General features: G+C 43.7%; 2 protein-coding genes across 2 annotated transcripts; one reads left to right on the plus strand and one right to left on the minus strand.

The window, feature by feature from the left end:
* Positions 1-16,695: 16,695 nt before the first annotated feature.
* On the minus strand, positions 16,696-46,669 carry adgra3 (adhesion G protein-coupled receptor A3). Its single transcript, XM_061066352.1, has 19 exons — positions 45,755-46,669; positions 37,270-37,341; positions 31,921-31,992; positions 27,246-27,317; positions 27,079-27,150; positions 26,674-26,834; positions 25,843-26,056; positions 25,561-25,725; positions 24,712-24,913; positions 23,759-23,908; positions 23,100-23,258; positions 22,840-23,007; positions 21,959-22,163; positions 21,628-21,836; positions 21,332-21,456; positions 20,903-21,026; positions 19,964-20,109; positions 19,040-19,135; positions 16,696-18,491 (listed from the first exon to the last, which is right to left on the minus strand). The coding sequence occupies exons 1-19, from the start codon at positions 45,967-45,969 to the stop codon at positions 17,021-17,023; spliced, it is 4,098 nt and encodes a 1,365-aa protein (XP_060922335.1). The 5' UTR covers positions 45,970-46,669; the 3' UTR covers positions 16,696-17,020.
* Positions 46,670-48,936: 2,267 nt separating this feature from the next.
* Positions 48,937-55,870, plus strand: LOC132995942 (cytosolic beta-glucosidase). Its single transcript, XM_061066192.1, has 5 exons — positions 48,937-49,124; positions 52,231-52,455; positions 52,558-53,357; positions 54,150-54,273; positions 55,271-55,870. Exons 1-5 carry the CDS (start codon positions 49,070-49,072, stop codon positions 55,474-55,476), a joined length of 1,410 nt encoding a protein of 469 aa, XP_060922175.1. The 5' UTR covers positions 48,937-49,069; the 3' UTR covers positions 55,477-55,870.
* The last annotated feature ends 16,219 nt before the right edge of the window (positions 55,871-72,089 follow it).

The raw sequence follows: 72,089 nt of genomic DNA on the forward strand, positions 1-72,089 counted from the left end.
ATGCAAGGTAAAAAAGAAAACACTGCGAGTGAGAGGATTTGTTTCTCTCTACAAGGAAACGGACACAGGGCAATGCAAGTAAGAGGCAAATACTGAACATGTGCTTCCAAAGAACTGACTCTCAGTGGGCCAAGAGAAATTACAGCCACCTGAATAATGACCACAAATTATAGCGAGTAATGGAGACAATGACCAACCTTCTGCTCGTGGTAAATTATTTAAATTCCAAACTTTTCATGTAAAAACAGGCAACCAATGATTTATTCTGGTCAAAAACAAGTTTCTCTAATGCATCAGCCAGATGTCATTGCTGTATGGTGTGTTTTGGGTCAATTATCCAGATGTTTTGAGAATGGAGACAACTACAACACCTCTGGAAGGAGGTGCAGGACCTAACTGTGAAGGTCATGGAAACATAGACCTCATGGTACAGAACTGGACTGATAACTAGACCCTATATCTACAAGACGGATTGGTAATATATCAGATAGAACAGAGAAATGCATCCGGCTCAACTGGAACCAGAAAAGACCAATATTTGATGCATTCTCTATTTAAATGGATAAAAATGAGGAATCAAAATCAAACATTTCCTGAAGGAGTATTCAGTTTCTATCTCCACAGTTTACATCAATTTAAAATCTTGAAGATATGACTCATCTCATCTGCTAAATTAAAAGTCAATTAGTTGTGAGCAAATGAACATTAACCTGAGCCAGGACTGATGAGCAGTTAATCGCTCCTCTGGCAGAAAGGAAGTGGGCAGCCTGAGGGAGAAGCTGTGGACTGAAGTGAGAGATCATTACTGTGGATGCTGGCCAAGTTGTGTGGAGATGCGGACCTCAGGAGAGGATTCGTATGTCTGAATCCATAACACTCGTTTATCTTTTACTGATGCACATTTCCACACGGAGGCTGCAGCGACAGAGATCGTTACACCTTATCTTCATAATAAAAGTTTCATGCCCTGTTGGTAAAAAATCGTTTTGCAATAACGATGACAGGAAAAAGGAAACCACTGCTGCTCAGCTTCATTTCTGACCAACTGACCAGAAAGCCAAAACCATGCTTTCCTTTCAGAAGAAGGCAAAAGTCAGGACCAGACTCTTCAGTTACACAAACATGCAAAGCTCCACGTTGAACATGAGAACACCAAACTCCATAAAAACAAATACCAATTCAATGTTGCCTTGTAACAAACAGTCACCAAGAGACCACGTGTCTGCCAAGCGGCCACGAAAGATCTCAATCGGTCAGGCTGTAAAGCTATTTGCAAATATGTCAAAAAATTGAAAACTAGACCACGTGTGTATTAAACGAGGCAACATACAATTGGCATTTTTATTGAGTTTTTCATTTCTACAACGCAATAAATCAGGTAAATTAACGGCGAACGCGACAAACCATGCGACCACCGTCCTACCAGGTGAGAGCCCAGCCGCGTCCACCCGGGCGGAGATGGTCTCCACTCTCCGATCAGACATGGCTTCCTCCGGAGATTCACTGTCCCGCTGGATGGAGACGATTTGCATACGGATGCGACTTGTTGTGGATCCTGCGACCTTCAAGTTCCTCAGAGAGAGAGAGAGAGAGAGAGAGAGAGAGAGAGAAAGCGAGAGAGAGAGCAAGAGAGCGAGAGAGAGAGAGAGCGAGATTGATTATAATTTTTTAAGTCACTTGGTGCTCGGTGTTACGAGAGACAGTTTCTCGAGTCTCTCCTCATGGGCCAGTTGGGCTCGGGTTTTAGACAGTAGTTTCCTCAGGCGGTACACCTCCTGATCTGAGAAGGTCGGTTGGCCGATACCTTCAGATTTTCCCATGAGGCCTTTTGCAACTTCCATGAACTGTCTTGGATCTAGGAAGAAATCGTCTACATTAACCATTCTCATGCCCTTCGTATCATGTAAAAACTGCTGGATTCCTTCAAAAGAGCAAGGATACCCATCTCCACCCGTCGCGTTCATTATTTCCGTCATCTTGGCCTCAACCTGAGAGTCAGAAAGCGGTATATATACCTTCGACATTTTTTTTTCCTTGATCATTATTAGTCTCGTTTTCTGGGTTCTTCCTCTTGGCCGACAGCTTTTGCAATTCTTCCTCCATCAAGAAATCTTCTTCCTCAGAGAGTTCTCCTTCTGCTCCTCTAGTGTCTGTGTGAGTACCTGCAGTGTCGCTCTGTGGCTCCCTCGGGACAGGGGCCTCAGCACCCCCCCCCGGCAGGCGGGGGGGCCGGTGCAGGAGCAGCGGAAACACCAGCCGAGGCAGAAGGGGGGGCCGGTGCAGAAGCAGTGGACCCATCACCGTCCAAGGCAGGAGGGGGGGCCGGTGCAGGATCAGCAGAACCACCACCGTCCAAGGCAGTAGGGGGGGCCGGTGCAGGATCAGCGGAACCATCACCGTCCAAGGCAGGAGGGGGGGCCGGTGCAGGAGCAGCGGAATCACCAGCCGAGGCAGGTGGGGGGGCCGGTGCAGAGGCAGCTGACTGGCTCTCACCGGCTCTATCCGGGCACACACGGATCACGTGCCCCTCCTTCCCACATCCAAAACATTTCATGTTCCCCGAGGTAACATGCACTTTGTAAATAAATTCATCTATTTTAAAACTAAAAACCAGGTTTAATTCTTCGTTGCTCTTCTTCAGAACCATAAACACACTTCTCCTAAACGACAGTACATGTTTTAGCTGTGGGGATTTGCAATAAATGGGAATCAATTTGATGGGGGACATTACTTGGCCGTGTCTTGCCAGTTCTCTCTCCAGTAAATCATTGTTCAGGAACGGGGGAACATTAGATATTAGGATTTTCTTTACCGGGTTAGCCAGGGACATCACAGGTGTGAACGAGCCCTTGATTAGTACTCCCCTTTCCATTAGCAGGTTAGCTTTCGCTACGCTGTCCACAAACACCACCACCGCACTATTCATCCGTGAGGCTCACAGCCAGACTGACCTCCTCCATGGAGCAGTCCACCGCTGGACACAGTTTAATACCATGTTGGCGTGTTAGCTTGTGGAGGCCGGAGCCTCCACCTGCAGCAGCCATGCTGCACCAACACACCGGCAAACACCAACTAAACTGTTGCTCCTGAATCCCACACTCACACACAAACAAAAAACACCTCTACTACAAACAAAGAGGGAAAAATAAGATAGAAACAAGTTTTTCCAGCTCACTCACCACACTCACTCCCAACATGCACTCCGAGAGAGAGAGAGAGAGAGAGAGAGGAAGAGAGAGAGACAGAGAGTGTGTGAAAGGTGGGTGGGAAGAAGAAGAGGAGGAGGGGGAGGAAGAGGAGGAGGAAGGGAGCGAGGACCGCTCTGTGAGAGAGAGAGAGAGAGAGAGCGAGAGAGAGAGAGAGAGAGAGAGAGAGAGAGAGAGAGAGAGAGAGAGAGGGAGAGGGCGACAGAGTGTGAAAGGGGGGTGGGAAGAAGAAGAGGAAGAGGAGGAGGAGGAGGAAGGGAGCGAGGACCGCTCTGTGAGAGAGAGAGAGAGAGAGAGAGAGAGAGAGAGAGAGAGAGAGAGAGAGAGAGAGAGAGAGAGAGAGGAAGAGAGAGAGACAGAGAGTGTGTGAAAGGTGGGTGGGAAGAAGAAGAGGAGGGGGAGGAAGAGGAGGAGGATGGGAGTGAGGACCGCTCTGTGAGAGAGAGAGAGAGAGAGAGAGAGAGAGAGAGAGAGAGAGAGAGAGAGAGAGAGAGAGAGAGAGAGAGAGGGCGACAGAGTGTGAAAGGGGGGTGGGAAGAAGAAGAGGAAGAGGAGGAGGAGGAGGAAGGGAGCGAGGACCGCTCTGTGAGAGAGAGAGAGAGAGAGAGAGAGAGAGAGAGAGAGAGAGAGAGAGAGAGAGAGAGAGGGAGGGAGAGATAGATAGATAGAGAGAGAGAGGGAGAGTAAGAGAGAGAGAGAGAGAGACTTTTTTTTACTTTTAAGTTAACTTTTATTTAAATCATTTCATGAAATAAACGTAATAAATAACACTTCGATCATAACATATTTTACACAAGTAAACTACATGTCACACACCCACACAGAATTTAAAAATTAAGAGTGTGAAAGGGGGGTGGGACCATCACTTCCAGTTTACTTTAAAATATAATAAAAAGAATTGCATAAGAATCATCCGAGAACCATGTTTGTGGAAAATAAGGAAAGCACACATCAACGTATGTTTTTCATACATGTTTCATATAATTCTTTTACTATGCGTGTTATAAAGACATATACTTTACATATATGAACAAATACCATGGCCGGAGCGAGCACAAGTGGGTCACAATAGTTTTTTAAAGCATGTAAAGCATCCAGTATCTAAAATCCAAAACATATAAAAGTAACTTTTAAGTAAGAAATAATAATAATACTAATAATAGTAATAATCCTCACAATTTCAGTGCCTGTCAGTGCTTGGGCCTTACAAAATTACATGAAACTAAATTAGATTAAATTAAGTTAAGTTAAGTTAAGTTAAGTTAAGTTAAGTTAAGTTAAGTTAAATTAAATTAAATTAAATTAAATTAAAATAATCCAATAAAAAATTAATAATTTTAGTTTTACAGATAACCTCAAGTACACTTTCGAGTTTATTCAGAAATGAATTCGAATTGGCAAAAGCTCAATGCAAATATGCAGCAGCTGAAAATAAAGTTGTTTGCATGAGGGGGAAACCCGGCGGACAAAGTTCTGCGACCTCAGTGATGTTTTCCTGGTTTTCACATTTTTAATGACTGGATTTCCATGAGCTGGTAGAAGTATGTTCACACATGGAAATTTTGTCCACACAACTTCCCCTTTCCATCTATGTGACTTTGACTCTGCTCTACACCACTTGTGTACTGCTTCCTTGTCACCTTCATGACTCTCAACTCAGGCCAAATGGACATTAACATGATTTTACTGTCGTTTTCATTAGTTGTGAATCACCTTAATCACCTCAATGCTGCCAATCACTCTGTTACAGATTAGAAGCTCCATTAAAATTACTGCTTTAATGAGTTTTAATTAGTGCTGTCAAACGATTAAAATATTTAATCGCAATTAATCGCAAATTTGTATCTATTCTAAATCTCCCTTCATTTATTTTTTTTCCATCATTTTTTTTTTCGTTTTAATGCTCTTATCAACATGGGAAAGTGGATTGGCTTGCTTTATGCAAATGTTTTATTTTATTGAGAACAACATTGCCAAACAGGGCATTTATTTTATTTTTCACTAGCTACAGAGCTGGGCATGAGAGTCAAACTGGTGAATGGCTATTTCTGAAAAATTGTGATCAATATTGCTAGATGCATGGACCCAAGGGGAGACATTCCTTTGTAAATTGGCTTCTTTATGGCTGAACAGATATCATGTTGAATATTAGGAGAACACTGTAGTTTTCTTGGCCTCTTATTCTGCAAGTCACTCTGCTACAGAGCTGTTAAGATTACCATTTGTTTCCAGTGCACTTCAAAGGGTTTAGCATAAAATGTATTCATATAAAAGTTCATATATTATAAGTACAAAACTATATTTATTTGTATTGATGTTGAATTCAGGATTACTGTGAGGATTGTGTTGCTTTTATTTCCTGATCAGTTTGTTTCTTGATATTTGTTTTATGTAAAACAAACAAAAAAGTTTTCAATATTGGTTGGTTTTTACTACGCCAGCTTATAAGCATTTGAAAAAAAACGGAGGATCAGATAAAAAGCTATATTGCCTTATTAATTTCCAATGATATCATTTTGTGTTGGATTAACTAAAATCAATTTCACATCATCTATGTAGATAAATGATACGTTGGCGTTATGTAAATCTAAAAGGTCTAAAAATGCTACCAGAAATAAACGAGAAAAATGTTGTTGTGTGCATCTTTGCCTTTTTGCATAAAGAACACTGACCATTTACAGTCGAAGAGGAAGAGCTGGTGTTACATTTCCCTAAAGCTCCACTATAACTGGTTAAGTTAGGTGTTAGTGGTGAACACTGGCACAGACGGTCCACAGAGCAGCATCAGGATGGAAAGGATCTTCATTGGTGCCTTGTGTCTCTCAGGTCAGTGAATTTAACTGTTTGTATGATGTCTGATGAAATCTGAATGTAGAGATTAATTTGAGTCCTCATACATAACAAAAATAACTGTTTTCATCCTCAGGGTGCGTCACCTTCTCCACAGGCCTCCTCCATCAGTACCACTTTGTGTCTGATGCAATGACTTGGACTGAAGCTCAGAGCTACTGCAGAGAGAAGTACACAGACCTGGCCACTATTGAAAACACTGAAGAAATGAACAAACTTTACGACACAGTTTCCGCTGCTGGTTACAGCTCTGAGGTTTGGATTGGCCTGTACAGTCATAATGACTGGAAGTGGTCAGATGGTTTCAACCAGAGTGGAGCTGAATATAGGAACTGGTATCCTGGTCAATCACATTATAATTTAGCAAATGAGCTCTGTGTGGGAATGTTGGACAATACAGGATGGTATTATTATTACTGCAATTCACAGCAACCATTTTTCTGCTACAGAGGTAATGATGTGCTTTATATTGATTTTTACTATACAACATGATGTATAAGATATGATATGGAAAACCAACGTGCGTCTAATCCCTCTTTTGTTCTCAAACTTAACTGCAGGAACATTAGTGGATTCTAACTTTGTGCTAGTGACTACAGCAAAGAATTGGACTGAGGCTCAGAGGCACTGCAGAGAACACTTCACAGATCTGGCCACTGTGAGGAACAACGCTGACACCGTCAAAATAAGGAGCATGCCAAATATCCACTATGCATGGATCGGATTGTACAGAGATACTCAGATTTCACAGATTTACTGGTCCGACGGGAGTAACTACTCATTCAGCTCCTGGTATCAGGGTTACAACCCACTTGGCTCGATGACAGTCGCATGTGGTGTTGCAGATCTGAAGAAGGGAGGAAACTGGAAGTTAATTCCCTGTGAAGGAAGAAAACCATTTGTCTGCTACAGCGTCGCAAGTGAGAATCTTTTTTGTCTTTTTATTGATGCTTATTTGCTTATGTGGTGTATTTTAGCTAGATAACTCTTTTGAACATGGTCATAAACCACAATGACATGTTACCATCTTCAGTGTTGATTCTCAAACTCTCACACTCGTTAAACACTATCCCAGATGGTATGGAATGTATGCGTTAACTCTCTCCCCCAGAGAATACTTTCGACCTGTACAATGAAGACGCCTTACACTACAAGATACTAAACATGTCCTTATTTAGGCTGAAGACCCTGTTGTGTGATGTAATGTTATCTCTAGGTTTGGGGTCCCACCTCCAACCTATAAAACTTCTTGCTCTGCAGGGAGACTTCAGACTTCACCATTTGGCTGTGTGATTTCTCCGAGTCTCTAGAGCTCGTCCTGACCTGTACTACTTTGTTTAATAAACATCATTTTACTTGTAAGTACTGGGTCCGCGGTCCTTCCCTTCATCATCAACTTCTACAACAACACGGCGACCTCTCGGCCGACCAGAATATACGTCACTTATTTGTGAGTTTTCTGACAGGCCTGATCCGACTGTCTTGTAGGCAACATGCAGCCCAGAGACTAGAGGTTCCTCACTCTGTGTTTTAAATCAAAGATCTGAGTAGTTCTACCACCACAGGAATAACTGTAGGTTTCACAAAACCACAGACCACATTAAACGTGTGTTTTGTTTCTCTTCTCGTTCTTTGTTTAAGCATCAGTAAAGACGTTGGTGAGGGTGAAGATACAGGGCTCCTCTGTGGAGCTGAATGACCAGAAAGAACAGATTCTGCAACAGGCAAGTCTCCAAAATCCACCCTGAAACAATAACTCCTTCATAGACCCTGGACAGATGTATTACAGAGTTTTACATCATCAAATAACCATGAAGGAGACGAGTGAATTTAAATAAAACTCCAGTCACAGATGTTCTACGATGCAAAGCAGCCACACCAATGGAAAGAAGAGTTATAATCCTGTTGACTCCTTTAATTATTGAATTAAATTGAATTATGACAGATTATTCTTCCAGGTAATGCTCATGTAGATCTGCAGTTTTTTATTTGAGACCAGGAAAGATGAATCCTGATTGCTATGTGACGATCACAAAATACAAACATTCCAGCAGACAAATATCTTGGTAGCTGAGCAGTTACAGCTCCTGCCACGAAAGAGCAGGGGCCATGTAAATATCATCTTTCTGATAAAAGAAAATGTTACTTTGGGACCTGATGCTGTCCGGAGCTGCAGGATTCAGACAAACAACAATCATTATTACACTAAATCTTCTCCTTTTTATTTATTTTAATAAAATTATCATTATTATTATTTTTATATGATGAATTATTAGTGCTGTTATTAATAACATCTTTTCATTAATAATGATCCCTCTTGTTTGCCGCTCTCTATTCTCTCGCCCCCTCTCTTCCTCTTCCATCCCCTCTTTTCCAGCCTCCTCTCCTCCCACTATCTCTCTCTCTTCTCTTCCCTCTTTTACACACCCCCCCCCCCCCCTCCTTCTTGCCGACATTGAGTCTGGTTCCAGAGGTTTGTTCCAGTTTATGAGGGACTTTTTTCTCCACTGTCTCCAAAGTGCTGCTCATTGTGGGAACTGTTGGCTTTCTCTATACATTTTAAAGTCTTGACTTTCTATGTAAAGTTCCTAAGGATGATGTCTATTATGATTTACACGCTATATAAATAGAATTTAATTGACTAAAAACACATAACTCTTTGTATAAGACAGCAAAGGAATCGGTTAAAAGTATTTCAAATAGCTGCCATTTCTGTTTTTCAGCTCCAGGACAGATTGAAGGAGAACGGACTGAGTGGCGTCACCTTGAGGTGGAAAAAACAGGCTGATGGGAAAGTTTTCCACAAGGAGGAAAAAGGTTCCGACAAGAAACAAAAAACTGAGTTTTAAAAATTTGATTCAAACTTTTATTGCAATGCGCTAATGTTTCATGTCTGCATGTTTACACACCTCTATCACTTCACGCAGTTAAACCATACTGGAATGATTTTTTTTAATTAACCTATATTAAGTGTGTGGAAATGTAATCATTAAAAAAAATGCAGATAGACATCATCCAAATCTAATGGACTCTGAAGACAGGACTTTCTAAATCGAGTAAGGCTTGAAACAGGGGCCTCCAAAACTCCAAGATTTATAATGGTGTCAAAGTTGGACCAACAACCACAACTTTAATACATCATTAGAATCGACCCATTACGTAACTGTCGGGGGCGACCAAGTCAACTTGAGAAAGTATGACACCACCCAGTGAATTATTTTCCATTTTTTATTTGATAACTTTATTAAACATGGCTTTTACATCTGACTATAGTGTAAACATTGTGTTGCTGTGGCTACAAGCAGCTACAGAGCTCACAGTGTACAGTGTATGATAGGGTTGTCAGTGTCACACTCAAGCTGTGACTCTTGGTGAAGGGATCATTAACCTACAAGTCTGTGCTTTTGACTTATGATCGTATGAGACTTTTTCTGCATGTGTGTGCGTTTCCTGGAGGAGTCCTCCTTCCTCTACCTTGAGTGAAAGAGAGAGAACACATCCTGACATTAGAAAAACAGTTATTGTGTCATTAGTGATTCTTATTACATTAATGCATTCATGATTATTTGGATGATGTTTGTTCTGTCTATTGTTTCTTTACAGTGAGATAAACTAGAAATGTCTTGTGATTTATTGTATGTTATTACTTCATTAATCTGCTCTGTGATGGTTCTTCAAGACAAACTGACACTTTGGAACATTTTGACTTTGATTCAGCTGGATGTTTCCTAATGTAATGATGCTGGGAGTGATATTATCAAAAAAACAAATCTTTGTAAAAATAACCGTCTTTTGGTTTTTGTGGTGCTTTTGGTTTCATGCAAATCCTTGTTTTAATAGAAAATAGTTTGTTAAGATAAAGTAGATATACAAAAAAAACGTAAATGAATGATTGCATCAATAAATCTATGTATTTGCAACATAAATGAATGACTAATGTTCTTTTTGACATAAAATATCCTGAGCAGCACCCATAAGTAGCTTGATTAAATATATGTATTGAAGTTGTCAGCAGAGATCGCTATGTGTTACCAAATTCCTCATATCTCCAAACATGACCAGCTAATTATAACTTTTAATGGACCTTTTCCTTCCTGGTGAACTGTGACATTAGGTCTACAGTGGACAAATCAATTTGCCACAGCGGTACTGATCACCATATTTGCAACGGGCAGGCTTTTAAGTCCATTTATTTAATCATTAATATTAAAATGATCATGTGTGTGTTTCCTGGAGGAGCCCTCCTTCCTCTTCCTGCCCTTATTCGGTGATGTTTTATTCCAACTGATACAGCGGACAGAAACAGCAGATAGACACAGATGATGATTTCATGGCTTTTTCTCATGTTATGTTTTGTGAAACGCCTCTTTCTACAAGTTCAGGCTTTTGTGAATTTGGGGCCAGTTCCACTTTGAGCACCCGTGCTTGTTGTGTAACCTCTGCAGAGCTCACTGTTAAAATGTCTCAAAGGCAACTGAGAGGAATTCCCATCACATAGATTTACTGTCACCAAAGTGCTCGTCAATTTTAGAAATGATTGGGTTTCGCTGTAAATAATGTGGTTAATTAGATTCAATGTCATAGTGGTAACTTTAATCTAAGTACATTTAGCCATCATTCGACAACTGCTGCTAGTAGATTAATTAATACATATAAATGTAATGTTTTAAACATTTGGTTTAATAAAGGGATCGGTGTGTGGGAACTTTAACTCATTGTTTCTGGTCTTGCTATAAACTTCAAAGATATTGGGCTGAAGTTATACGTGAAATAGAGAGAATTTTTCATATTAATATAGGAATAGACCCCATATCCCTGATTCTAGGTCTCCCAAGTGACTGTTTGAAAACAGCAGTCAACAAAAGATTGTATAATATTTTAACATTTGCAGCTAGAAAAATATTCTTGTGCAGTGGATTAGTGACAAGGTCCCTTCTGTCTGTGGTTGGCGCAAAATCATTTATGAATTGATCCCTTTAGAATATCTCACCAACATCATACATCACAGTGTAGATCAGTTCTACAGAGTGTGGCGCCCATTTTTGGATTATATCGGTCTAGACCTTTCCTCCACCCTATTAAAAGGACTGCTGTGGACTTGAATGACATTCGTGCACTGTGAGATTCATCACCTATTGTATCATGCCATATGTTTATCCCTTATGTAAGAGCTGTCATGTATGTTTTGTGCTTGTTTGTTTTGTGTCTAGTTTTGTAGACACTGTTTGTTTGTTGAATAGAAACAAAAAACTGCAATAAAAACAATGGAAAAAAAAAAAAAAAGGGATCGGTGTATTTAGGGATATTTGGCAATTATAGGTAATCTATAGCATATGCTTAGGGAACTATTCAATCGATTACTTGACAACCAGATTGTTATAGTCAATGTTTGAAGTTTCTGAATTTTAAATTAAAATAAACAGAGTTAAACCATACCATTTCATTGATGGTGAATATTAAACTGTCTTGTTATTGTTTTCTGTGAGTTTGTGGTCTGACTCAACCAATATCCTTGCCCGACCGTCTGTGAATTAGTGGGGAGATGTGTAGAAGATCTGCAGCCGGCTTCCAGAAGCTTGCGGACATCTTTCCCAGAAGAGCGGAGGAGACATTAATGTGAACAGTTCAACAATCACATCTGATAAAAACCTTCTGGTGTCCACATTCTTCTTCATGTAATAAAGTCAAATCACTTTACACTCAAAGGCACTTCCAAGCTCATAATGTAGATTTTCCATCCACTGATATAAATTGTTTGGCAGGCCACAGGCAACATTACAGCTTTTACACAGCAGATCCCAAGGTGGGCTTCAGAGATCACCAGCGATCCTCCACACTGTTTTTATCATAAATATGTCTCTTGACAACTCACCACAAACAGTTTAGACAATTCTTGTCCTTTTTTTCTCTAACTTGCACGATCTGCTGGGGGTTAACAGTTTTGCATTTCACATCAGCACGTCTGTAAAACACCTCGGTGAGAATTGATTTTTTCCCCTCACATGCCGTGGCTGCACAATGAAACAAGCCCATAATAGCCAACGATAAAAAGCCAGGATGAAAAGATGAACCCAAAAATAAACCAGTCGGCTTCTCGGCAAGTCAGGACGACTGTCAGCTGTTCTGGAGATTAGAACATTTTTAACAACAGAGAGAGTTTTCAAACATTTCCTCCGACTGTCTCCCGAGAAGACAAAGAGATTGGAGTTTTCCGTCGCACACTTTAGTTAAACACTATGACAGCCTCAGACAAATCATCAAACAGGAGGCCACTTACACAGCTGGTGTAAGAAAAAATTGCAGACACTTCTCAAAAAGCGAGGGTCATCTTTGAACTTTGGTGCGATGTGTATTTTTAGACGTATCTATGTATGGAGTATATATCGTATGCAGCTTATTGAAGTTACCGTCTGGGGCTCACGTTTCTCACACATGGATTTCAGCAGATTTATGAAAAAAAAAAGGGATTCATTGATCTTCTTCATCTTTCTAATGAGATTTACAACTCTGAAACAAAACCTGGGTGGTCCTCAATCAATCAATCAATCAATCAATCAATCAATCAGTCAATCATCAAACAGTCAGTCATGTAAACGCCATGAAAACAATATCACACAAAGCAAAACGCTTGTAAATGTCCTCATTCAACTGAGGAAACAACAAAGAAAGAGAAAATAATGAAGAGAAAATAATACAATTCAATTAAGACATGAGAAAAAGGAAAAGATAGAACAATAAAATTCCAGTAAATATAGTGTGCAAAATTGTGCTCTGTTTATTTGAGAGTTTTAAAGAAGCCAACAAAGTGGATTCAGTTTTTTTGTCGAAGAACAGAATCTTTGACACACAATTGATGAAATAATATAAAATAATGATATTGTTGAATTGACTCATTGTTTGAAAAGCTCATCCCCACGTCCTGAAGCCTCATTTCGAGCCCAGCGGTGCGCGGACAAGACGAATGCTTTCCAATCGACAGCGCTCACTTTCCCAGTTGTGCGTGTCAGTGTGTGTGTGTGTGTGTGTTTTGTGTGAGTGAGGGCAACTGTCACCGGGAACAATGATAGATTCCGTTTTTTTCAGGCGCCTATAAATAACGGAACGCCTGGACAGAGGGATGAAGCCAAAATGTGCTCAGACAGATTGGCACAGGTAGACGGATGGCAATGTGACGGCATTAATGAGAGGACGGGTCGGCCAGCCCACGGGGATGAGAGATCTGCAGATGGCTTGATGTCATCACTATGTGTGTTCCAGTGTGTGTGGTTGTGTGACTTTGTGGGGAAAAGATGGGACACAGCATCGGAGAGTGACGGAAAAATCTTGAGTCGAAAGATCAAAAACAGCAACATATCCAAGTGGGTCAGCTGTGAACTTTGCTTCCACTCTCATCTTGGAATAAGAATCTATTCCTGTCCTCCTCTGAGAAGCTTATTAGATATATTTATCGTCATAGTATGATATATATAGTTGAGGGGTATTCAGCTGCAATATGCAACTTCACCGATAGATATTACCACATTCTGCACACAGAACCTTTAAAGACGACGCCCCATATCAAGGCTTTATTTTTCTTTTTTTGGGAGATATGTTCTGTGTCCCAGCAGCTGGACAATAAAGACTAAAAGCTGAGACGCCTTTGACTTTGAAGTGATTGTCAACTTTGACGCTTTTGGATGTTAAGCAGAAAATCAAACCTGAATCCGAAATGTGTCGCGTTCGCCCCCTGAAAACACAAACCGAAGCCTGGCTGTCACATTTGTAACAACCTCCACTCTCTCTTTAGAATAAACAGCATTTTCTTTCCAGTTTAAATCAGATCCATAACGTTGGATATGTGCCTTCTTAGCACTATCAGCATGAAATCTCGGCAGCATCACAAAAATGCAAATTTGCAGACACTCATGTGCTTTGGCTCCGGCGAAGACGTGACTAAGCCAGAAAATGAAGTGCAAACATCCCAATTTGCGAGTGTTTAAATGCAAACATTTGCAAATTCCCTGACCTTAGCACAAACATAACTGGCATACTGATTGGACTCGGGCTCATATTTAAATAAAGCCTATGTAAATTCATCAGACAGCATCAATTCAGCATTTATCTCTGCAGACAGCTGCTGGACAGTGACAGTGATCATCACAAACTCGGGGCTGCTAATTCTGCTCAAATCCATAACTGTCAGGCCTGGGAAGTTTATTTTGGGACGATAAGCACAGGTTAGAAATTGATATTTTTCTCCCTGGACAGCCAGAGCCACATAATTACAGTCGGCACAGTCAGATGGCTTCACTCTCGAGGAAGTATCAATCTTCATTCCAGTGGCAAGTTTTCACAACAGAGGCAGATGCTTCCTCCGGGCGCCACGAGCAGCGATTGGAAAAATGTAAACAGCACATCCTTCGTCTGAGGCTGCTCGTCCGCAGAGCGCACCAAGTGGAAATTGGGGTAAAAAGTACGAGAGGAATCGAGGAAAGGATCATCTCGGTGTCTGAAAACAGATAATTTACCTGTTGGGTGTCTGACTGATTCTCTCATTGCGGATTGAGATGTGGGATCTGACCCCCAGGACTCCTGAACGAGCCTTTGAGAAAAGACTTAAATTACTTGATTTGTTTTATCTTAATTCATTATCGATTCCTGCCCAAGGTGTCCTCGTCGTCTTAAAGCAGGAGATACCATCACTCCATTTGCCTTGACGAGCCCCCCCCCCCCTCTGATTGTCACCCCCTCCTCGCTGACAGCCCCAGATGAACTTTATAACAGATGGCGCCGCTGAAGAACCTTGGCGATTATTTGAGGATCACTCTCTCGCGCCTCGAGGGAATCGGAGAGGCTGCCACCGATCAGGGCGGGAACTGCTCTCTACATAATTCAGAAGTCTTATTATAATTTGTCACATCCAAGATGGCTCGGCGATACATCTTTGCCCGGGTGAAATATGTCTTTTATTAATGTGCCATTAATGAGAGGTTGGAGCGGAGCTGTCTGCTGCTTCATCTGTGACCCGGGATGATCAGGAGGCCACAGTGGCTGATTATTATCAAGTGTTGAAATTTATTTACTGCGTGACCTTCGGAAATTCAAGATGGCGGTTGGTGGCTTGTTGTAAAGATGGCGTGATATAAAAGCGGTTAATTTTCATACAAAAGAGGTCAAACTAACCAAAATTGTCACGTTTGGGACTTTTGAGATTTTGTGTCGTTTGCACAAAACACATAAACTTGACTGATTATTTTTGGAGGCTACAAACACTGAAGCTGTAAGTGATGTCATCACTGATATAACTGAGCGAGACATCAGTTTTTGACTCATGACGGGGAATTTTCAATACCACTCAACTGGATGAATCATTCGTTGAAATAAACACGTAACTGTAAGAAGTCATTGCCATTTAAATATAATTTAACCTCTTTTTAATACTCATTCACTAATTAAATTAAAACAATCAGACTAAACAAATCTAACATCTTGAGCTTAGTCGTGTCCCTTTGTTCTTTCAAACTACAACTTCAATCTGTGCTCGGCTAAATTGAAGGATGAGTGTCACCAATGCTAACATCCAGTGCTGTTTGTTGAATGAATAAAGTGCTTTATAACCTACATTGAAATAATATCCACTAGTTTCATGCTTCAGTGATTACTCACAAGGATTGAATGACCCAGACAGTAACTTGATGCTCTGTGTTGCCGAACATTCAACATGTGCATGTGCAGCTTTGATTCCTATCAAAGTTTATATTGTAATTGGTCTTAATCTTTGCTGAAGCAATAAAAAGGTAAAAGCAGTCTCTGGTCAGCTGATCAGTGATGAGATGGCCTCATTTAATCTGTTTACACCTCAACTTTCACATAATCAATCTTTCACAATTTAATCATCCTCCTTAACTGGAATTTAAAAAACAAACATCTTAAAACTGATCTATATTAATTGTTGTTGATCCTTTTTGACTCACGCGTTTGCATTGTTTTGCTTGATTCTGATTTAATTTGCTTGGGGGGGAAGATTTGTGCTGTTTATCTTCACTATGTAATGTTTGTTTTGAAAGGATTCTTTACATGAATAAATCTTCACTTCGTAACAACGTCAAGCTTTGAACCCTCGGAGGCTGTTGACACAACCAAAAATCGTCAGCTACGCAACACTCACGCGGCAGAGAGCGATGCTAATCCATCTCCGGAGCACTCGGCAGTCGAGGCAGAGACGTCAAGCTGTGAGTGGGACTCGAGTTCGGCTGTGGAGGACAACACAGACTGGAAGGAGGTGGAATAGCTGGAAGACACACTTCTCTCATTATCCTCTCTTCTCGTGGCAGCTCCGACTTGCCCTAAGAGTCAGTTGTCAATCACGAACGGGGGAATTAAGTCGGCAGGAGCCCACAGTGAACGCCGCGCTCATCAAATCTGCCGGCGGGGGGGAAGAAATCGCCCATAGAGCCCTCAACCGCAATTAAAGTGCTGCTCCGGTGTGGGAGCAGCGACTGGAGGCCACCTGAAGGTCAGCGAAAAAGCCAATTACCAGCTTGTCATACAGTATAGTGTCAGCGAGGAAACACAAGGGCTCTGACTCACCTTTGCACTCGCAGCACACAACCCCCCAGCAAGGAGTCGGGGGGGTGGGTTCTCACAAGAACAAAAAAACTTTCAATTGGGAACTTTTGTTTTATTATTGTCGGGACAAACTAGAAAATGGAGGAAAACACAGCCCCGAGGTAAAAGGTATGCACGGGGGGGGCAACAGCTCAAGACCATGCAGTTTCATTTACACACCTCTCAAATGGAATAGAAGAGATTGATTAAAACTTACAAAAATAGAGCATTTTACAAAAACATATCTACAAAGACAGTTCAGTGGCAAAAATGGGGCTAGTTTTTTTTTTCCACGATGGAAAAACAATACAGAGACATTTCACAGTTTAAAGACGGGAGCATGTCAGTTTGCAGTCTTTTGGGGACGGAAACCGTCGCTACACAGTAGTTTCATGTTTCCACAAACCGGTCTTAATACTGGCCGCACTCTCCGGGCTTATTAAAGGCACCGCTTGTCCATTTTCTTTAAGTGTGCCGCCATTTTGCGTGATGAGGTTGAGTCCGTATGACTTGGGTTGGCTTTCTAATTCAGCGCCGCTCGGCTGGTTCACAGGGACAGAGTCTTTACTTGGGCTTGAAGCTGCAACAACAACAGCAACTTGCTCAGTCTCTACTGTCACCACTGTCCCTCCTGTCCCCGCTGTCCCGTTCCCCAAGGTGCCGCCGCTGCCGCCGCCTCCTTTATCGGGGTAGCGGGAACGCCGCGGCAGGCTCGCGCTGTCACTGCTGTCCTGCTGCATCTGGCTCTGATGCCGCTCCCTGTACGCCATGTACGCCGCCCGTCGGCTGTTGCGTGCAGCCAAGTCGTAGTGGTGGTGCCGCCTGTGGGAGGCGCTCTGCACGCTGCCGTCCACGCTGGTGGGCACGTCGTAGGAGTACTCCCGCAGCACGGTGAGGCGGCTGGCTCTGTGCGCCCGCGCTCTGTTTTTGTGATGTCTGCTCGTGTGTCCGTTGGGGGCAGCTGTCGGGATGTTGATGTTGTTCATCGGGCAGAACTGCACCTCAACTGGTGCCACGTGCATTTTGATTTCATTGTCTATCGAATGCTCAGTGAGGCTGTTGTCCAAAATGGCCGCACCGTTGGCTGTCACAGGGGCAGAGGGGGACTTGCACTGAGCCGCCTCTGCGTGCAGATTGGTCAGCTTGCTGCCGTGGGCGGAGTTGCGCATGCTCGGCGCGCTCTTGTTCGTGTAGGAGGATTCTGCGCTGCTGTGGCCGCACTTTGTGGACTCCCCGTCGGCCTTATTAGCCGACCCTGCGGTGGACGTCATCGCCACGTCTGGCTGCGACAGAAGGACGTCCTCCTGCGCAGAGTAGGCCCGCCTCCCAGAGCAGCAAGCCTGGGACCAATAGCGACGCATATCCTGTCTGTTTGCGCAATGATGTGCCACCATGAACGCCCCGAGCGCCAGAGACGCCACGCCGAATAAGCAGGTAAAAGCCAAGTTGTAGGGGTGGTCCTGCGATACAGACATGGCGCCAAACACCCAGAGGGCGGCGTACAACCCCAACGCCCCCGCCGCACCCATCAGCTGGGCAGAAAAGGTGTGTTCGTTCTCCAGGGCGGACAGAGGCACGGCGTGGGGGGATGACATCACGGAAGACGACGCCTCGTGAGGCTGGAGAACGAGTGGGTGGCAGTGGGCGCGGGGGCCGTCCAGCACCGACTCCTCATTGGCCGGAGTGAGATGCTGCTGCTCTTCGGTCGGCTCCTTGAGCTCGTAGCGGCGCTCCGGGTGGCGGCGCAGCTGGAGCAGGATGCTGAGGAAGTACATGCAGTCCACGAAAATGATGAATCCGACCGGGCCGTAAAAAGCCCCGATGCTGGGCTCCCACGCCATCCAGCAACTGGAGAGGGGAAAAACACACAAGACAAATCAAACATTTTGGTCTTTAAGAGTTTTATTCACATTATATCAAGCTCTTTGAATTCTTAAACGTCAACAGTGCTCATTTAAACAATACTCTGCCTCCTCGTCTTAATTTGTTACTTTGGTTATTTACTTCACAAATTCATGATCGGCCTCGGAGAAACTTTTGCCTCTCCTCTGTACAGTGGCCGTCCCATTACGTTCAATAACACAGGTTGGACTCGTCCTGCTTTTGCGAGAGGAATTAATTAAAATTCAGAAGACTTCAGACAGACACAGGTCCAGATTTCTCAATTAGTCAGCCACATTGCAGAGTCCAAACAGCTGCTACTGTAGAGAGCGGGCGGGGGGGGGGGGGGGGGCTCGCTCTAAACTGGCAGCAGTTGCTCGTTGCTTGGATGCCCATACCATTAATAGGACTCCGTAATCAGAACTTCAGGGAATAACATTTATTACACAACATTTTCCTGAGCAGAAACTGAGAAACAGGAACTTGAATTGCTTCTTAAACAAGAGACTACTTACTAGGGCGCATTGGTCCGGCTTCCATAGTTTTTGATGTTAGCTGCCGCCGTGATGCCGCACACAATGATGGGTATCCCTCCGCCGATTAAGTAGAACCTTGCAGAGGAAGCACAGAGAGGTATTCCTGCGTCAGTCGTTGTGTTTGAAGGACAACAAGTTGAGCTGGACACAGAGGTTCAGTTCTGTCTAAGGCCTCTACACTGACACCATGTGGACATTTTAGCAACAAACATGCACAGGTATTACAAATGTTGCCTCCTCAGTCATACTAGTTCATAAGGAATAAGCACAAGTGTCACATTTATAAAGAAAATATTTGAAATAAATAATGATCAAAACATCCCCAAAAACATTGCTGTATTTTTTGTGAGAATCACTACATGATCATTACATTCATTACATGATTACATGTGAATCAAACTGCTTTATTTTAAATTGTGCTTTAATATTTAAGCCAGTCCAGGTCTGCTGCAATAGAAATAAACACTTGAGATTGTAATTACAATAAAAGTTTAATTCTGCTACGTTGTTGGTTCATTCACAAAGTGGTGTGAAATAAATACATGAGCAAGAAAAGACTGATAAAACTGTAATGAACAATACTAGATCTAAATATCTGTGTGGTGTTTCACTTTAAGTCTCACTTATAGGCAGAGTTAGTTAACAGAAGAGCATGCTGTTCAGTTTATTGATAACATAACATGATGTCTTCAAAGCACAGTTGAGAGAATTTGAATTGATACCTCCCCCTGCCAGCAGGTGGTGCCAACGTGCAGCACTGACAAAAGTAACTCTGGATTATTTGTTTTTTCCATTAGTTTGTCTGTACCAGTGGTCAGATCTCTCTTCCTGTGTCTCATAAAGTACTTAATTTGAAAATCAGTAGGTCCAGAGTCAGTGGTGGTTGTGGTGGTGGTGTCATACCTCAGCATAGGCCGCGGTGGTGGCGGAGGCTCATCCAGCTCTTCGTAGCGCTTGGCCTTGCGTGTCACCTGTTTGTAGATGTTGCGTGCGGTCACGCCGACCCACAGCGCCGTCGCCAGAGTGGAGTAGTGCAGCAAGATACCAACCTACAAGAGAGCACACCATTGTATGTATGACGTTTACTAAAACAAATTAAATGTTAACAGACACCTACACTAGAGTTGATTACGCTCCTGCTGTATTGAGTGATTTTTAGCAAAAACAATACACTGGAGAATTTTTAATTGTTGATCTTTGAGCCTTTTCAATAATCCATATTCAAACCTGACATCAACATGTGTGTCTCAGGTGATCCGATCACAAGTGGACGGCTCCAAGTACAGGTGTGAATGTTCCCAAGATGCACTGAGGTAAGATCCCTCAGGTGGTCTGGGAAAGCAAATTTGTCTGGGGCCACATTTTAAAACCCCCTATCTCTCTTTCACACACACACCCACAGTAGAGAGTGAAATACCAGGTGTGAGGTGTCATACTAAAGTCTGCTCCTTTCTGATTGGATCACCCAAGACGCATATTAATACCAGGTATGAGCAGGCTTATTGATTACGTAACCATCCACCTGAGTTGAGAATCCCTCTATGCCAGAAGGGATTCAATAAATAAACAACCATTTTTCCATCCAGGTACTTAAAGAAAGAATAAGTGATGCATCTCAGTGCACCACAAACTGTGAGAGGTGGTGTACATCTGCCTCTAGCTGTGGAAATGATCGACTGTATCTTTCCTTGTATCTTTTACTGAGTTTCCCCCACTTTTATGAGTGGAGCCCAGGGCAACTTCTACATATTTACCCCCCCCCCTTGAAAACTTCAAAAGCACATGTTCCCTTTCGACTGAGAGCAGACGGGTGTTGAGGTTGTGCAGGCGCTGTACACTCACTGCTTGGCAGACGCTTGCGTAGCGGGTCTGATTGATGCCGCCCACAAAGACCCCGCAGGTGAGGGAGATGTGGAAGCAGAGGTTGACCAGCATGTGCCAAAACTTGCGGCTCACACGGACAGACCTGGAGATTAACGGACATACAACACATCACAGGATTAATAGAAAATCGTTGGTTCTAACAAATTTTAGTGATTTTTCAAATGTTTATACTTGTTGGTCTTGAAGAACCAAATATTCTCAAGCTTTATTTAATTATTCTGCTTGTTTAGAATCTTTGCTCCCATGTTTAGTGGGAACAAGTTATAATTTTTGCTACTTACATTAATTACTAGAGTTACGTCAAGTGTTTTAATTAATTAATGCTCACAAAACAGTAAATCTTGTTGTGTACTTGTATGAGTAACTAGGAAAAACATAAATAATTACCTGTGGTGATAGATGTAACTAACAATAATGGTGATCAGACAGAGCAGGAGGATAATAGTGGTGGCGTAGATGACCGGGTGAAGGGGCTGGATACTGGGAGAGAACTGCTCCACACTGCTGAGGTCCTGCAACAGAGATGTCATTCTATTACACCACAATCAGACTCAAAAGCCATTCATTTTAATGCTGATCAACAATAACAAACCAAAAAGCTCATCTGGAGGAACTGAATTTAATCCTTAAAGTTCTTAATAAACACATGTACCGGAGGAGGAACGGCCGGTCGAAGGTCTTACCATGAGCAGGCCGTAGTTGCCGAGGGAGTTGCAGGATATGGTGGTGAAATTGTCGTGATGGCCCAGGATGTGGCAGCCGTCGCTCTGCCATGCTCCCTGTCCTCCCACCAGGCTCACGTTCCAGTTAGCGGACACGGGATCCGAGCCCCGGGCGAACCGCCGCAAGGTGACGTTAACGGGGGTCCGCAGAGCATGGAGGGTCATGCCGTCTACACGCCAACACAGAGAGGGTGGTTTCAGAATAGACAGAACAACTCATATACAAGATATTATCTGAAAGGCCATTTGGTTTCAGTGGCTTTATGTGTCTGAATACCCTCCGATTTCTCACCTATTTTGGCCATGATGACCGGGGTGGCCACACTCCTCTTCCCTCCATCATCCAGTTGGGAGGAGTTGCCAGTAGAGGGGAAGAACTTGCCATTGCGGAAGGCCAGCAGGTGGAGCTTGTAGACGGTGTCCTCTGCCTGCCCGGGGAATGCTGCCTCGATAAAGAGAGACTGAGGAAGCTGAAGGGAAGCCTCCACAACCGTGCTCTGTAGAGACAGTGGAGTAAGAAATAATATAACAAGATATTTACAATGTCTTAGGAAATTTGAGATCATATCAAACAATCTAACTGAAGTGCTAACAAGGTGTGATTAGGGTTGCAAAGGGCCGGAAAGTTTCCGGTAAATTTCCGGAAACTTTCCATGGGAAGTTTAGCTCGGGAATTTTCCATTCATTTATCCATCAATTGTAAAATATGTTTACAGACGATTCCAATTGTTTGGCTAACTATTTATATCTCTGGCATTGCATTAGCGTTTTTTTACAAACTTTTTTCTCATCTTATTCTACAGAATCTCATGTGTGGAGGCATTTCACCCCATCCAATATAGAAGGAAAGGCTGTGTACATTTGCAAATACTGTGCAAAGACCTATGTTAAGAATGACACAACGATGCAGAAGCGTATAGTCAAGTGCCCAAAGTTTCCTCAGGGCTCAAATCAGCCTATGACAAAACAAAATGTTTATATTTATGTCTGTATATGACAAGGTAAATACAGTTACTATAAATTACTCACAACATTTCCAGTTTATTCCCGTAAATTCCCGTATATTCCCGTTTATTCCCGTATATTCCCGTTAATTCCCATGGAAAGTTTCCAACTTTGAATATTCCCGGAATTTTGCAACCCTAGGTGTGATAATCTCATATGGGAGCTGACCTTGTGAAGGACGCTGGAGAAGGCGCTGCTGGTGTTACACTTGAAGGTGAGCTGGCGGTCCTGGTTGAGCGACCGCTCGGGGCTCGGCCTCTGGAACAACATGCAGGTCATGCCGTTCCAGTCGTTGGCCCGGACTGTGTGGGCCTCTAGTGCTATGTTGGCCGATGGCTGGAAGGACAAAAGGGTAAAAAAGGGGATTATGACACAAACCCTCGTAAAAAACAAAAACGTTCAAGGGCAGAACCATCGACGAGACCCACCAGGGAGAAGGCTTGTGCTGTGGCCAGGCGGTAGACAGCGATCTTCTGGAGGCAGGCAATGATGCGGGAGCAGGCCATGGCCTCGTGCTGAGCCATCGACAGCACCCTCTCGTCGGCCAGCATCACGTTACTGGCCATGCTCAGCATCACCTCGCCGAGCTGGGAAGCAACAGAGAAACTTAGCAGGAAACTCAACACGACATACTCCGCATTACTCGAGTGGAAACACGAGACATGTGACTGTGCTCAGTCAGCATCTTGTTTGAATCAAACGACACTTAACACATGCTTGAGGGAGATGCTCGACACGGCTCTCGAGACGATTGGAAACACACGTCGAGCCTGGTGCCGCCCGACTAAACTTTTAAAATCTCAGCGTGACTTGCCCGTGGCACTCGCAACGCGCTAGCTCGTTCATTAAAAAGATGTTTCTTTGTTTGAATTTGCTGACCTCCAGCTGTGCCGGAAGTCGTGAAAAGACACTCGTCCTCATTAAACAACGTGACTTCAAGCAGCTGTCGAACATTAATCTGTTTGTCTTTCGACAGGGAAAAAAATGCATCGCAACATCAATGTAGACTCGTAAAAAGTCCGTTGCGCAAGATTTGAATCTAATTTTCCTTTCACAGTTAGCGAGGCCACCGCACCGCAGTACTTACATCTTTAAACTTCTGCACGAACTTGCCAAACTTCTCAATCATCTCGGCCACAAAGATGATGTCCATCTTGTCTGAGAAGTTGGCGGCATCGATGGTGCAGACCAGCAGACGCTGAGCCCTGTGAACCACGTTGGTCTCGTTCAGAGGCATCTAAAAAGGAGGAGAGAGAAAAAAACACATATTAGGTTTAGGGTTGCAAAGGGGCGAAAAGTTTCCGGTAAATTTCCGGAAACTTTCCATGGGAAGTTAAGCTCGGGAATTTTGGGAAATTTGAAAAAAAAAGTACGCAAATTAAACGCTGAGCAATAAAAACATCATTCAAAACTCTATTTTAAAGATGTATGGAATGCAGCACACGCTGCACGTTGAATTATTTCAACCCTCCACTGTGCATTCTTCCATCACATGCACAGATAACTCCCAGCATCCTTCATTCTACAGCAGGGCTATTGAGGCCTGCTGTAGTGTGAAGGACTAGTCAGGTAAGTTTCAATGATATTACTGGGGAAAATATATTAGCATGCTGATTGAGGATTGTTCATCTGTTCATCTAGCCTATTTCCATTCATTTATCCATCAATTGTAAAATATTTTCACAGACGATTCCAATTGTTTGGCTAACTATTTATATCTCTGGCATTGCATTAGTGTTTTTTTACAAACTTTTTTCTCATCTTATTCTACAGAACAATGCCACGTGCACTATCTCATGTGTGGAGACATTTCACCCCATCCAATGTAGAAGGAAAGGCTGTGTACATTTGCAAATACTGTGCAAAGATCTATGTTAAGAATGACACAACGATGCAGAAGCATATAGTCAAGTGCCCAAATGCCAGCTTTCCAGTTAACGGCAGCTTCTACGTTCAAAGACGAGCAAAAGATAAAGACAGAAAGCCGAGGAGACAATAATTAAAGTTTCATGTTGGAGAACAACAAGCTGACTAACAGACCTGGTTGAGGACGTAGAGAACTCTAGTGACGTCTTTTTGGAACTGGCAGCGGGAGTAGTCGTCCTCCGCCCACAGTCCCTCTCGATCACAGAAGCGCCACGCCCGCTGCTCTTCGCCTGAGCTGCCCGAGTAGATGCCTGCGCTCGTTGGCAGTTTGTTGCAGGGGAGGTAGGCTCTGATCCCCGCCAGGGTGCGAGGCCACCTGGAAAGAGACCAACACAAATCAGTCCTGCTGTTTCAGATCCACTTATTTCCCCCTGGGAATGTCATGAGCTGTTTTCAGCCATTCATTGAATGTCCCATATGAGAAAAAGGCATGAAAGGGCGTGTTGATGGCATTTCTCACATGTGTGGAAATTCTCTAGAGTTCCTGTCTAAAAACAGCTATAATGTGCATAAAATATATCACTGGCAGCAGAGTAGTGCAATACTGGCTGAAGCCATGAAGAAATTCTAATGTTCAACCACAAGAGGGGGCCACAGTGCTTATTATGACAGCAGGGGAACGTTCAGCAGTAGATGAAATGCATTGAATATAAATTTTGAGAGAATGGATGAGTATATACTTTTAATTATTCAGTTTGGAAATATATGAGATCAAATTAACAAATAAAAAATGAACATTCTTTATGATTAAATATGTTTAACAAGCTATTTTTAGCCAAAACAAATAAAACATTGTTGAAAGTGTGAATATGTTGAAACTGAGAGTAAAACTCTGTCTTTAAATACAGTGCTATTGGAGGACTTGTCAATATTAACTCTAATATAAAATACAGGCTTTTACAAGGGATGGAGTTATACTCAGTTCTAAAGATATTAATTGAGGAGCTCCTTTTTCTGGCTGACCTGAACTCTCCCTTGTTGTTGGAGACGCGTTCAGGGTCGCAGTACTTGGCAGAACTCTCCAGCACCACAATGTGGACGGTCCTGGTGGTGTTGCCCCTGCTTGTCCGAATCCGGCACTCCCAGTTCCCGGTGAAGCCCGGCTGGATGTTCGAGATGGTCAACGCACTGATGGGGGGGAGGACAAAAATCACAGCAACTTTAGAAATGTTTGCCCACCTGCCGGATTTCCCCACATGATCACGGAGAGCACACCCCACCTAATATTAACAAACGTTGTCTTACCTAGCAATCAACGAGCAGTTCTGCACCATGCGCTTTTCGATGACGATTCCCTGGGCAGCGTCTGATTGGACCATTCGGCCGTTCTGGTACCACAGCACCTGCATGTCCTCGGCCACGAATGAGGCCTGACACTGGAACGGCAAGCTGTCGCCCTGGAAAACCACCTGACGCTGGGACGGAGTCAGCTGGAAGGAGGGCAGCTCGAGCGGAGCATCTGAGGAAACCAGGGGAAAGAGTCACATTTTGTTCATATTTGTCATTTTTCGCCATTAATTCTGGATGCGGTGGCATTTCATTTCACAGTCTGCCCCTTTCGGACACACGTGGAAAGCGAAAGCAGCATGTTGAATTCTTGAGTGCTATTTGTCATTCATGTCAGGCCACTGGCTCCCTCTGGATCTATGCAATGTATTTCATAATTCCTCACTGTGGCGAGTGCCAAACTGATAAGACGTGAGCAAGTACAAACAAAGGCCTGGGCAGCCCTTCCCTTATCACTCGTGTCATTGCACAAGCCCCTGTTCTCCAGACGCCAGCCTCACTGATACAAAACAGAGAAATTAAAGAGACAGTGCAACATTTCTGTGTAACTACTCGACATTAATTATTTCAGCCTTTTAAAAATGTCTGCAACTGGACAACCGGCACAGAGATCTGATGAAAGATAAGGTTTCAGAAGGGTATATTTAGGCTGCGTTACATCCCTGTGTGTTTGTATGCAGATTTAAGTTGATCTCAGGTGTGTGTGTGTGTGTGTGTGTGTGTGTGTGTGTGTGTGTGTGTGTGTGTGTGTGTGTGTGTGTGTGTGTGTGTGTGTGTGTGGATCCGTACCACAGGTAAGGAGCTCCGGCCTGACGGAGGTAATCTGCTGACCCTGAAGAGACTGCGGGTAGGAGCACTTGGTGTTCTTGACGGCGATGTTCTTCTCCTTGATCCAAGACGGAAGCCACAGAAGGTTGCAGTCGCACAGCAGGTAAGGTGTCTGAAACTCCCTGTGGATAGATGTTAAGACACACACACACACACACACACGAACAAGGGGGATGTCAGTTTGTGATTGGGCGCTAACAAATATCAATGTGGGTTATTAGTTTCCCTGATGGATAACCCCTAATTTTCCTGTCAAGTTTTATGGCTTAATCACAGTTTTATTTGCATTGCTGACAGATGTTTAATATACAGTTGTCACATAAACACTGACGCCTGCATGTGATTTCAGCGCACAGCGAAACTTACAGTGACTTCAGAGACACCAGGCTGTCAAAGGTCCCCTGAGACAACGAACTGAACATGTTCCCAGAAAGGTTCCTGTAAATACAAAAAGAAAGAAATATTGTTTATTTCGAGCCGGAATATGATAATGAAATGATTACATTATATCCATAAAATGACTCGTGACTTACAGTCTGATGAGATTGGTGAGGCCCTTGAAGATATCGGTGTTCAGACAGCCGATGCTGTTGTTGGACAGGTCTCTGAAACACACACAGAAAAAGAGGGTTCCTGGTTTATTTCTTCTACATGTCAGAACTTACACATGGTAGCTATAACCTTTGAAATACCAACAATAAGTGAGCAATCATGAGGCTGAATATGTAAACAGAAAATTGTGGGACAAGTTGCCGGGGGAAAAAAGCCAAGTTTAACAGAAGCAGGTTGAGGCAAAGAGCCTGAATATTCCGCTGACAGGTTCACAGCATTCAAGGTGAGTCTCACTAATGTGTGTGTGTGTGTGGGCCTCAAGGGGAACCTCCGCATCAAAGACAGAGAAACACTTCGGGAGGCGATTAATCACCAATTATTAATGTCAAACATGTCAAAAAATGTGTGTTTCTCCTCTGGAGGTGACCTGACACGATGTCTCTGGCAAACATCAGACATCAGTCGGAGACTCCTGACGCTGCGTGAAGGGACCGAACACGGAAAAGACTGATCTTTCCTCTGTGAATTACACCCGGTGTGAAAACATGACGCGAAATGGTTGCAGAGAATATTCACAGGAAGCCAGGAGGAGCCAGGACCACCCAAAACCCACAAGCAGAAATGTTTGAGTCCCGTTATGAAAATGCGGCTCTTGTTTTGATACCTTACGATTGTCATGATGTGATTAATACAAAAAAGATATAACAAGGAAATATTTCAGATACACATATTGCTAATTCTATAACCGCTAATTGTAAAATGTCTCTTTGGGTCTATGAATAATCAGTTAAAGACCTTTTTAGGAGCAGATAAATCTACAAAGCAATGAAGGTAATAATTTAGCCAAATATAAATATGTATTCCATGTAGAGACCACTCTGCTTTTTAAACAAAAGCAGAATGAAGTGATAATTATCTTTTTTTTTATCTCATTTATACATTATTATTTGCAACATTGACTTACAAAAAAATACGCTGAAAGGCTCTCAAACCCTACGAGGAGCTGTAGATGATAATTGCCTGCGGGTTTGTAATAACAAGTGATTCCTTTCATGTATTCATTTGATCGTATCTCAACAAAAACATCGCTTAGGACAGCTTCAGAATTGGTGAGAGCTAAACCTAATTAGTTGTAACTTGTGATTTTTATCCCCAAAACTATTTTCAAGATCTTAAAATCAGTATGACATAACAGAAATTATCTACACTCCGAGACGGATAAGATTCAAAGCATTTCCAAGTAAAGTTGCCGCTGCATTCTCACATGAGCTTATTTGAGCATCTTCCGGGCATTTTATCAGGCGATGAAGTTCTGCAAAATGTCCGGACTTAAGTTTATGTCTGAAAGCAGCGATGACAATTCCAAAATTCTAAGGGTCAAAGCACCTTGACAGTAGCTGCAACACACGTCCCACTGTGATCCAACAATTGGATAGTGCCCCGGAAAGGAAACAAGAGCCTGGGAGAAAAGACAGAGCTTCACCTCACACCACCAGATGAACTGTGTCCCGCGGTGTTCCAGGAATGCGATACTGACACAAAGTGTTACCAGGAAAATCACTGCCTGGCATATGCTAACATCCGAGCATTTATGTAATTATTGGCGTTGGTCCTCAAGGTACCAGCTGCGGAATTTACAGTGCAAGGCTATTAGTTCCACTTGGAAGAAAAGAAAAAGAGGTTTCTTTGCAGGCTCGGCAAGCGCTGTGTGTCGGACGAAGGATAACACAGGGAAAAGTGAAGGGTGGAGGGGGCTCCCCTAGCTAGAGGTATACTTTAATCTCACTTTATCGCCTTGATTCAAATACAAGAGGTACAGCTACATCAAGGGACTTAATGCAATATGGTAAATACTTGTGAACAAATATAATTTCAGTGATTTTCATATATGGCTTTGGAGCTATTACCCAAAGTTCTATTCACTTTCCATTTGCCTTTAATGAGTATTCATGTAAAGACCCAGACACTGTGGCACTGGTAAGTTAACAGCACAGAGGACTGCTTCACCGCAGTGCTTCAGTTGTCGTGGAGGATACGAGGAGCGGGAGCAAAAATAGCCCCGATGTGATTAGGCTCCAGTCTCAACTGTTCAGCTGTTGGTGGAATGCAGAGTAAAGACGGCCGAGGCCTGAGGGACCCATTGGATTGAGTGTGTTGTGTGTTTTACATCTCAAACTGAGTGTGAGGTGAGTTATGGGAGACACAGGTGTGTCTTCTCCCCGAAGGTGGAAGTACACCTTATACTCCAGCTGACGACTTCTTTATGTTTTAGATTTTAACTGGATATAGATATTTTTTTATATTGATCCAATGAGGGTTTGCACACAAATCTTGATCCGAAAATGTAATATCGGTAACTGGTATGTGGCATTTTACATTTAAAGTACGACCCTAGCCTTATATTTGATACAATAAATAATGTAAATAGATGCGTTTTTATATTCCCATTTGATCTATTCTACATATTTTGAAGTGGGTTTGTTTATCATTATTAATCAAGTTTATGTTTAAACTATAAAATATCAAGCCTCATTCATGGTCATTGATAAGGGTTTGATACATTTCTGGAATCATTGCCAAATTTCTTGATTTATAATCTGAAATATTATACTGCCCAAAACATCTATACCCGTAGCTCTAGTTTAAATATAAACTTTAGGCATTTAAAGATTTAGTTATTAGAATTAAATCTGTATGCATCTTGCTCAGTTAGTCAAGAGGTGAGGAATCTAAATTACACACGTCCCCCTAAGATGTGTTGATGCAAAAGCTGTTTAATGCAACAAGACTAATGTCTGATGTGTAGAGCCCATATTATCCCAAAACTTCTGAAGCCCTCTCTTTAAAATGCCCCCTGTCACCGCTCTGTGACAACACACAGAAGATAAATGGGTTCTCCAAATGGCGTGTCTTGAAAGGCGAAGAAAACTAATTAGGCAACGCTGAGGAGGGAGGCGGACGCACAGATGGATGATTTTAGCTTGGCCAGCGTGAAGTCCAAGACACAGAGAAAGGTAGAGGAGCATGTGCCAAAGATATGTCAAATAAATGTGACGTAAGAAAACGTGCAAATGTGTACTTTTTATTCATTCCATTGCAATTTTCCCAAAAAGGTTGAAGAAATAGGGTGGATGTGCTGCTGCAGATGCCAGCCCCTGATGTCGAGCTTCTGTGTTTACATTCCCAGGCTCCGCCACTACCTCATCATCTCCCTTGCTTGTCTTCTCCACTCCGCGCTCCCTCCCTTTCACGGTCGGGTGAGCGACTACCCTTTGAAAATGAGCCGAGCTGGGTGGGGCCAATTAAACTTTAGCCCGTAGGCAAAAAACCAAACCCTGCTCTGGAACTGGTATCGAGGAGTCGCAGATCAGCGCGCGGCGGTACAGTGCGTCCACGCCGCCGCACACGGGCTATTCGCGATGATGTTAATATGCGGAGGACACACAGGCCGGCAGGGATCCATCTGAGTGTGGAATGAATATGCATCGAGGGGGAGGAGGAGAGAGAGGGGGGGTGGGGACCGAGGCCGGGCCTGAGCCAAGAAGCTGACTGCCTTCCTGTCTCGCTCTTACTGCTCCACAGCAGCAGCCAAGCTCAAGTTTGTGTTGGCAGCGGCCGGGGTGCTGTCGGGTGATTCCAATTCATGCTGTGTTCCTGCTCTCTCTCAGCCACACACACACACACACATACATATACATACATACATACATACACACACACACAACAGTACACTTAAACACACAGTCTCTGACCTCCCACACTGACACACCACATATCTCAGATGGTCTCGAGCTTTATGTATTCTCTGCAAATCAAAATTATTCTCGCATGATATCCATGGTCGCCACACACACACACACGCGGTTACATATCACCCTCCTCACACAGATTTGTCCAAGTGTGTGAAAGTATATAAGGCCTCATGGTGTCTGCAGTGGTCTCTGGCAGAGCTCCAGGCAAAACAGGGCTGTGGAAATAGACTGCTGCTCCAGCGTGATCCCTTATGGACACTGGATACACTCTCGACCTGCTTCATCACGCACAACACATTGCGTATAGATAAAAAAACAAAAAAACAACAACAGCTGAGTCGAACGCATTATCTGCAAAGTAGAGTTTTTGCTGAAAGCGGCAACTTGGGCTCTGAGCAAATCCTATGAAAAACAAATTGTACACATACTGCCCGCAAAGCCCAGACACTATTTTGACTATTTAACTGTGGAATTTGGTGAAAGCTTTAAAATGTACTGAAAAAAAAAATGTACTTTAAAATACTGCAGGTTTCGCAAAACAACAGTTCAACCAGTGTACAATACCGAAAGGAAATGGCTCTAACCACATTTCCACATGACAAACAACACAAGTCGAACAGAAGAAACTAATTAAACATGGATATATTAAGTCGCAGCTTTCAGAAACCAATATTTTCTTATGGCAAATAATTAAAGCAAGAACTACAAACAATCAAAAAACAAGCTGGAATTCAGCACTTTTGGAGGCAATAATAATAAAAAAAGGCAAAACCACTCTGTGAAATCCCAGAGGAGCTAAATGTGAGAAAGTGGAGCACACACACACACACACACATATACACACACACTTGCAGAAACCACATTAAAGAGAGAGCGAAGCTGCAGAAGCTCCAACACTACTCACAGTCTTTTTAGTGCCGGCAATCCAAGAAAAGCGCCTGGTTCAATACGACTGATGATGTTGCTCCGCAGGTCTCTGTGGGGGAAAGAACAGAAAAACAATTGTAGGTCATGAAAAGTTCAAGCAGCAAGACAACTGTGAAACTGCAACTATTTAGCGTTAACATTGATTCAACATTAGAACAATTTTAAAGCAAAAATGTTCCAGTGTCTCTTTTCTCACTCTTCTTTGACAGTAGACTAAATATCTTTGGGTGTCGGGCGGCCGATCAGTTTAAACAAGAAATTTGTAACATCACACTGAACTCTGGGAAATGTGTGATCTGCATGTTTTCCCTATTTGCTGACAAAACAGTAGAAACAGAATATAGCTGCTGGCAGACATGCACTGCACGTTTTACTTGATATTTCCCAGACGGGCTGTATATGAGCACGCAAATGTCCAAGTTAGTTGCTCTGGATATTAGCTTTCCCTGCCAGTCCCCTGGATACATATCCATACAATTTTGACTGTCTCGATGTGCTGTAAAAGCGTATCTGACCCAGATAATCTCCTGCTGTGCTCTTCATATGTGAAAGACAAACTCTGTAAAATGTCCAGAACAATCTTTGGGACATTCTCTGGAGTTGATCTGCTTGTGATTCCAGTTTTTTATGTCTTTGCATCATTTCCGCCAGATTACAGCCTAAAGGTCAGTCTTTGCTCACCTTACCTAATGATACGGTGAATACACAGGTGAGTGCATCTTGCACACGCACATTTTTATCCAATGAAAACATCCACCCATCGATCATTACTAATTGCTGTCATTGACAGCCTGGCCATTAAAAGTGCTTTCAAGCACACGCACACACGCGCCTGTCTTGAGGTTCAAAGGCTTGCGGTCATTGAATTCCTGCACTGCTCACCTGCGCTGGCACTGCCTAGTCACTCATTACAGCGGAGGTTCAGGAGGCTTTCCAGTCGCCACCTGAACCCACACAAAAGGCCTCTGGGCAACTCTGACCGTTTGATGTGGAGAGGCTGTCATCTGAGGGTGGGTAGGTGGCCACAGATAAGTCATAGACAAAAAATGTTTTAAAAAGCTTTTGATGTGAGCGAGCAGAGTCTGGCCTCCCTGTGCAGGAGCGGTGAGAGAAAGATGAGAAGGCAACAAGACCTTCATAACCAGTTGGAGGCACTTTTAGAGAATCATGTTCAGTCTAGTAATTTGATAATTTCTAAGGTAGATTTTATATTGGTTGACCTGCTTTCAGACAGTCAGGATAAGTGAGAATAAAGTTTACAGAGAGTCAGTGATTTTGCATGATGAAGAGATTTTTAAAACACAACAGATGGAAAACTGGGGATGAAAATATCTTTAGATTTAAAAAAAAGAGATGCCACCACTTTTGCAAATGCTCCAGCAATCTTCCAGTTGTTGGACCTGCGGCATTCTTGATATATGAAAGGCAAACTTTGGATAATGTCCAGGCTTATTATTTAGGGACATTTTCCAAGGGTCATGTCTGAAAACGGCTTTGGAGATGCAGATGTTACAGGTGATGCACTTTCCTTGTGTCCCACTTTAACAAGTTCCTGGCTGAGGAGTCAAGAGAAAACTCTTCTGTTGCATCACTGTTGTTAACTTAAGGGTCAGATGTACACGCCACAAAACTTTGACCAACAATAAACAATGCTGCTAGTGATGAAACTCTTGACAAATTGCCAAAACTGAGAATTGTATTTATCTAATTTAAACCTTAATGCTATTTTAACTTAAAAAAACAACCAATTTCCAACACAAAGCTTTGAACAATATAAACAGATAAGCGTGGGTGGTCTTCACTTATCAGAAGTCAGTCACATTGGTAAAAATGAAAAATAGCCCTAAAAACCCACTACTACCAACAACAAAAACACAAGTGAATAAAATGTCAGAGAAGGCCAGTCCATGCTTAACCGTCCACAACTGCACCTAGGATCCAAAAACCGCTGACCACACAAGACTTGGCACCTTCCAAACCTGTTTGCAGAGAAAAATGCCAGGTTTCCCCCAACATGCTTGAATTAAAATAGCTGGCTGAATATTTCCAGGAGCTTTCCAGAACTGCTCTTGAACTGGTACCAAACCGAAGAGTGGTTTTGTAGCTGCTGCCATTCTTGAGGGAGTACACTGTCTTCCAAAAGGTGTTTTCCATATTAAACTTCAAACACGTGGCACGGGATAAAGTTTAACTGAACTCCTCCATTCCAGGTTTGGGACTCATATATATATATATATATATATATTTATATAGCATTTACAAAAACTTAAGTGATTTAATACAAACTGTAGCCAACATCTCTACTTGTTGGCTACAGCTTGTGGTCATACCAAACCTAGTAAAGCTGTCATATTAAAATAACCAAATCTGTTTAATTGAGGAAAGGTGGAATCTGCAGTTTACGACTTTAAATTTCATTTGTCAAGAGGTTGTGTTCATAAAAGTTGCACAGCCTCTTTTTAATCACATTGGTAATGTCAATTAAAGTCTAGTCAACAATATCCATCTTTCAAGCTTGCACTACATCCATGTATAACTTGCTTAAACACTTACTTCGACACGTATTATGCAATTCATGAATAGTCAACAAAAAGTCCTTCAGAAAACACTACACACTAGTGCCGTTATCCCCGCTCTGTTTTCCACAATAGACATTCCTCCACAGCAGCGGATTTAGCGAGGAATTAGCATGTGATGGTGGCCTAGCTTGGCTCCTATTTCTATGAGCCGAGCGATAATGGGGATTCTGTGTGGCTCATTTCCAAGCAGGGACACCTTTGGCCCCCGACAAAACTCAGCGGTCTCCCCAGTTACTTTGCAATTTCACACAGAGTTCCAGATAGGTGTAATCGATTCTCTACCCCTCTCTCTGGCACTCACAGCCTCTGTCTCCGTCCAAATGAGGGAGAGTTTCTTTGTGGATCAAGAAAAAAAAAACACTGTAAAGCTGAGAAGGCGGTAGGAAGGGGAGGGGGGGGTTAAAGATGCAGAGCCTCGGCACATTCAAACAGACTCATGCAGGAGTTCTTTCCCCCTCTTTCAGAGTTTGAGGGGGAAAGAGGGGGGAAGTGTGATTGAAGGTGGGTGGGAGGCCATAGGGACATTTGAAAAAGGGGAGAGCCTTCAGCATGCAATGTGTGTGTGTGGGAATCACGGTGTTGACACCTCTGGCCTTGGCTTGGCCTCATTACAATGACAAAAGCAAGCAAGCCATCTAGCAACCTCGCTTCACTGGTCGAGGGTGGACGGGAGAGGGGTGGGGTCTGTGGGAGGCACAATGGGAGCTGCTTTTGGAGGTAAACTTGCCTGTGGATTGATGCAACGACAGGCAGGGCCCATTTTACAACCAAATCGACTGGCCGTTCAAAGACAAAGCACGTAGGTGCCTTAAAGGCTTCCTTGGTGGGGGGAGATCAAAGCTTCTTTTTTTTTTTTAAAGGACATTCAGCACATAGCCTCTTGTTTATCCTGCAGGCCTGAGCTCTAACAACATCTGAGCCCACAGGGGATTTTCTGGCAAATCTATAAACAATCTAGGCTTATCTGGCCGTATCAATGTGGGAGTCAACTTGGGAAAAGTCATGCAGGACAATTTTACTGAAGTTGAGAGCACAAAAGGGAAAGAGGAGGAAATACTTCAAACGCTTTTTACTGATAATGAACAAAAAATCAAAGCATGCGAATAACAGCAGGGTCCAAGGAGAATGACGGGTGTAGAGTTGATCTGATGTTCTTGTCTTGTTGCTTGCCAACAATGACAAAAAGTGTGCAAAACGCAGGGAACCCTGAAGCGTGTGAATAATCTGACTTTTTAATAATCAATTGACTTCCAGAAATCTCTTTCTGTACATGGCTAGCGTATCCCGAGAGCCTTTTATCTTATCAGCCTCATACTTGGCATATGTATTATTAGGTACACAAGTGTATGTTCAATTTTAATAAACAGGCATCGCACAACAACAACTGATTCTCCGGTTCTGGGTCCTGCATACAGAGTCAAGCTTCTCTGAACTTTTAATTAACTGGTCTGAACAGCTCTTTGTGTAGCAGCAGTGGTGCAGGTTCAGAGTTCTTTACTTTCTACAGTCATTTACTTCAGGTCACTATTGCAGTTTCAGAAAGAAAGCTAAAGCCACATTACCACAGGCCGGGCAAACAGCCCAACATTGCACTTGAAAATTAAATTCTAAAATCTTCTTTTTAAATTACTACCACAAGGCTAAATAGCCAATATGGCTTCATACAGCGTGTAGATTCCTGGTCTTCTGAACCAGGGGAACGACAGGGAAAACATGCCCTTAGAATTCCATATCAGTGTAGTCATGTGTTATTGTAGCCTTGGGTAAAAGCACGGCCATTAACGGTCTGGTTATTTTATCTGCATGAAGCCATTCCAAAGTGATAAATCACCCATGGCCCATATGTGCAGGGCCCAGAGCCACTTTCTCAAATTCTCGGCAGGAAGGAAACACGAGTGATGACAACCCAATCTCCACGGCGAAAATCCCATGACATGAACAACATCTCTCCATAGTTAAAGGGGGGCCCAGAGAACATACACATGTATCCTAATAAATGTCTTCACTGTTTACTACTTATTTCCTTCTGCTCTCACTTGTTTCTTCAATCCAAGGTTTCTACAAGTGACTTCACATATTTGTTAAAGATAGGCGTCACTTAATCCTGGAGTCACAGTCAAGTTGTCTGTGTGTTACTCCTTGTGCAGACAGTAGGCCCCAGCCCCAGAATACCCAAGCAGCTGTATGTTGAGCGTATGTCACCAGGCCGACAACAACCAACCCTGGGGGCTATACCTATAATTAGCCTTTTCTCGTAGCACCTCCAGTCTTCCAACATAGGCCGATGCACTTGGCTAAAGGGGAAGTGCTGTTTGGACGTCAACTCGTTTTCTTTGACCTCGATGTTCATGGCATGACGCCAAAGTGTGTTTTACAAACGTCTTGCACCAGGAGCCGAGGTGGAGAGATGGATGGCTCCTGCTAATGCACTGGTGGATATAATGTGAAATACGGAGACTGTAACATCAAGCCCATGAACTGGTGATTTTTCATGGACTAATATAGTCTAAATATTTGCTTTGCAAGCTGGAAACAAGGACTTTTTAGAGCTATGATTAATCATTTGAAATTCAAGCATCAACTTCCACTGCAAAGGTTTGTTTTACATTAAAAGGGCTGTAAACAAATAGCTAATAAACAGTTATAAGGAAGGACTGAAAACACTTGACACAGACATGACTGAAAACACAAACACATTTATGTTTATGCAGATCACCGGCAGGAAAAAGGCAAATATTTATACTTACAATTTTTCCAATGTAGACAATCCAAAGAAGGATCCATTTCTGAGCTCTTGAATCTTATTGTTGTTTAAAATTCTGTGGAGAGAGAAAAAATGTCAAGCAACAGAAGAAACAAGATATAATAAGGAATAACATATTCTCAGTGGTTGTATCATATGAATGAATTTGTCACCTAAGGCCATTTACTGTCTGAAACAAACTACTTTCTGCCGCAGCTCTAAATACAGCAACCAGGAATGTGTGTTAATTAAATTGTGAAGGTGGATTCAAAAGGATCGAGTGTCTTTTTCAAGAAGTGGAACGGGGCCACGCTGTTACTTGTTGACAGATAACAATATTAATTCTCACTGTGTGTCCTCTATAGCCACACTCAGCTTCCAGCCACAGAATGTTCCTCGCTGCCAGCAAAAGATCAGAGGAGGGAGGAAAAAAACTACTTAGAGTTCAACCAAGCTGTCTCTTTTCAAGTTAAAATGCAATCAGAGCAGGCTTGAGACAGGTTGCCAAATGACATCGATTGATCTTTCTGTGAAGCCTCTTTTATTTTTCATGAAGTATCATGTTCTGTAGCAGCAGTGACTCACCGATGATACACTTCTTTTTTTACACTTAAACCGCAACATTTAATTAATTTATTATGGGATATGGCGAGTGTATATCACAACTGCTAATTGTTCTGTAAAAGAGCTAAAAGAAATCCATGTTTTGAGTTAACACCAGGTCAACTTCCACCCAGCCATGAACTGGCAAAATATTAGTGACTCTTTATTTTGTGTTTTATTGAATGGAATCAAAACAATAAAAATACACAGTAGGCCTTTTCTCCCTTTTTCACTACAAAACAAGAATTGAGAAAACCTTCAAGTCCAAGTGTGAATTCTGGATGGCTTCCTCCCTGGGCAATAAACCAGATTTTATTATCCAGTTGAATTCCTGGTGCACAGCGGGAGTCGATTCACTGCACCGAGCTGCTTTGTAAAGCTCCACTTTCTATGCCCATGTCCCCCAGAGTTCAAAACTTTCTCCCAAACTAGTCCTACAGGAGCAGACAAATCAATAGCGCTCTACTACCAGCAGAAAACTCAAGCAGGGACTTGTGGTTAGCATGTTTCTGGCCAGCAGGGGAGGGGATGTGGTGGGTGACAAACATGCTAGTGGCACCCACAACCCGGGGCCAGATTGGAGTCATTATGGGGTGTTGAGGGGTTGTTTTATTACAGGGTTGGACGGAGGAGACTCGCTGGAGATTTGCTGCTTGGCTCCCTGCCGCTCAGAGAGGGAGAAAGACAGACTGCGTACACAAACACTTCCTGTGTTTCGCTGCTTGTGCTTTGCAGCCTTCTGGATGCTGAGACGGCAGATGTTAAAACACCACGATGTACAAGACTGCAAATTCTATCACTGCCCGTGTGCACACATGATCTGACAAGGGCAGAAACACAGCGCTTTGGCCAAACTGTGGCCACAAAAGTCTCGTTTATAGTGAAGAATATTTCCGCATACCAACTGGATGCATTTACCATGAGGGCTCTCTGAATTCAGGAATGTATGAATATAGGGGTGGGCAACAACATAGAGGTAGAATCTTCAGTTCAATACATAAATAAAATGAAGCTACAAAGCCAACAACACATTTTTACAAGGGCAATGTAAGCCAAGTTATAGTGTTGCAGAGAAAACAGACGTACAAATAAATTATGTTGTGTGACAGTTAAATATGCCAAACTTTAACACTTGCCAAATAGTAAAATCGTACAAAGAAACAGAGTTATCACAAGTGGACTCATCATTACTGATATTAAGTTATTTGAAGTAGCATGCAGCACTAACAGACGTTCGGTCTTCGCAGGAAGTTAGATAATTAAATTTACAGACTAGAAAACGGATTTACAATAACATGTCTTTGGAAATCATTTTAGTCTGGGTTCATAAATTCCCAGTTCTGGCCCCGTGACTCGTGGGCTTGTAAAAATAAATCTGCAAGAGAGTTCTCTTGAGAATCATGAGCCCTTTCCCTGCCCTTCCTGTCCCTCCCTCTTCCTCATGACAGGAGTGTGACCTCTGCCTGTTTGAAACTGCTCTCGCTCCACGGCTGAGTCTTCTCTACTCTTCTGCATCAGCGGGAAAGCAACACCACACCACAGCTACCGATTTGCATATAGAAAAGCCTGGAATCAGCATGGATCACAGTCGTTTAACTACCAGCACCTCCACTGCCCTCAGGGCGTCTATAGCTAGACCGTCTGCTTCCTAACCGCCTGTCTCTGGACGTCGGCCTGAGGACTCCAGACTAGAGAGTGGCCAGGAATTTCTTTAGGCTAGGCCTCAAACGACGCAGGAGAGGAGTCTCCGTTATCTTGATGCATAGATAAGACCTGCTTGAGCTTGGGCTAGGGACGAGTTGCAGTGGGGGGTGGGGGGGGCTCCTTCAAAATCTCACATTCTGCTTCCTGATACAGATGCTATAAATCTCTGTGACAGTCACGGCAAACGCTGCCTCTGAAACTGGAATTTCAACTCTGAATAATGCAAAATGAATTGGCCTAGATTTCCTTTTGCATTCAAAGTGAGTAAATATGACACCATTGGAGATACAGTTCTTTTTCACTTAAGAAGCTACACCTACAAACAGGTATGCCTCTGGCGGGAGGAACATTATCCATAGGAGGACTGCAAACTGGCCAACACTGGCACATAGTATTTTGAAGGACAAAGCTGACTGGTGTGCGCACTCAACACCTGCTTTGTGCTCAGGAGGCTTTTAGACAAAGAACTCCAGAGAGCCGAGAGCTGTAAGCCTTCAACAGGTTTTCAAATAAGTTTCAGGCTGCAGTTGAGCTCATAAAAAATCCTTCTGGAGTGACGTCCTCTGAATATCGGGGATGGAAACGTGGGCCTCGGCTCAGGTGGAAAAGAGAAACGATCCAGTGTCTGATGTGTAGCAACTTGCCATGGTGATTCATGCGGTAATCTAACACTCTATTGTACTTAGTATGAAGAGGTTACGGCACTATTGGGATTTGGGAACCAAAAGGTATAAAGGTTGTGCCAGGGATTTAAGTTAGATGTATTATTAAGGTAATATAGTCGTTTAAAGTAATTCACCAAAACTGGCATATATGCTCTTTTGGACCGTTTAGTTTTGGAAAGTCGTAGTCATTGCAATTTCCTCTTTCACCATCCAACAGGCCAAGCTTTAAGCAGGATATGCGCCCTATAGCTCTCCGGCTGAATAAACAAATGATCACCCACCATGCAAACACCGGGATAAAAGAAGATTAGTGATGAAGTGAACAAAGGCCAGACTACAAGGTATCAACATGCCTGAGCTCATGTCAAACAAATTAAAATGAATTGCTCGTGCGGGAATCGCTGACACTCTGGGCTACTTGGCAAAGTCAAAGCTCAACAGGTCTGTGAAATGAAAGGTTGTGAAGAGACTAAATCTGCAGCTGTCGGGAGCTCGCCTTTGGGATTTTGCTTTCTTCCACAAAGCACCGCGGAGCTCCTGTGAAAAACACAGGAGCATTCCTTCAGACCAACTGAAAGAAACAAAGACACTTCCTCTTAGGACATGCATGACAGCAGACACCTGTGTTCTACTTACACAAGCACTTCAAAATGGCTCCCAGCATGACATAGTAGCTTCTCAATGCAGGGGAGAATAAACAAATGGGATGATTGACAGAGGTACTGATCGCACATTCCAATCTCATGTATCTATGTCGACTGACTTTCCATATCTGACATCCGCAGTGAAACTGCTCCACAAGCCGAACCTGAAGGAAGCAAAGTCTCACCGGATGAGAATGCAACCTTAACTCCCAGTTTGCAGAGCCGTAAAACAAGACATTTTACTGCGCTCCGACCTGTCATGGAACTCAGCGTGCTTCTCCCGCAGCGAGGGAGGAAATCCCTGCTTTCTTCCTGAAATTAATCCCGTGCTGCTCTGTAAAGGCGAAAGCCAGGTGTGCTTATTTGCACTGTCCAACCCAGGTGCTCCTGTGAATGAATCCTGGCTACACAGAACAAGGCCTGCAAAGAAATACGAGCTGCGTGAGCATAGAAAGCTTAGTGGACAGTTCCCGTCCTATGTGGTTATGTAGAATAAAACTTTGACCGACTCGCACTCATGTACACACCTGATTTATCTCCCCATGTGAGGCAAAGTTTAAACTCAACTCCCTCTGTATTTTAGCCGAGGCCTACACTGACATGGGGGGGCAGGTCAGCTGTAAACACATTTGTGTCATTTCCTCTCGGATTACTTAGGCATGCGGTATCATTCAGAGAGCACAAATGCAGGAATGCATCACTCATTTTCCCCCCCGACAGAGAGGCATTCAGAGCCGAACTGCACCGAATAACTACATGCATTCAATCCCGGGGTATGCTAATACCGGGCATCATTTATTTATGGTGAAATAATAGCCCCTCAGCTGTGTGACTGCTCATGTATAGACAAGCATGGTTAAAATAAGAAGATGTGGTAGCGGCAAGAACCCACCATGTGACAGAATTCTGGGGCAAATCTTCTGGCATGTAGTCAAAACAATTACCCACTGGTACAATAAGTTCACCATAATAGTCCAGAAACCTCTCAAAGACGTGTGCTTGTGGTTCGCGTCTTTTTTTAACTCGTCTAAAAAAGCCTGGGTTTCATGTTTAATTTGTTCTCAAAGCCCCAAAGAAGGAAAACAGGAAATCTCAAGTACAAAGAAGGAGGTTAAGTGTGATGAATGGAATGGGTCTGTAATCACATCCAGCGTCTACCGCCGTTTCTGGTGAAGGCCTTTAATTAACAAGCACAACAAGGTGTGTCGACGCACAAATTGGAAACCCGCCAGATGGAAATATGTGAAATAACATTACCCCCGAAAGTGAACGGAGCAAAAAGATCCAAATCTGTTTAGATCCAGGGGCGTGTGTTAATCATGTTCACAGCCACAGACACCCAAAGGACTTGTTACAAAGCATTCGACACATTTTCAACACTTGAAATTTGACTAAATTATAGCATCGTTTACGTCTTACATATCTCAATATTGAGAAAAGTAGTCGGTGCCAAATAGGGTGGATCTACTTTGGCTTAAGTAGGATAATTAATGGCTGGTAATGTTCCACTGCAGCCAGACCTGCCATATCCAGGCCACTGTCAACCCCACAGCCACTACACTGACTGAGGGGGCTCCTCAACTCAACCCAAGAAATCCCACCATCGTCAACCAGGAGTTGTGACGAATGTGCATCTTCAACGAGTTAGTTTTGTTGTTTACAAGTGTTCAGAAATTCAAAAGTGGAAACTGGAAGGAATTCCTGACAGTTGAAACTCTTTGCCCTCTGTGCTCTATGATTACAGCCATGGTTGTCTTTGGAGGCTATCCTCCACATAACAGTCCTTCAAGCTCAATGCTAAATCATGCGGTGCCGAGCTCGTCCTCCAATCCATCACTGTCAGAACAATGTGACTCCGGGATGACTGAAAACACGCGGACAAGGCACCAAAAACTGAAAACACGCAGACAAGAGGGAAGGCAAACAAAATGACCTCAGAAGACATCAAGACTAGAGGAGAAATTCTAGAAATATCAAAGAGGACAGTGAGGTTATTAAAGACCACAAAGAAGAAGGAAAAGGGATGAGGATACATTTTTTTGTTAAAGAATCCAAGCTCCCTTCATGCGTTTCGCCTTTTCAATTCAACACTTATCACATCCACGTGTCATTATTGCCAATGAATATTATCCAAGGTAAGTAAAAACTGATTTGCCCACAGATGATACTTGGGTGATCCAGGTAGAGGTACAGTTACAGTTAAATTCAAGACTTTTGAAAACTTTTTTAATGACACTTGTTAAAGTTAAAATTTAATTTCCCACCACCTTAATCCAACTTGACCCAAGTCAGAAAGAAATAAAGAGTGATTCTAAAACTTTTTAGAAGGATCCGTGGTGACCCTGCAGGTACTCATCACAGTGAACATCTGTTTATTTTGTGGCAATTCAGATGAGTAAGTCTACTTCTTTTAAGTTTTAATACTCAGGTGAGTGCTAACCAGGTGTTCATCTACACCCAGGCTATACAGAGTAACTTCAATGCTAAAAAAGTAACATTACTGACAAAAAAATCATAGCACATAAGCTTGTCCTGTCCGGAAATTACTACAAATGGACGGATGGTGAAGGGAAAGATCTCGTAAACCCATGACTTTGGACGGAGCTTCAAAGTGATCTACATGTGATTTGTGGTAAACAGGTTAAAACACGCAAACTCACTGCAATGCTCGTCTGAGTCGTAACTTAACAGCCAATCCCCCCCCCCCCCCCTCTCTGTCTGTCTCTCCCTCCCTGGAGTCCATTATTTGCTTCTACTCCCCCCCCCGATCCCATCACTCACCACCACCAAAAACACACAAGTGCCCCGGGTGCACAGCTTTGAATTTCTGGCCTTTGGTTTTTTGTTTCTATTGTTGTGTTCTGTGAGACACTGTGATATGTCAAAAATCACAATAGAATTTAATCAATTCAGGCTGAAAGCTTTTCAATATCTGCAGCAACATTTGATGACCTCAACCCATGAGGTCGTAAAAAAGTTTGTGAGGAAACTCTACTTGGGCTCAACCACTTGATTTAGAATGTGCATCTGTTTTGTACTTTCCTGGGGCCACACAGAGACTCACAGAAGCAGATCGTCAATAACAGCACTGGTGAAAACTGACTCTAACTCCGACGGTGTATAGTCCAACCGGGGGGGTGGGGAGGTACCACAAGGGGTAATTCAAAGCCCTCACATCTACTACAATGCCTCGGAGATATGGCAAGAGATGTCATGTCGTAGCAGCCAAAATATCTCCCTGCGTATGAATCACGACGCCACGGAGAGACAGACGGTTAGAGTTACACGGGGTTTACATTTACACTGTAGCAGTATGCACCTGTGAAAGCATGATATACGGCTGACACGTATAACTTTAGTGTACGACCTGTCACGGCATATATATCTTTTAAGAGATTTACACGTGTGCTGATAAGGAATTTCCCCCTTAAATCATGAATATGTGTAGAGGTGAACGTCAATCTGTTCAGGTTGTAATTGGGAATAAATGATGTGGCCAGAAAGTATATCAAGATAACGATTTTCAACTCTTTTCACTTTGTCTCCACTTTGTTGTATTCAATAAATCAATATATAGCTTTTGTATTGTGTGCAAGAACATTGAGGACTGTATGAACCAATAATTGGATTACCCTCAGATTTGTCAGATGTTTTGCTGTTAATCAAGGTTAATACAGCAGCTTATACACTATATATCAAATTGTGATGTTTATCGCAATCAATTGCAATATCGACAGATATGAAACTTTTTATCGAGATAAAAATGCAGAATTGTCCCTTTGATTAGGTGACATGGTGTTTTTGACAGCGTCACAATGAATGTTCTGTCATGGAAGGAGTCCAGGATATATATCGCGATAATTACCAATATGAAACTTTATATCTTTATATACTTTTGACGTCTCTTTATTAAGTTGTTTTAAATGTAAGATGATTAACCTCCTGTATACGCAGTGTGACTGTCCTGTTGGGGAGAGAGTTCAGGACACTTTTCACGATAATAACCCATCTCTACTCTATCTAAACTTTTTTTATCTTGATATAATTCGAATCGTCCTTGTGGTTAGGTGATAGTGTTTTTGACACAGTAAGATGATGCACCTCCTATACAGTCACGATGACTATCCTGTTGGAGAGCAGTACATTTACCGCGATAATCACCGATGTGAAACTTTTAAAAGTTGATAGGGTTACGTCAACTTATGTGAGTGTGTGTTTGTACTCTTGCAAGATGATGTGCCTCATGTCCTGTTGGGGAAGGAGTCCTGGACATTTAAACCCACAATTACCTATATTAAACTTTTTATTTCTGTTTAATTGTTTTGACTAAATCCTCCAGCCTTAGGTTTAGGATGTTTGTATCAGTACAAGATGATGCACCTCCTGTCCTGTATACTCACCATGTCCTGCTGGGGAAAGAGTTCGGGACATTTATCGCAATAATTGAAATGTGTAACTTAATGTCGATATTTCTGATCAATGGATATCGGTAAATATTGCGATAAATGTCTCAGACTCCTTCCCAACTTTTGATTAAATCCTCCAGCCTAAGATTTGATGGATGGGTGGACCTCCTGTCCTGTTGGGGATGATGTCCTGGACATTTACCCCAACAATTACCTTTAATAAACTTTTTATGTCTGTATAATTTTTGGACTAAATCCTCAAACCTTAGGTTTGGTGGATTGTGTGTTCGTACTAGTGTTAAGATGACACACCTCCTGTCCTGTTTGGGAAGCAGTCCTGGACATTTACCCCAACAATTACCTATATTAAACTTGTTATGTCTGTATAGTTGTTTAACTAAATCCTCCAGCCTTATCTTTAGGATGTTTGTCCCAGTGAAAGATGATGTCCCCTCCTGTATACTCACAGTGTGACTGTCCTGTTGGGGAAGGAGTCTGGCGGCAGCACCTGATGGAGCTCCATGTTGCTGCACACCACCTTCCGGTCGCTGCTCGGGCTCTTCCCTGCTCCTTTCGGCCGGTCGTCGTACGACTTGCAATCGGACGCGAGCAGCACCGAGCCTCCACCTCCCCGGCTGCCTCCACCCAGCAGCAGGAGCACGAACACCACCTCCACCCTCATGTTCACAAGCCTGGGATCGCTTCGGTATCTCAAGGCAGATCAGTGGGTTGGACCGAGGAGGGAAAGGTTGCTCGGCTCCACGGAACCTTCCTCCTCCATTTCTCGCTCCTTTGCCCCGTTCACTCCTCCTTTGTTCGCCCGAGCCCTTCGTCTATAATCCCGGCTCCATTGTGGCGAGGTGTTCGCTCCCTGCAGCTTTTTAATAATCCACTTTTTTTCGTGTTGAGAGAAACTGCTAGAAGCTTCCTAGAGAACCAGCCCGGGAGCGGAGAGGGTTTCTTTGTTGCCCGGAGCGAGGGTCCAGGTCCCCGGTCACGGTGTGTTGTCTTTTCCGCGGCGGGAGGCGGAGGTCGTCATCCCGGGTTCGTCCCCGTCCGCTTCACCCGGTCCTCAGGTCCATTCCTCCGGACTGTGTCCCCGAAAACAAACCACCAGCGAGTAAACTTTCCACCCTCTTGTTTTCCACAGGCGCCGACAGGAAATTACTCTGGGGCTGGGGGTGGGGGGGGAGAAAGGTGCCAAAACAACAACCTTTTCAACTTAAATTAGGCTGGAAATGCTCGCGATTTCAAAATAAAACGTCGCGCGTCTGTTGCAGAAGAGTCCCCGCGGTGGTTGCGTCTCTTTCAGCTCCTCTGGGACTTTGGAAAGTGTCCATAAAAAAGTCTGGTCCATTGAGAAAAGTCCTCCTCTCTTCCCATGGTCCTGCCCCGGGCTCAGACGCGTCAAGTCCGCCGCAGCGAGGAGCACATCCGGCATGCGTTTCAGAGTAAAAGCCACACAATCAAGAGTTGACTTCCGTTGAGATGTTTTGAGTTTGCAGGACTGGACTGGACTGGTGGCATGTGTTTTTTAGTGAAATAAACATAAATGCAATAAAGAGTTGAGAAGAAACATATTGAAGCCTTGCAAGGCAGCATTTGAAAGAAATGGAATATTATTAAAATTGACGATTGATTGTCGAAATAAACCTAAATACAAGAAAGAGTTGAGAAGAAACATATAGACACCGTGCAAGATTAAGATTAAGATACATTTATTTGTCCCAAACACATGCACAGACATGCACAAGCACACTCATATAAGGAGGGAAATGTAACCTCTGCTTTTAACCCATCTGGTGCAGGACACACAGAGCAGTGGGCAGCCATGTACGGCGCCCGGGGAGCAGATGTTGGGGGAGTAAGTGCCTTGCTCAGGGGCACTAGACAGGGTAGGGAGAATCCTCTTGGATTTTTGGACAGATCAATCCAGGTTCGTCCTTTTGTTGTTTCTCCGTGGAGTCGAACCAGAGACGAACCAGAGACCCAAAGCATTTGACAGAAATGGACATTAGGAATATTATGACAACGAATGGCAAACAGAAATAGTTGAGAATAATCATGTAGATACTGTGAATTGAAAGCATTTTGAAGAAAAGGAAATGGGGAATATTATTTAAAACGGATGGATATACAGATGGAGGGATGGATGATAGGTGGATGGATAAATGCATGGATGTTTGAGTACTTCCTCCAGCACTCCGCAACTCTATTGAGTCTTCAAATACTGATAAATTCATTTTGAAGGCTGCTTTATTTTATTTTTAGGGTTTTTTCCATTTCATGCTCAGTAGTAAACCCTCTGGATTCTGAGGCCTTGTCAGTGGGACCTACCTATACCTAAAAACATTGATCTAAAAGGGCTATTTTGCTTTTACCGAGTAAACACCAAGCACAAATAATCAAAGAGCAGTAGGGATCAATAAATACATGGGCATTTCTGTTTAATCAAAGCTCCATGATTGTGGACTTCATAGGGCAATAATAATATCAAGTTTGCAGAATAAGACACAAAACCACCGTTCACAAGTGTATACAACTGGAATCATATCAAATAATTGAGAAACATTAAATCACATGAGCTTTTATACTTTTATTCTCTATACTCGCAGATGTTGTCTTTTGATACTTTAACTGCTGTCTTTTACGTGCACTGTCAAACACAGGAATATTAAATGTAACCTTTGAGTGTTTTTACCCTTTTGTATTGAATTGCTGCTATTACAAAAGTAAACAGTCAGAATTCTTCCTTTATCTCTGGTCTCAGTCTTGTTTCTGTCTTCACATACAACAGATTTGTTTACCCTTCCTATTCATTTTCTTGTGTTGTGACCAGGTCGAGTGAGTCACTTTATCCTTGGGTACACTGGACCAAAGGATAGCATTGAAGTGAGGGATCACAGGTCAGGGAACACCTCCAGGCTGAATGCATTCACCTCCACTTGTCTTTATGTGTTCAGGATATATGATGCTTGACATTCATTGACGAGCGACCTTCGACCCCTTTTGTCAGCATGCAGAATGCAGCAAACAGCTGAATGTACTATATTTAATAACTAATGATGAAAATAGATCTTTTTATATCTGAGACAGAGAAATTATGAAGATGAATGAAGATGAAGACGCATAAGGAAGAAAACGAGAATAAAGAAGACTAAAGAGGAAGAAGAAAAATGCAAATAAAGAAGAGGAAGAAAATATGACCAAAGAAAATGCATTAGATTGAAAAAGATGATCGATATAATAATACAATGTCAAAATGAAACCTAATAAATAACAAAATTATACATATAATAGAAAAAGAGTTAGACAAGGATTACATTTATCGGAAAAGTATTATTTTTAAATGAAAAAATAAAAGTTGACGTCCAGGACCTGGTTGTGACGTGATCACGCAGCCGGGATATGTTGCGTTCAGGGCTCCTCAAGTAGATTTGAAAAATCAAGACGGAACCACAACTTGTTAGTACAATTAAAAGACCTAACTTTGGGAGTGAAGGAGTTATATCTTATATTTTTAGCAGTTAAAGAATGAATGGCTACTCTGGGGGTAAAGATACCAAACAAATGCTCTATATGGTCTGAGTTAGTGTTTCCACCCAATGTCAATTTGTCCGAGGTGCTTTAAACACCCCATCCCGGAGCGGTCTCTGGTCGGAGCATGTTTACGGAAGAAGAGCGTTTAAAATCTAACGAAATGTAATGTCTTCATACGTAAGACTCAAGTTAACACAATGAGACATTAGAGCTACTTCGATTTAATGTTGTGATTCTGGAAGATGTTCCCACGTGGCTTTGCGTGGGGTGCGGCCACCGCTGCGTATCAAATCGAAGGTACAGTGAAGTAAACACAAACAACAACACGTGTTCAGTCTTGATGTAGTAAACAGCTCTATAATAGTGATTTAAGCTAAATAATATTTAATTTGTGAGGGCAATAACTCGTTGCAAGTCCATTTTTAATACTTCAATACTTAAGTGATAAAAGATCGTAACATCTGTTGTTTATTTTAAGTATTTCCTATTGTGTTATGCCTATGATAGAAATAACATTAACTTTCAGTGTATATACTGTAAACAATTTGTTATTGAATGGCATTAGACTGCACAGGTTTTCATCCAAATGTTGTACACCAGCACACAAAGTGCATTAATGTTCTCAAACCAGAGACTTCATGTTTGAATATCATGGGATTTTCAATTATGACCAATAAAGTATATAATATTGTTAATTAAATTACCACTGATATATTGTTGTAAGTCAAATATCATGAAAATATGAGTAAAAACCGAAGGCAGTTGATTTAACAGGAATTCACTGGGAAAAAAATTAAGCAATATACACTGTGTTGTGCAATAGGAGTAGACTTGACGTTGGCTAATTATTAATAATCATGAAATATGATTATTAAAATAATAAAAATTATCTATCAAAAATAATTAAATTATTAATTGAAGATGATCAGTAATCAAATAACAATAAAACCACTAATGAGAAAATAGGTATTATCAATTAGAAAGTACAAGCTATCAATTAACAATGATAAGGTTATCAACCAAGAATAATGAAAATAATTAGTCAAAAACAATAAAATTATCAATTTAAGAATAATACTATCTATATTAATAATTGAGAAAGGGGGGCACCACCCTGGTTTCCAGGGACCAACATATCAAGCTATAATTATCAGTCTCATAATGATAAATGTCAAATTAATAATGTCAATATTTTAATATTAACGATTACTTAACAGTGAAGGCTTCTAAGTTCGAGCACAGGCAATCATAATCCAGCTGTATTCACACACTTATGCACAAATAATTACAGACTACAGATACTTTAATTACAAAAGTATTTATTAAAAAGGGGAAATAAAGTTATAATGTTATTCAATGATTTATCATTTTAACAAGCTCCAATATTTCAAAGATAAACACAGCAGCAGCACTTATCACAATTCAGAAAATACATGTAAAACCTGCGGTCTACCTATGTATGTCTGTCTCTGTGTGTGTGTGTCTGTGTCAAAGTGTCTCTCTGTGTATGTGTGTCTATGTGTGTGTATGTGAAATAAAGTTAGTGTTATTTAATGATTTATCATATTAACAAACTCCCATATTTCAAAGATAACAACAGCAGCTTATCACAATTTAGAACACGCATGTAACCTCTGGTCCATCTATGTGTGTCTGTGTGTGTGTATCTGTCGGTGTCTATCAAAGTGTCTGTGTGTGTGTGTGTGTGTGTGTGTGTGAGAGAGCGAGAGAGAGAGAGAAAAGGAAGGGGGCGTGGCGATGACGCAGTCACATCTAAGATGGCGGCCTATCATGATTCGTGGAATCAAGGCCTAAAAACTCTCAAAATGGCGGATTGACTACAAAACAAGATGGCGGAGCCGTTATGAATTTAGAGCCAGGATGGGAGGAGAGAGAAAGCGGAGGCGTGGCAATAATAGACTCAAAATGGTGGGTTAACTTGCGTTATTCAAGATGGAGTCTATGTTAATGACACCATGTGGCCGGAGCTCACACTGGTGGTCGTCACATGAATTACACAAAGGAAATTTTAGACAAAGAGAATTCTTATCTCTGCTTGGCTTTGGGGGCCGAATGGTTTCCAGATGTGTTCAGCCTCTCTAAGCATAGATTTAACTATGTGACATGAACTGTATTATAAATACAGATCGGAAGTGTGTATAGGTCGGTTTAGAAGGAGAGAGAGAGAGAGAGAGAGAGAGAGAGAGAGAGAGAGAGAGAGAGAGAGAGAGAGAGAGAGAGAGAGAGAGAGAGAGAGAGAGAGAGAGAGAGAGAGAGAGAGAGAGAGAGAGAGAGAGAGAGAGAGAGAGAGAGAGAAAACATGTAAGGAGAGTTCAAAGAAGCTCTTAAAAACACGCCAGAGATAGATTAACAGTGATTCACCCCTCAGCCCTCAAGCGAACGTTGTGTCTCGCAACAAATGCAATCAAATATTAAACAATATGCTACGTATGAAACTTCGTCTTCTTCTGTAACAGCGGAGATCGTGCTGCTTTACAGGAACGTGCGGCTGCTTGTAGCCGTTGTAGATCGTGTTGGGAAAAGAATAAAAGTAAAGTCCGTGTCTCACTCGTCTCGCGAGTGAGATTCCTGTCTGGTCTTTTCAGGTTAAAACAGGAAAATGTCCTTTCAAAATAAAACGTCAACTAAGATAAAAGAATGAATGAATGAAATGAATTGAAATGAATAAAACAAACGTCTTATCGCCTCCATTAGCTTACTGGGTCGACTAGGAAGACCCCCATGGGGGGGGGGGGTCTAGTGGCGACGTCAGCATCGGAGGAAAAGAGAGGACAAAGAGTTAGTTGCCTCCTTAAGTTGCTGGGTTAACTAGTGAGACCCCGGGGGGGGGGTCTCGTTGTCACATCAGCATCGGAGTAAAAAGAGAGGACAAAGAGTTAGTTGCCTCCTTAAGTTGCTGGGTTAACTAGTGAGACCCCGGGGGGGGGTCTCGTTGTCACATCAGCATCGGAGTAAAAAGAGAAAGGTTTCTGGGAGCTCAGCCTTTTTAAGTCATGTTCCAGGTGACTCCCCCCTGGGAGGAGGGGTCAGGGGTCAGTGTGGCCCTCCAGCCAATTGAGTTGTCAGGATTTGGCCCCCAGGGGCGGGCTTACAGTGGGGGAGCCAGGAAGTGACCTGCTGCCACATGGAGATAAGGGCCCCATGCTGGATTTTTAAATGTAAGGGGTCTCCTGAAGTTGGTCCCAAGTTTTACGACTCTTTGTTATAAGTCAGATCACTGGGCCTTCCCCAACAACTGTCTGGGACATCACATGATTATAACCCTGCAATAAATTCCCAGACAGACTCAAAGTCCCAGCAGAAACATTAGAGTTATTTTTCTGTCTGTAAATATACATCCTACAGTTTATGAAACCCTTCATGTGTGTGTGTGTGTGTTTAGGTGGCTGGCAGGCCGACGGCAAGGGACCGAGTATCTGGGACACGTTTTGTCACGAGGAAGGCAGAGTGTTCCAGGAGCAGGACGGAGACGTGGCGTGTAACAGCTACGAGCTGTGGGAGAAAGACCTGGAGTGTATCAAGCAGCTCGGACTGACTCACTATCGCCTGTCCCTCTCCTGGGCCCGCCTCCTGCCCGACGGGACCACTCGGCATGTCAATCAAAAAGGTATTTTACATATTCCTGTCACGCCTAAATCGAAAACGACCCAATGGATTGGCTCTAGTTATGTTTTATCATTAACAACAGTGCTGCCTCACTGTCCGACAGGTGTACAGTACTACAACAAGGTGATTGATGACCTGCTGGCCTGTGACGTGTCACCCATGGTCACACTTTACCACTTTGACCTGCCTCAAGCTCTCCAAGACCAGGGGGGCTGGAAATCAGCGGGTTTAGCGACCATCTTTGACAGCTACGCCAAGTTCTGTTTCCAGACATTTGGTGACCGTGTCAAACTCTGGATCACCATCAACGAGCCGAGCGTTTGCGCCAAACTGGGCCACGAAGACGGCATCCATGCTCCAGGGTTAAAAGAGCAGGGGACCGCTGCCTACCTGGTCGGCCATAACATGCTGCGCGCCCACGCCATGGCCTGGCACAGCTACGACTCCCTCTTTAGGCCCCAGCAGAAGGGTGAAGTGTCCCTGGCCATCAACAGCGATTGGCTCGAGCCGCTCCGCCCTGGCTGCGAGGAGGATGAGGCTGCTACTGGGCGTGACCTTGCGTCTACGCTAGGATGGTTCGCCTGGCCCTTGTTTGTCACTGGAGATTATCCAGAAATAATGAGATCTGCCATTGACTCTCAGAGTGAGAAGCTGGGATACACTGGCAGCTCAAGGCTGCCCAGGTTCTCAAAAGATGAACCTGCCATTTTAGGCACTGCCGACTTCTTTGCGTTGAACTACTACACGTCCCGTAAGGTCAAGGCTGGAGGAGGTCGTGGATGGATGAGTATGAAGAGCGACCGAGATGTAGAAGAGGTTTTGGATCCATCTTGGTTTATCTGTGGAGTTTCCTGGCTGGCTGTGGTGCCCGGGGGCTTAAGGAAACTTCTAAAGTACATTAAGGTAAAATTAGAACCAAAACTCAGGTTAATTTGACTGAAGTCAGTCTCAGACATGCGCTGAACTCTGGATAATCTACTGAAATTTGTGTGAGAATGCAAATGTCTGAGTCAGTTGCCCTCCTAAAATGTCTAGGGAATGTAGAAGTTAGCCCACGTGAGCTGCAGGATAATGTCCGGAGGATTCACAGCGAGCAAGCGGGCGTGTTAATGAGGTTTCGAACACCTGACAGATGCAAAATTTAAAAAACAAACAAAAGCCAATGCAAATATCGAAAAAGAGGAAACATTCATGTAAAGGACGTCAGCAAAGATGTTAAAATGGAAAGACGAGATCCGAGGGCTTTTGGCGTTAGTCGATATTGCCCTCACAAGTCTCAAACACATTCCCACATTTTCAGTAGAAACAATTGTGAAGTCATTTTTCTCGGCTCTCTTAGCATCAAACCGAATTGACCGACAAGACAAATCACCTTCAAGCAAACAAGGAGAACACTCTGACATTTGTTTAGTGTCTTGCTATTGATTTCGTATGCAGTAATCTCCTTTTAACACCTCCAGAAACACACTGATGCTTCATTAGTGCTGTCACATTGAATGAAACAGTTACTTTGCTGAAAAGTGTTTGCAAACGAGCAATTTCCTGCTGTTGTGACTTGTCACAGGCCATTAGTTTGAGTTTGGCACCGTCGAAACGCAGCTAAACGGCACACTGTAGACCAATCTGTCTCTCCCCGGAACGTCTGACAGCTGTGATGCCTTGTTTGACAATAATATTGGCCCTGTGACTTCACAGGACACGTTCAACAGCCCAGCGGTCTACATCACGGAGAATGGATTCTCTCAGGTGGGGCCGGTGCAAATCGAGGACGTCCAGCGCTGCGAGCTTTTTAAGGACACCATCTTGGAAGTGGCTAAAGGTAATGGCTCCTAAATCCGTGCGGGAGAAATAAAATATAACAAGCAAATTGCCGTTAGTAAAATGTCCATCCAGCAGCTGCCAGTAAAAATACCGGGTCTTGTAAAATGAATGATATTTAGCAGAACCAAAGGTAATGTGATGCACCACCAACCCTCTTACGATCCAGGGTGTGAATTTAGATCGTCAAGCACCATCTCCCAAGTTCGGAATGCAGAGATTGGTTTCTGTATCTTCAGGGATTTTTGATTATTCGTCACTTCCACCTTGAGAAGAACAAGTGAGCTGAAGTGTGCTTGTTGTAAGATCATGTTTTTCTATCAATCTATCTATATATATATATACGTAATATTCACCCATCTACAGGTTGGTGGATCAAGAGTATCAAGATATAAAGTAGTGATGACAGATGTCACTGAGCAGGTTTTGCTTAAGAATTGAAATATATATTTGCCTTCGAAAATCACACCATGGATGTGTCATCTGTTTTTCTTCCAAAGACAACAGAAGAAAATATTTGTGTTGTTTTAGGTTGATTTGATTTGGCGCCACCATCTGGCCAGCCTGTGTATTTTGTTTTGCTAGAGATATGAAAATGCTGGCTCTTAAGGGCCATGATAGAACAACAGTGAAACCAAAACAACTTAATGGAATTAGGCCTATAGTTCATTTTATTACTTATATTAATGCTTGTCTTGCTGTGACATTGTCTGACAAAAATCACTTAATTTTGGTTTACAAAGAATTTGCAGGCTTTTTCACTTACAATCATAGAAACCACAGTTAATGCACAACTTGCCGATGTGATAAAAACAGTCTTTTAAAGCCTAAGTAACCCTGCTCTTCATTTAGAATACCTAATAATGATGCTTATCTTGTCACGTGTCAGGTTTGCAGTCGTGGTTTAATTAGACGGCCGTAGCTATCAGAGCAGGGAGTGGGAGCAAGCACCAAATTACAACTCATTCTCCATGTTTTCATTCTGTGTTGTTGTGCAGCTATAGAGGAAGACGGGGTCGACGTGCGTGGATACTTTGCTTGGTCGCTGCTGGACAACTTCGAATGGTCCGACGGATTCAGCGTCCGCTTTGGATTGTTTAACGTGGACTTCTCCGACGCAGAGCTGAGGCGAACCGTGTACCGGTCTGGACGGGAGTACGGCGAGATGATCATGAAACACAAGAGAGCGACTGATGTACAATGACTGAAGATTTTACACAACCTTAATAAACAAGCAGTGTTTGCATAGTTGTTTTGTCTGAACCAATCTGGAGCAAACTTGAAAGCACCATCATCGTCTCTGAATGTCTTTTCAGTTGAGAAATTGGCAAAGGAACAGTCGGAGTGAGCTAACTCAGTCGTCAGGGGTATTTTGGCGTTCAGTATTTTGACAAAGTAGAAACTGGAGGAGCTCGGGATCAAACCAGCGACCCTTTGGTTTGTGGACAACCCAGCCTCTACCTCCTCAGTCATTAAATCGAATTTAATTTGTGAATTTAAACATGCCAATAACAGTGCCGGGGGGAGATGCCTTGCATGAATTAACGTTCTGTAGACCAATGAATTTCCCCTATTTAAAATGTTAAGCAAATAAAAGTGCCAGGACAAAGAGGCATAAGCTTAAAAATATCTTTCAACCAATAACTCAAAGCACTGGTTCTTTTTTGAGGTTCTGATTAATCAGTGCCATTATTTCTTTGATTGTTAGATTCTGATCCTATTTGAAATACAAGATGAAAAAATCAAATCACCTAATCCAGCACATTTCGTCATCCTTTCTGTCGCTCAACACAAAACGGCTCAACCGCTGCACCTATCACACGGGAAACGGACCCATAATAAGATAAACTACAACAGTCAGCTCAGTTATTATAATGCCAGCCGGAGCCCACTTGAGTCGACTAAGAAGGGGTGCCAGCTGAAAGCAACAGATGTCCTGCCACGGGAAGAGAGCGGGACGCCACTCGTGTTTCCCCCCGGACAGCTGTGCAAACTCTCCACTCGAAGAGAAAAGAGAGGGTGGAACAAGCCGAAAAGCCTCCTGCAGGATTTCATCTTGAGTCCTCTGTGCATACTGCGGCCGAGGTAGGATTATTTATATTGAGTGCTGAACAATGCACGGTGGATGTGCACGGCAGGGAGAGCCATCGTTAGGCTGTGGCACAGATGTGTACAGATGTGTGTGACGGAGAGGAGGATGTTGACAGATGTTTGAGAACCAGTAAAACACAGAGTGAGAACCAGACTGGGTGAGGAAAGCATGCTGGGAGGCGTGTTTGTGGGCCTACAGTGTCACCTTGTGGTGTCTTGCAGAGCTACACTGTTCCCAGCTCCACGGCCCATGTTGCACTATGTACCCCCTCCTCAACAATGTGCTGTCACGTGCTGCATTTGCTTTGATTAATAAAACGCACACTGTTGGCGTAACAAAAAAACAACCAAAGCAGCTCCCTAACCACAATACATCACAGATTTAACACAATTAATATTTATGCTCCGATGTGAAGGAAAGTGTCATTTGTATTCTGCGTTGGGAGACTTTGTATGCATTAATAAGCGTGGTGTATCGTGACATCCAGTTGGCTGTGCATAGTGTTTTCAACAGATGTGAATAATACCCTCGTGGCCCTCCTCCATCTATGTCAAACCGAGTGAGATTCTCCTTTGTCTTATGATGAATAACAAGCTATTGTGAAAGCATGAATAATGCTGCCGCTCGCATTAGAACTTCTGCGTCTTGCCGGCTTTGAACACAAAGTTGAACCACATCTCACACGATAAACACTACATAAAAGGGATAGTCCACCCCAAAAATGAAAATTGACTCATTATCTACTCACCAATTTGCAGATGGATGGGTGGGTGAAGAGGTTGAGTCCACAAAACCCTTCTGGAGTCTCAGGGGTAAACAGTTTTGCAGCCAAATCTAATTCAAGTAAATGGTGACCACTGTTTCAAACATATACAAATAACAGGAAAAAATATATAAAATTCCTCCATACTGCTCCTGTGGTTTCATCCAAGTGTCCGAGAGCCCTGACATTCGAATTCCACTTAAAACGTTGTAATTTACACTGGATGATAACACAGGAGCAGTATGGAGGCAAGTTGTGTTTCTTTCTGTTACCGCAGTGCTGTTTACCCCTGAAACTCCCAAAGTGTTTTGTGGACTCACCCCTTCTCATCACAGTGGTGAGTAGATAATGAGTGAATTTCTGTTTTTTGGGTGAACTATCCCTTTAATGAACTTCCATTTAATATCTGTAGTCCTGTGGGAAAGGGTGCTGCTGGTCTTCGAGTCTCCGCAGAGCGACAGTGACTGACACAAAAAACAATTCCTGAGCAGATGTAACTTGTCAGAGACACTTGGTCCAAAGGACTCAAATCAAATATGTAAAAGAAAAAAGAGCAGCGATCGAATGTTGGGACCGGAAAAAATAAAAAACTTGAGCGAAAGCAGGTTTTGAAGCGCGTTTTCCCATGATTCATCAGTGCAGCCTATGGGCAGCTGAATTCCCAGCTAAGAGTTGATTAGTAATTCCACCGACTGTCTCCCAGTATTGATGGATTCCATCCTCCCTCCATCAGTGGCTCGGGGTAGCTGCATGGGTGAGAGAAGCACCGGTGCTGCCGAATTGATTGAATGAAATATGAGCGGGAAGTTGCAGTGCAGTAAAGCGAATGTTGAAATCAGCCACTTGTGGGGACCCCGGGGAATAATGTGCGCCCATTGCAGGTTAGGAAAGCTTAAAACATTAATTAGCATTTAAATAATTCACTCTCTCCGTCGCTTTAATAACGCAGACGTAGAATATTCTGATTTTTTTCCTTGCTGATTGGACCGTGATGTAGGGAGTCGCAGAAGAAACCGTTTCTAAATGTGCTTTCCAATTAAGCGCCAAATATATCATGTGTGTAGATAAGTTGCTTTTGACAATGAATTAGCACTTTTAATTGTAACATTCAATCACACCCACTGGCGGAGATTTACCCCCGAGGAACGGTGTGGCAAATTACCAAGAGGGGCCCATTTGTATTTGACCAAACTTTACTCATTACATCCTGACGGCCGATATGAAATATTCAATAACCGGCAAATTAATCGACTTATTACAAATTAACTAAATAATTCAGCCGATAATAAAGTATCCACCATTGTGAATTATAGAGAAATAACTATCTGCTGTGTCGTGCGGTGCTTACAGGTGCAAAAGGGTATAACTTCTGGCAAATAATTACCTTTCTCTATTTACTGATTACCCTCACACGCACGTTCCCTGGAGAAAAGGTATAATTAGATTGTTGCTTCGGTATCGAGATGAAGAGACACCAGCCACTCCCTGCCTCTGGAGCGCAGATACAAATCTCTCTTCCCTTTTTCCTCCTTCTCGCTCTCTCTCTCTCCTTCTTTGTCTGGGTCTTCTCAGTCAGCTGGCGAAGGGAGCCGCGAGAGGCCCGAACCACCACCACTCAGCCAGTCCTCTGTAGTTCTCTTTCTTCGCGTTTCTTTCCCTCGCTCTTTTTTTCCCCCCCAACGCTCACTCTCTCTAACTCATCATCTTCCCCTTCTCCTAATCGCATTGCTCATTCTCCATTGACAAGAGAGTACGAGGAGAGAGGAAGAGAAGAGGAAGAAGAAGAAAAAAAAACACACACTCACACACACACACCACAAACTTTCTAAATCCCATTGACCTACTTAGGCAGACATTTCACTGGGAATTCATATTAGTGCAAAAGAGTTAGAAGAAGAAATGTTTTCTCATTTCTACCCCTCTCCTCCGTCATCCTCGCAACCACCCCCTCCTCCTCTTTCTCTTTCAGCTGGAAGCCATTTTCCTCACATCCCATATTTGATCCTGTGTGAGCACTACAGTGTATTATACAAGTGGATAAACGCCTTACCACGGCACAACCAGGCGGTTTGGAGCTCTGTCACCACTTTTTGACAGTGGCGTGAGAAAGCGTGACATCGCAGAGTGGAGACGAGATTGAGAGGGACGAATATTGCCGGGGCCTTGAAGACAGGAAGTGGAATTATGACAGCCTCACACAGAGAACTAAAGCGGCGGGAGACGAAAAAAGAGAATACAAAGAGGTGAAAGCAATTGAAATGTTTTATTTTAAGTTCCTCCCTGAGGGACTGCGGATGACCCCGCTAACGACTGTTGGAATTCTGACTCCCTCGAGAGGGATGGCGCCACGTGACGGGAGGGGGGGTTCGCGGACCCGTCTGAAAAATTGAAAGCTCCTAGAATATTCAGCTAACCCTGTGCGCTCAGCTGGGTGTCGTGATTGGAGGAGGAGCGGCGGTGGGGGGGCCATGCAGAGATTGGTATTCAGGCGCTATGTGTGTGTGTGTGTGCCGGGTAAGCCCAGCGGTGGCGGCGAGAGAGAGAAACCCCCCTCTGCGTGCGTGTGTGCGGTGGCCAATGAGCCGAGCGCGGTGTCTCATGGGAAACGGTGGCAGGAGCGCGAGCGAAACATAAGTGAGGACGGGGGGAAAGAGACAATTTATGGAACCTTTAGAACCGGAGTGAATAACTGTGATGGGCAGAGCGGTTATCAGGCCCGGATCCAAGCAGAGAGACTAATGATGTGAATATAACCTCGTGCTCCCAATATGCAAACACAGTGTCATCAACAAAGAAAGAGGGGAAAAATCCATCTTCCATAAATCTCCTCGGAAACTTTAGAGACAAAATGGTTCCTTGTGGGTTCTTATCTGTCCGAAAATTATCAAAGGGGGGCAAATTACGGTGTAAGCTTCATTCTACATTTACCTCGGACTTTAATGTGAAACCTCAATCAAATATTTAAGGCAGGATTCCTTCATCCTAATGTATTTTTATAAAGTGTGGGCCATCATTTCCATTGGTAGCAACTTAAATGGCACCTAGAGCCCAGACCTCCGCTTCGGCCCAACCGTCCCTTTAAATTCAATTAAGCAGCACCAAAATGATCTCTGACAGAAATCAGAAATTGTCTGATCACGGTATTGCTACTTTAGAAATACAGAAAAATGCTGAAACCCATCCCTTAATATATTGCAATGGTCAAGTAAAAGGAAAATTAATTCCAGCCTCTGCCCCCTGATCCAGACCCGCACCAAAATTTAAATGTACTCTTTCCTGACCCATCCGTGGTAATCCTCCTTGACTAATTAAATAACTTTTAAATAACTTACTTTGAAATTAGAGTGATTGCTATATTTTCAAAGTGCCATAAGATATAGGGATAGTTTGAGAGTTTGTTTGAAGGAGGTGGGAGAAACTAAAAGTCATTTGTGTGTGCTGTAATGTTCAAAAATAGTTTTGGAGAATTCCTGCTAGTTTTGAATCATTATCCAGTTTCAGGCTTGACTAAACTTCATTCAAACTCTTTCGACGTGTTCCCACATGGTTTGTTGAATTTAAACCAAACAAAATTGATGGGCGAATCAATAAAAACAAACCCCCACATTACAAATCATCTCACTGTTCCGAAATTGCACTTTTTTTGGGAACTTCGGAACATTTTTCCGACATTCCCTGAAACAACAAGTGGTTCCTTTGCAGAAACTCCACAGCTCATCTTTGATTAACTGCAGATGCTTTCGGTTCAGGCCGTTTTCGAGAGGAAGAGGAGAGAGAGAGAGAGAGAGGGAGAGCGTGTACGCACGGGCCGCGGAGCAACAGTGCACGCGGACTAATTAACTCTAAGTGTTGTACGACATGCTCCCTCCTCACCCGCGTTGTCACTCAGGGTTTGAGTGGCGCTAATGAGAGAATTATCTAGCCTCGGACCCTCGTAATGCATTCAAATGAACACCAGCTGACCTGACCTATGAGATGGCTTTTTAATCTCACCACTTAATACCAATCAGACCTGCTTTCTCATGTGCCCACACTGGGAGGGCCCTCTGCTCCAAACGCCGCCGTCCAATTTTTTTTTCCGTCTTCCCTTCTCCTCACTGTTGATCTAAGGGAGAGTATTTAATTGTGTGTGATGACTCGAGGGCCTCTGCTGGTATTATGCGCCGAAACCTCAGGTGTGCCGGGGTAAACCAGGTGCGTGTGGCTCCCGCAAGTGTTTGCCTGGCATCAAAGTGAAAGTGTTTCGAGTGCGTGTGTGCGCCTGTGTGTGCGTGTAAGCCCCTTATCACCAGAACCCAGTCGAGGATTAAAAAGGTTAATAAGGTCACAAGTTTGCAACCAAAAGTCGGCGACCTACAATAGGGCTCTGGCATTGTTGGATTTCCATAATCATCGTCCTTTGGTGCTCAAACCTGTGACTTGATTGTTGTTGCTCGTAGTGTTTCTAGATGCTACACAAATGTTCTGCAGGGGGGATGGCTTTGGGGAATTCAATAATTACCTGCTGGTGTTACTAGGGTTGCAAAATTCCGGGAATATTCAAAGTTGGAAACTTTCCATGGGAATTAACGGGAATTAACGGGAATATACGGGAATAAACGGGAATATACGGGAATTAACGGGAATTAACGGGAATAAACTGGAAATGTTGTGGGTAATTTATACTAACTGTATTTACCTTGTCATATACAGACATAAATACAAACATTTTGTTTTTGGTCATAGGCGAATTTGAGCCCTGAGGAAACTTTGCGCACTTGACTATATGCTTCTGCATCGTTGTGTCATTCTTAACATAGGTCTTTGCACAGTATTTGCAAATGTACACAGCCTTTCCTTCTACATTGGATGGGGTGAAATGTTTCCACACATGAGATAGTGCACGTGGTCTTGTTCTGTAGAATAAGATGAGAAAAAAGTTTGTAAAAAAAACACTAATGAAATGCCAGAGATATAAATAGTTAGCCAAACAATTGGAATCGTATGTGAAAATATTTTACAATTGATGGATAAATGAATGGAAATAGGCTAGATGAACAGATGAACAATCCTCAATCAGCATGCTAATATGTTTTCCCCAGTAATATCATAGAAACTTACCTGACTAGTCCTGCACACTACAGCAGGCCTCAACAGCCCTGCTGTAGAGTGAAGGATGCTGGGAGTTATCTGTGCATGTGATGGAAGAATGCACAGTGGAGGGTTGAAATTCAATGTGCAGTGTGTGCTACATTCCATACATCTTTAAAATAGAGTTTTGAATGATGTTTTTATTGCTCAGCGTTTAATTTGCCTATTTATTTATTTATTTCAAAATTCCCAAAATTCCCGAGCTTAACTTCCCATGGAAAGTTTCCGGAAAGTTCGGAAATTTACCGGAAACTTTCCGCCCCTTTGCAACCCTAGGTGTTACCAATACCAGCATTTATACTCGAGCAAATCAGACAGTTTCTCTAATTGGATGAAGGTATTTTTCGGTGTGCTGTCTTGCAAGCTGAACTGCGATGGGGTTTTTTCTTGCAGCAGCACGGCGCTGAACTCGTGGGCATCCCCAGCAATAACTCCTCCCAAGTGTTTGGGCCGCAGCCCGTTTTTTGTGTTTTTCGCCCTAAGCGCTCGAGGCAACAAATAGCGGATCAGTCGGAGTTCAAGGCTGCTCGCGAAATGGTTGCTGGCGCTTGAGTGTCTTTCGGGGGAGACTGTTATTGTTGTAAATCATGCGGCGCGCCGGGGAGTCGAACGCGAGCTCGGGTGCAACATCTGCAACCCCTCCCACACATGCAGCATGCACGAGAGTAAGCCAGTGATGAGTCTAATATGCAGCGGTTTTCCACTTCCCTGAAGTCATTAGAATCTATATTTCTATATTGTTCACAAGCAGTCAGGATTTGCCTGAATGGGGCCCAATTAAAGGGGATTTAATGGGATTTGCTTATTGCTGATTCAAAGAGGTGGTGGTGGTGATAGCGTCGGTAGCAGTTTCACTCGGCAATAAATATTTTAGTTGTAGTTGAAGCATTAACTGGGGAATAATCCTGCTGGAGAACGCTGTCATCTTGAAGGAAGTGTTGGAAGATGTTATGCTGAAACGGCAAAAAAGGCAGTATATAATCATTACGACGCTGCCTCCCTTTGTTCCCCTGCTGTATGGATTTACTTTACCTTGATTTTAACTTGTTCCGATCGATGCGGACAGTATTTTGACTGTGTGATCAAACCTTGCGTCAAGAATATTGCTCTAATTACAGCAGGGGGAAAAAGTTGTTGTAGTGCTGTCTTGTGTAGATTCACGCACGCGGGATCCAACGATGTCCTACCAGGCCCGGATGCATTGTGTAGCGCATCTTTACGTGTTGCTCAATGACAGCTAATTGTAAGAGGGCACAATCCAGACCAGCTGCTGCGTTGTGTCATGTGTGTTTTTTTTTGTGTGTGTGTGTGTGGCGGAGCTGCAGCTTTTGTCTCTCTATCACAGAGCGGAGGCCCATTGTCATGCAGGCGCTCAGGTACCAGGGCCCACTCGTCGCTCATCCGACTGACGGCCACTGCTATCTGCCCTGACTGTGACTGATGACGGGAGTGGGTACGCGTTAGCACCAGACCGTGTGTTCTACCGTAAGAGGGGGGGGGGGGGGCTGTGGCAGGCAGGCAGGCAGGCAGGCAGGCAGGAAGGAGGCTGCCGAGATTGATACCACCCTGACTGACTGAGGGCTGGGTTAGAGGCCAGTGGGCAGCACTGCGTCCACTGACCGTGCCTGCGGGCAAGGCAGGGGCTATTGGGCGCAGCGGCCAAGCAGGCAGAGCAGTGTGAGGGAGATGGATCAGTTATCACCTGGATGGTATGACAGTGAGAATAAAGTTAGGGTTCATAGACCTGCACTGTGTGAATCTATGCAACGGAGGGCTGACAAAAAGAGGTGATGCGGTGCAAATTCAGAAGTAGATTTGAAGACTTGTTATACGCAGCTCGGAAACAGCTGTAAAAACTGTGTAGAGGTTCACTTGGGGCAACTGAGGAGCTGCAGGAGGGGAATGTGAAGGAGAAGGAAAATAGAAATTCATCTTGACATCATTCACGTCGGAGCAATAAGACGACAAGACACAGGCAGCAACAAGGAATGATATGTTAAGTAGAACGGTAATATTTTCACAGGTAAAACAAGAAAAAGTGTAATGATCATTAAGCAAACAGCAATTAAAGAATATTGAGCTTTCAGGTTAATCAGAGGAGCCTTCAGTCCTTCATATCCAAAAACGATATGCCTGTGTGGAGGAAATTCAGCTCCCCTGGTAATAGAAAGTCAGTTTAGATAATAAAAAATGAATGAAAGAAATAGGGAGCTGTTTTCATATATTCACTCGATGAAAATGTAAGAAAAACTGGGTCGCTGACATTTTCCCGAGTTTGCCTGTCAGACAACAACAGGATATAGTCTGGTACATTCAGACGAGGGGCGGTGTGGATAGAGAAGGACATGACATATACATTCTGCTGTTGAAATCACGGTTTGTTCCATTATCCCTCTCGAATTTCGCCGTCTCCCTCATCCTGAGATATTTGTATTCTTCCAGTTTCGCATCCGTCCCTTATTAGAGATGTCATCAACATAATCTGATATTTTCTGGACATTTAACTTGGGGGCTTGCAGCAAAATGACATCATCGGGCATTTGCATTCTCACATACAGCCAATCAGGAAACTATCCAGAGTTCAGTGCAGGTTTGAAAGCAGAAGCAGTGAGAACAACAATGACTGCAATACTTTACAGTAAAAACATGGAGGCTCAAAAGGTCAAAAGGTTTTCTCAGGTGAATATTTGAAAAAACTTGAAGGAAGTCTCAAAACACCCTGAATGGCACTTATCTAGTTTTGGTGGTCGCATGTTTGATCCGTGTGTGTCTCCTCAGCGCACAATGGAATGTATGAACCTGTGTCCTCGTGCATCTGCTGTCGGAGGAAGATCAATGCGTCCTCATTGATGTTGTCTTGCCCTCTGCACGTGAAGTGAATGGAGAGGGGGGGAGGGAGGAGGAGGAGGCGGCGGCAGCGGCGGGTGGGACAGTGGGACGGGAGGTGCGCGCTAAATGGATGCGATGCAAATGGCACCAGAGGACATAAGAATCAATTTAGCTTATTGAAACAAATGAGAGCGAGTCAGCCTTGCCATCGCGTGGGTTGTTTTTTTTCCTCCTTTTTTTTTTTGGCCGCCCCCATTGTTATTGTAATTAACCCACCCAACCCAAATCCCTGACCCTCCCTTTCACGAGCAGAGCCAACCCCCTCACCAGCCATGTCTATGTCTGCCTGGGGTCCCTTTTACCCTAATGAAAAAGCCTCAGAGGTGCCCAGGTAAAAAATGTAGGCGCTGTAATGGTGATTCATGGCCTGGGGTGACATGCTAAAAGGCATGGGAGATCTGCCTAGGAAAGCATTTAGAAAAGGGTATTCCACGTATGAGCACCAACGACACACACACACACACACACACACACACACACAGACTCAGAACCCCCACATCTCTAATGACTTAAAGTCATTCCCTACCCCCCTTACCATGCTCTCATGTTCATAAACTCCCCTCTCCCCACATTCAAGGAATCCCAATAACCAAAATGGACTCTGCGTATCGCTGGAATGACCTCAGGGGTAAGTGGCTAGCAGAATGCCTATTTCATATAGTGATGTGTGACGTCCTATTGAAAATTTGCCATTCTTTCCTTTAAGGGTAGGCCACTTTCCTGCCTGAGCTCTAATTCCCCAGTGTGTTGTGGGCATTGTACAGGGGTCTTGGGGGATGGATCAATAGTTAGAGAGAGCGATGGGGTCACAGTGGAATCAATGCGCTGGACAAACGACCTCCAGCTGCCGCCTGCACCTTCCAAGCTGCCTGACACCTGAGGCGATCTTTACTGAAATGTCCTCTGCTGAAATGCCACAGGGCCATGGGCTGCTGAGCAGTCACTCATGCAGTGCTCCCAAATCAAGTGGCGTATGCAGACCGGGTCTGCTGTCATCCGCGGTGAAAGGCCTTGGCTCAGCGTTGCTACATAAACAAAACTCATGCACCTGAGAATGTCAATTACCTGCCGCCTGCCCCTTTGGACGGCCCCGTGCATGATGGCCAAATTGGGATTAATTTGGGGAGGATGGGGGCCGGCGTGGAGGTGACACCATGTCGTTCCACCCCAAAGCGAGAGAAGTGGCTGTGCCGTGGAGAACAGGAGCAGCGGGCCGGCTTGATTGTTCCCCTATTACCCTGCACATCGCTTTGCATAAGTGGCAAAAGGCGCTGATGAAAACAAGTGGTGGTTTCAGGTCGGATGCAGACACCCAGAAAATGAGCTTTTTCTCCCCCTTTCCCTTCTTACCCTTCCGCTGGGCCGCATAATTCAGTAGAGCCATCTTGTGGAAATGTCATCGTGTGGCGGCGCTGGAGCAAACAGTGTGACAGAATGCCGTAACGCCTCCCCGGCCGGGGGCCTTCGCCACGCTTGCCACGCCCGAGTCGGCCTGACCTTGCAGGTGCTGATATATGCAGCCACATCGGCGTCAAAAAATGGACAACGGGTGCCTCTTCCTTCTGGAAGGTTGAAGCCGCTGCCAGCATTACTTTCTCTTCTCTGATTTGGGTTCACACAGAGGTGGTGCATATTTCAAAGAGGGGCTGTATATGTTTATTTGCTTGAGGATATGGATTTATTCTCATTTTTTCTGCTGTTCTTTTTTGAATAGAGGTCAATTCCCCACCGTGCTTTCCCTTTTATGCACCCACTCCCTATTCTTCATTCATCTTACCTGCTGACACATCTGACAACACGCTGCTGTATTATCATCCCCCAACCCCCAGCTCTACACCTTCCACAGCAACACGGGGCCGGCTCGACTCTTCCACCCCTTCTCTTTCTCCTTTAGAAAACTGATTATAAATGGTCAATTTGAAAATAGACTGGAAAGTCCCCAAGGCTGCTTGCCTTGTCAAATTGAAAAGGGACAAGGACAAGTCAGTCGACTTGCCCCCTGTCCGCCGTCCTGATGTTTCTGAGGCAGGTGTTCGAGCGGGAACATAACAAATTCTCCCCGTGCGGCGGGCGGGCGAGGCGATGACGAGCGAGGGTGGGGCGGCAGCGAGCTGAGGATCTTCAACATCTAGCCCTCAGCATTTATATCACAAGTCCCCACAAAGAGTCTATGGATCACTCCAGTGGGCTGGTGTTGGCACTATCAGGAAAAGCCATAGGCTGTCAGGGAGTATGTGCCTTTCATATTTCACCACAGACAGCCTTCTATTCTCCCGGCCTCACTCACAGCAGCCTTTGAGGATAATATCTTCAAATCTTTCCTTGCCATGCTGAGAGGCTATTTTTAAATAGATATTTATTTCATTCTCTCAATTTGTCTTCCTCTCTCTCCCCTCTGACCCGCAGGTATCGCTTTACTGCCTGTGACCAGTAGAGAAAACCTGCACAAAATGGAGAAAACCCTCGTGGCGAGGAAGGCATTTCTGTCAGCACAAATCCAAGAGTCTTTTTCTCTCTTCATTTCCCTCTTCCATTCAGTCGTCTAACAGGGTCCTTTTTCATCCCTTTGTTACAAACCAATCTCCCCATTCTACCTTTAATTTATAGAGCAAGATAAAATAAAGGAAAAAGAAATACACTGAGGATGAACTTTGCAAAAAACGAAGCTTTGGCCCGTCACCCCATTAGCCTCATCTCATCACCTGACACAGTGACTAAATACTTGATTTTATGAGTGTGGAGTCTTGCTGTGATCCGCCGTGACTTTTCTGTGTTAACAATAAAGTCCCCGTCCGATTAATCTAACCGACGAGATGGAAAGCACCCTTTGATATAGCCGCGATGTCCACTGCGGCATGATTCATCAGGAGGAGACCTTGTAATCAGATGGGACGTGTGCCTTCTCCCCAACACGTATCTCCTCTCTCTCCAGAATACATTAGGAGGAGTGTGAGCGACGGAATCATCAGATACCGGGAGGTGAATTGAAGTGGTCATGAACCCGGTGTCACACTCAAATAGCTGAATGGCGATAGATAAAACAAACAAGGAACGTGGGCTGCTTGCAGAGGGAGGCGGGGAGGGGGGGGGGGGGGGGCGTGCACCCGGGCCGGGGAGAACTTTTTACAGATAAGGCCCCGGCTGCAGCGCCCGCATCGCAAACCCAGCGCTGTTATCGAGTGTGACCCCTGCTGGAACTGTAACACATGACCCCAAATGTATGTATTGCGTGAACTTTCTCCCCACGCAGCGCGACATGAGTTATGTTTCATGTTGAGTTGTGAGCTGTCCTGCTTTCCCACAGGATGCACGGTCCTCCTGACCCACTGCAAAATAAAAAAAATATATAAAAAAAAAAAAAGGTGGATGGAAATTTATGTGGGGCAACGCTCCCTTTAGGCTGAATGTTGCTATTAGCAATGTGACCGTGCTTCGGGTTGAATACTGCGGGGATGGAATACACAGTGATGGAATACACAATAAAGCTGGTCCACTCAACAGCCTTTTATTCTGCATCCTTCAAAGCAGGCTGCACAAATTGACAGCTTTTCTGTCTCAAGCAATATCAATATATTTGCCATAACAGACGAATATTAAGTGAAAACATGACGCCCCAGCCCCAAAGCCTCATCGTACTCTCTCTCCTCACTCCCTGACGATTGTCTCTTGCACTGTAAGCACGTTGGAATATGTTGTCTGTTATTCTTTATCGCGTTTCATCCTTTCTAACCCCGGCTAATAACAGTTTTTTTTCCTATCTCCCTCTCTTTCAGGGCTAAGCCGGGTCTTAGAGCCGGCCCACCGTTTTCACAGAGGCAGAAAAAAAAGAAAAACTGCTTGGGTAAGCAGAGGAAGGATTCCTCCGTTGCTACTTCAGGTTGTCCCCTCTCTCCCTTTAGCTGAGATTTCTATCCCAGGCCCTTATTATCACCCAACAAGCACTTTTTGATGATGATAAGTAATAGCTACATCCCAGTGTGTAGGACTCGGCTTCTCAGGGGAGTAAGGAGCGCATGCTGGTCATTTTTCTTGCCCGTTTTGGCGTCCAGCGATCCTGGGAAATAAACAGGGGGCTGCGTGCAAAGGGTAAGGGGTGGGTGGGGGGTTGATTGTGTGTTTGTGCAGCAGAAATCACCGCAGGAGGAATGAGCAGGCGATTGTGTGAGAGTGATGCCTTTTGATGTTTTTTCTGTGGATTTAACTGTTTTTTTTGGGGGGGAAATACAGAACAAACAACAGACTTATTACAAGGCTGAACGCCAAAGGGACCATATCTCTTAAGCTCCTTTTCCACAGGTCAAAAAACCCACTAACACCCACTGATATCTGGCTTTTGTCTACAGTGGGAAAGGATACAATCGGCATTCAGTCATGTGACTTTGCAGTATCAAGCTCCGCCTCTGATCGGCAGTGATGGAAACATGGCACCTGGGTGAACGTGCTAATTTCTTCTCCTTCTTTATTTTGGCAGTCACACGACATGCTGCAGCTTTTCTGGCGCCACTTTATGAGTCGCATTTAACTTCCAGGCAGTGCTGCACAAATAGCCATGAAACTTTGTGTACTCTTTTACATCCCGGGAGCAACGTGCATCAGCGATTCCCTTTTCCCGGATCGTGTAAGCTGCAACACTGGCAAGACGGCGAACTTGACTCACCGTGGGAAAAAATTACCTGACAGGCAAAGTCCTCTACTGGCAATGGGAAAGGACATAATCCGAAAACATATATCTGCTAATTTTGGTATCAGAAAGAGATATGAGAAGAAGTCAAGCAAAGTGAAGCATTTCTAAGTTTACCCTTCATGTTTACTGGTAAAACAAAATTAGATATTTCAACATGATCCAACTTTACAGTGTGGCTGTCAAGCTGTACGGATAATCTCTGCGATAAATCCCCGACTTGATTGTTGGGAGCAACAATGACAGAGGAGGATCACATCAAAAGAGGGGGATGACTTAAGGGTCACTGCTTCCTGACAGGACTTCTTTGGCCGCTAATAGCGTGGTCGGGTGACAGCGATAGCACGAGACGGAGGACGATAAGCCGCGGACAAAAGTGAAGATGCACTGCGAGCGGGCGGACACAAATAAACCGCATCTCGGGGCCGTCTAATCCCGCAGACGAACCCGACAGCGGCCTGTCAAACTGCGCCGACCAATTTGAATGCACAGCGGGGGGGAACACACCCCTCCCCCCTTTCAATTCGGTGTGGGCATCTTGTTTATTTCCTGCTATAACTGCGTCTCGCTGCCAAACACACCCCTTCACAAAAAGAGAAAATCTATAATTCAGTCGGATTTGCGAGACAGTTTTATATTATGGACTGCTAAAAGAGGAAAAAATAAGGGGAGGAATGATGGAGAGAATGAAAGAGACGGAGGATGGAGCTGAATGAAAGAGAGGCATGTCTATAGAGGGTATGGCAAAAAACAACACAGGCATGTGGACAGGACGGCCCTTTGTTGGTTTGACCGCTGTGGAAGCTGCGGCCTTGGGTGTGGTCTGCCAAGTCCGCCACTCAACAGAAGTGGTATTCAAAGCAGGAGGGGTCCGGGCCCTCCAGACCGCTCTATATGAACAGCTCTATCCTCAAGCCAGTGATGCCTTTGTGGGGACTACTGAAAATGTGGGCAATGCTTTTTTCGCTTTGACAAATGTTTAATATTGTCTAACAGTTCAAATCTAATGGGACTGAGAAGCCTTTGGCCGGCAAACAGATGTCCTTGTTTGACAACAAAATGTTAAACGTTGAACTGGTTGATTAGCACTTTAATTTACACGCGTATTAGAAGCTTTTTCAAAAACACAAAAGCTTGGACGTGCATGAACACCGGCGTCTGGTCTAAATATAAAGACATAGCTGCGGAGCGTGTGGTCACTTGAAGGTGGTGGCTCTCCACCGTCCTGGTTCCTGTCACTGTGAATCCCTGAGCTGCCACTGAGCAGCCTGACCTTTGGCTCTGCCTTTTAAGTGCATTGATCCGCTGGTCACATTGAGCCCCCCTTCCCTTGCTTGCTCCCACCTAGTTAACCTGAGTGGACTCTGTGAGTGTGGCCCCTGACGTGTAGTTGCCCCCACAATACAAAGTTCTGTGCAACTCAAAAATGTCTCAAATAATAATGTATTCAGAAAAAGATAATCTGGAAGGAGGAAAGCTTTTCTTCTCGGCCAGACGCACGCGGGTCACGCTGTCTAATTTTAGATGGTGTTAATTGTGGCCCTCTCAAGTGTCTTCACTGCCACCTTTGACAAAAGCACCATTCATAGGCAGAGCGGCCATGCGGGCTGGCACGGCTCCCGCTTTGCCAGTTGCTGCTGACACCTCCTTGGCACAGCCGGGCGGCGGCGGCTGTGGCTGAGGTGTCTGCCTCCCCAGGGAGCATGCCGGAGAGTTCACGTTCTATAAGCAGAGATTTAACATGCGCTCGTCTGCGAATGTCATACATGTCGGTTCCATGTATTGGATTACAAAAGCAGCAGCAGGGCCGGACGCTGAGAGGCGTGTAGTCATTTCTAGATAAAGCCTGTGCGGTCAAGGGGAAAAACGGTAACGGACCCTGTTGTAGAGCGTTTAACATTGCGGTTTCGATCTGACCGAGGTGCATTTTGTCACTTAAAGGCAAAAGGTGCGGCACGTGCAGCACAAAGCCATTCAGCATTCTAACGCCCCGTCACCGGGCTCAGCTTTCAACCATTCTTTAGTCTCTGCAACAGTTCCAGCAGGGTGTAAATTGTGCGCCGCTGTAATTAATCCACGTCAGGTCACAGAAGAAGAAGGAAAAAACGAAGGGAAACGAGTTGAAGTATGAGAGGCCTTTGATGATAACACCCCCCACACACTCAAACACACACACATATACACACACACACACACAAACGCCTGCGCTTTATTGTTTTGCATTCCTGAAAGAAATCTGGGACCCCCAAGGAGCTGTGGCCC

Source organism: Limanda limanda, chromosome 22 (genome assembly GCF_963576545.1).
Source record: "Limanda limanda chromosome 22, fLimLim1.1, whole genome shotgun sequence".
NCBI lineage: Eukaryota > Metazoa > Chordata > Actinopteri > Pleuronectiformes > Pleuronectidae > Limanda > Limanda limanda.

Coding starts and splice junctions, on each gene's coding strand:
- adgra3 (XM_061066352.1), bottom strand. CDS start 45,969: ATGAGGGTGGAGGTGGTGTTCGTGCTCCTGCTGCTGGGTGGAGGCAGC. Junction 24,914..25,560: donor AACAACAAGGGAGAGTTCAG/GTCAGCCAGAAA, acceptor GTCTCTTTCCAG/GTGGCCTCGCACCCTGGCGG. Junction 23,909..24,711: donor TTCTCTACGTCCTCAACCAG/GTCTGTTAGTCA, acceptor CCTCCTTTTTAG/ATGCCTCTGAACGAGACCAA.
- LOC132995942 (XM_061066192.1), top strand. CDS start 49,070: ATGTTCCCACGTGGCTTTGCGTGGGGTGCGGCCACCGCTGCGTATCAA. Junction 49,125..52,230: donor CGCTGCGTATCAAATCGAAG/GTACAGTGAAGT, acceptor GTGTGTGTTTAG/GTGGCTGGCAGGCCGACGGC. Junction 52,456..52,557: donor TCGGCATGTCAATCAAAAAG/GTATTTTACATA, acceptor ACTGTCCGACAG/GTGTACAGTACTACAACAAG.